Consider the following 72,089-nt stretch of genomic DNA (forward strand, 5'->3'; position numbering starts at 1 on the left):
TTAGCAATTTTTGAAATATTAATAAGTAATATTATTTTATTTCGAATAAGCTTTTATGCACTGAAACAATTGTTTTATGATTAAATAAAAGGTCATAATGATTTTAAATATATAATTGTTCAAATAGTCATAATAATTTTAACTTGTTCAGTAAACAGATTTATGTTTTTTTAATTTCTTGCTTATTAGTTTTTTAAATGTTAATAAATTAGTATTATTATATTTCAAATTGGCATGTATGAGCTGAAACAATTATTTTATGACTAAACAAAAAGTTAGAATGAGTTCAAATAGATAATTGTTCTAATAGTCTTAACTATTTGAACTAATTCGACAAACACATTTATTTTTAAAATCCTTATTAATTTTTTAAATAGTAATAAATTAGTATTATTTTATTTTGAATAATTTTGTATGAATACCAATTATTCTAAATCATTGGTATTATTTTACAACAAAATAAAATGTCATAACGATTTAAAATAAGTAATAGTTCAAATGGACATGACTATTTGAACTTGTTTGCTAAATAGATTTATTTTTTAAATCTCTAACTTATTAATTTTTAGAATGTTAATAAATTAATATTATTTTATTTCGAATAAACTTTTATGAATAGAAACAATTGTTTTATGACCAAAGAAAAGATCATAATGATTTGAAATAAATATTTGTTCAAATAGTCATAACTATTTAAACTCGCTTGATAAACAGATTTTTTTAATCTTTTACTTATTAATATTTGAGATTTTAATAAATTAATATTATTTTATTCTAAATAAGCTTGTATGAATAGAGACAATTGATTTATCACAAAACAAATAGTCATAACAATTTGAAATAGATAATTGTTTCAATAGTCATAACTATTTAAACGTGTTAAAAAAATAAATTTATTGTTTAAATTATTATTTATTAATTTTTTGAATATTAATAAATTTATATTATTTTATTCAAAATAAGCTTTCATGAATAGATCCAATTGTTTTCTAACAAAACAAAAAGTCATAATGTGTTGAAATAGATAATTGTTTAGATAGTCATAACTATTTGAACTTTTTCAGTAAACAAATTCAATTTTTTAATTCTCTTACTCATTCATTTTTGAAATATTAAAAATTAGTATTATTTTATTTTTAATAATTTATATTAACTGAAACAATTGTTTTATTACAAAACAAAAGGTCATAATTAGGGGTGTAAATGATACATTAGTACTCGCAAGCTACTCGGATTTGATTTGAAAAAAACTCGAATTTGGTTTGATTATTGTCGAGTCGAGCTCGAGCTCGAGTAGCTCGACTTATCGATTGAGCCAAATTCAAGTATTCTTATATCTAACTCGAGTAGCTCGCGAGCCTAATTGAGCTTTTATATTTAAATATATTTTTATTATTTTAATTAATAAAATATTTCAAGTTCGAGTTCGAATTCGAGCATGAATAATCGAACTCTTGTCGAGTATACGAATCGAGCTTATTTTTACATATTAATCGAGCGAGCTCGAGTAGCTCGAATTCGATCATGAATCGAGCTCGAGCTTGAAAAATAAAACTCGATCGAGCTCGAGTCGAGTATCGAGCCCCGAGTTGTGAGTCGAGTTCGAGCTCGAGCTTCTCACTATTCGGCTCGGCTTAGCTCGTTTACACCCCTAGTCATAATGATTTGAAATAGATAATTATTCAAATAGTCAGACTATTTGAACTTATTCAGTAAATATATTTATTTCTTAAATCTTTTACTTATTAATTATCAAAATATTAATAAATTAATATTATTTTAATCCATATAAGCTTGTTGAATAGAAATAATTGTTTTATGACAAAATAAAAAGTCATAACAATTATTTATTTCAAATTGAACTCAAAATAATACTAATTAATTTAGAAAGAAAAAAATCAACGGCCCAAAAAGGAAAGCAAATGGATATTTTCTTTTTTTTTTTAAAGCGAATTTGAAGGATGGCCATTTTTCATTTCAAGTATGGATATTTCTATTGAAAAAGAATTCTCAGGAGACAAAGTTATTTCCTTATTGATTTTAGATTTATTTGAATGTCTTATTTGCATGCTGTCACAATCAACTCTTTTTTTTATCTTTTTTTCTCTATCTTTTTTATATTCGTGTTTAGAATGTTCTATCTCAACTTTCTACTTAATTGAAGTCTAATGTTGAAATCTTTATTACACAATCCACTTTAGATGTTTATCAATCAGAATGGTGCAAAGGTTTAATTATTTAGTATGCAGCCGACCTATGTTTGGGTTCAATGGATAGTAGTCATAAAATGACTAACAATTTGAAGGTTTTTCAAATAGTTTTAATGTATGATATTTCTATGATAATAATTCAAGGAACGGATTTTTTTGCTAAAATGGTTAGTGTTGCATTGATTTTGTATTCTAATTGATCGACAAAGTCTATTATTGCAACATCAACTTGTCTAATGACTTTTAGAAAGATTACCAATCCATATAGAGCTATAGCCATTGCCATTAACCCCTGATTATCATCCAAATACCCCTAGATGAAGTCTCATAAAAAACCTCATAGGATAACATTACTTTCACTTTTTGTCTTGACATATGTATGAACTTGAAGCAAGCTAAGTCCAAGTATTTGGATAAGCTTTTTACGATAACCCACCTTATTTGACCAATTAATCTTGTTTGGGTTTGGCAAATCAAAACAAAGTAAGACCACGTACTCTTCAATTGCGAGCACTATATTTGTTTCATTAAAGATGAAACACTTATAAAAAGGATCCTAAAACTGAATGATGGCTCTGATTAGATTATTGTCCGCATCCACTTGGAGTAGTGAAGCTATATCTCCATATTTATTCTTAAATACCTTCTTCCTTGTCTTACTCATGCATCCCTAAATATTACTTAGGTCAGCTAGGTGATTTTGTTAGAGATCGAGATGAACCCTTTCAGGTAATGATGAGATAAAACCCTTAAGCAAATAATTACCCTATTTTCTTTAACCTTTCTTTGACTTGATTTTCAATTGATGAGCAGATTCATAACAAACTAATGTAGACTTTGATTGTATTTGGCTTTCCATGGATGTAGGTATGAATAATATTAAAATCAATATAATTATATAATCTTTAAAAATCTAATTATCATACCTATTATTAATTTTTGAAATAATAATAAAAAACCAATTAGATTTATAAATCATAATTATTATCTATATGGCTTTTTTATTTATAATAATTTGAAATAGATAATTGTTCAAATAGTAATAACTGTTTGAACTGGTCATAATTATTTAAACTGGTTTGGTAAATAGATTTATTTTTTAAATCTCTTACTAATTCTTGAAATATTAAAAAATTAGTATTATTTTATTTCAAATAAGCTTGTATGTTGAAAAGCAATTGTTTTATGATAGAAAGAAAGGTAATAACAATTTTATTTAATAAGCTTGTATGTTGGAAAACAATTGTTTTATGACAAAACAAAAAGTAATAATGATTTGAAATAGATAATTATTCAAGGCCATAATTATTTGATCTAATTTGGTAAGCTGATTTATTTTTTATATCTCTTATTAATTTTTGAAATATTAATAAAGTAGTATTATTTTATTTTGCATAAGCTTTTATACTGAAACAATTGTTTTATCATAAAACAAAAGCTCATAACAATTTTAAATAGATAATTGTTCAAATAATCATAACTATTTGAACTTGTTTAGTAAATAGATTTATTTTTTCAAATCTCTTATTTATTAATTTTCAGAATGTTAATAAATCAATATTTTTTTATTTTGAATAATTTTGCATGAACAAAAAGAATTGTTTTATGAAAAAAACAAAAAGGTCATAACGATTTGAAATAAACAATTGTTCAAATGGACATGACTATTTAAACTGATTCGATAAACAAATTAACTTTTTAAATCACTTAGTTATTAATTTTTTGAATATTAATAAATTAGTTTTATTTTATTTTGAATAAGCTTGTATGAACTAAAACAATTTTTTTATGACAAAACAAAAGGTCATAACGATTTTAAATAGACAATTATTCAAATAGTCATAGCTATTTAAATTTGTTAATATTAGTTTATAATATTAATTATTAGTTCATACAAGCTTATAAAAAAATTGATTAATATTTGCCTTGTCTCAAATATCGAATTTCTGAATAATTATCTATTTTAATTATCGATAATTTATCATAAAAGATCAAATATCTATTTTAAAATATTTATGATTATTTTAATAATTATTTAACAAAATTCATAAATTATATTATTATTTCATAGCTTTTTTATTAATAAATTCGATAATTAAATAATAAAAATTAAATATTTTAATTTAAATATTTAAAATTTAAAATTTTTAATTATTAACATTCAAAAAATTAATAAGCAAAAGATATGAAAAAATAAATCTATTTAACGATCAAGTTTAAATAGTTTTGACTATTTGAACAATTATTTATTTAAAATCGTTATGACTTTTTGTTTTGACAAAAAACAATTATCTCAGTTCATAAAAGTTTATCCAAAATAAAATAATACTAATTTCTTAATATTTCAAAAATTAATAAGCAAGAGTTTAAAAAAATTAATTTGTTTACTGAAGAAATTCAATTAGTTATGGCTATTTGAACAATTATCTATTTAAAATCATTATGATCTTTTGTTTTATTATAAAACAATTGTTTCAGTTCATACAAGCTTATTCAAAATAAAATAATAGTAATTTATTAATATTCTAAAAATTAATAAGTAACTGATTTAAAAAATGATTTTGTTTACCGAATTAGTTCAAATAATTATGGCTATTTCAACAATTATCTATTTGAAATCACTATTACATTTTGTTTGGTCATATAACAATTGTTTTTTATCATACAAGCTTCATAATAAAATAATACTAATTTATTAATCTTTCAAAAAGTTAATAAGTAAGAAATTTAAAAAATAAATTTATTTATCGAACCCATTTAAATAGTTATGACTATTTGAACAAATGTATAGTTTAAATCAATTATTTAAAAAATAAACCTTTTTTGTTCTATCATAAAACAATTATTCATGTTCATACAAAGCTTATTCAAAATAAAATAATATAAATTTAATAATACTCTAAAAATTAATAACTAAGAGATTTAAAAAATAAATTTATTTATTGAACTAGTTTAAATAGTTAAGACTATATGAACAATTATCTATTTTAAATCGTTATGATCTTTTGTTTTGTTATAAAATAATTTTTTCAATTCATACTTGTTTATTCATAATAAAATAAAATGATTTTATTAATATTTCAAAAATTAATAAGAGATTTAACAGATAATTCTGCTTACCTAATCAATTCAAATAATTATGATTATTTGAACAATTATTTATTTTAAATAATTATGACCTTTTGTTTTGTCATAAAACAAATGTTTTTGTCTATATAAGTTTGTTCGGAATAAATTAATACTACTCTATTAATATTTTAAAAATTAATAATAGATCTAAAAAATAAATCTTTTTAGATATCTATTAATTAATATTTAAAACATTTAAATTAAAATCAATATTCAGATAATTAATAATAAATTATAAGTATTTATAATAATAATTATAACTAACTAAGAAATAATTTAATTTATTAAAATTAACTGAATTAAGTTAATTAAATATTTATAAATAATAAATAAATAAACTATAGAAATGACTATAGTTTTTATTAATTATAAATTAATTGATAATTAAAATTATTTAATTAAATTAATTATAACTATATATATTATAACTAAGAATTTAATATTCTTATTTAATTGTTATTATATATATTTTATTAGATAATTCAATTTGAATTAAATTTATTTATGATAAATTAGCTAATAGTAGTTATAAGATCTCATGACAAATTTAAAGCTTTTATTCGTAATATAATTATTAATTGGTAAATAGATTTAAATATTAATTTTTATGATTTATATTAATTTATAATTATTTATTAATTATGAATAAATTTATTAGATTGCTTATAAATTTATATAATTATGTAGTATAATTATATTACATAACAAATAGTTTATTTTTTAATATAATTTATTTTTAATTAATAAATAATAATTGTGTTAATTGTAGCTATTTTGTTAAATATATATATTATTTGATTTATTAAGTAGCTAATTAAAAATTATTTATAGCAATAAATTTAGTTATGTCAATGCATTCAAATATTCATAACTATTTGAATATTATTCTAATTTAAGTTTAAATTTGTTTAATTTTAAATAATAAGATACTAATATTTAAAATTTCTAAAAATTTCATCATTGGATAATTATTATTTATTCTCAAAAAATAACTATATTATTATCTTAATTAATTAAAATAATTAACTATCCTAATAATTATCTAAATTTATTATCAAAACTATTTAATTTTAATCTTTATTAAATTATTATTTAATTAAATATAAAGTTAAGTATTATAATAATTGATTATTTCAATAAATTGTGTCATGAGAAAATAAAAAGTCATAACAATTTGAAATAAATAATTATTCAAATAGTCATAATTATTTAAACTTATTTGATAAATAGATTTAATTTTTAAATATTTTACTTATTAGTTGTGTGAATATTAATAAATTTGTATAATTTTATTTGAAATAAGCTTGTATGAATAAAAAATTTTGTTTTATGACAAAACAAAAGGTTACAGCGATTAGAAATAGATAATTATTAAAATAGTCATAATTATTTGTACTTGTTCAATAAATAGATTCATTTTTTAAATCTCTTATTAATTTTTAAAATATTAATAAAATAGAATTATATTATTTCAAATAATCTAGTATAGAGAAAAATAATTATTTTGTGATAAAACAAAAGGTCATAATGATTTGAAATAGACAATTATTCAATCAGTCATAACTATTTGCACTGGTCAGGCCAATTGATTCATTTTTTAAATCTATTACTTATTAATTTCAATTGATAAATTAGTATTACTTTATTCTGAATAAGACTGTATGAACAGAAATAATTATTTTATGACAATACAAATGGTCATAATGATTTGAAATAAATAATTGTTCAAATAGTTATAACTAATTGAATTGGTTTAGTAAACGATTTTACTTTTTAAATTTCTTACTTCTTAATTTTCAAAATATTAATAAATTAATATTGTTTTATTTCAAAAAAACTTATATGTATAAAAACATTTGTTTTATGACAAAATAAAAGAACATAACGATTTGAAATAGATAATTGTTCAAATAGTCATAATTATTTCAACTAGTTAGGCAAACTGAATTGTTTTTTAAATCTCTTGCTTATTAAGTTTTGAAATTTTAATAAATTTGTTTTACTTTATTCCAAATAAGTTACTAAGAAATGAAAAAAGTTATTTTACAACAAAACAAAAGGTCATAACAATTTGAAATAAAGAATTGTTCATATAGCCTTAAATATTTGAACTAGTTCAGTAAACAAATTTATTTTTTAAATCTCTTAGTTATTAACTTTTAGAATATTATTATATTAGTGTTATTTTATTTCGAATAAACTTGTGTGAATAGAAATAATTGTTTTATGAGATAACAAAAGGTTATAATAATTTGAAATATATAATTCTTTAAATAGTCATAACTATTTGAATTGGTTTAGTAAACATATTAACTTTTTAAATCTTTTATTAATTTTTGAAATATTAGTAAATTAGTATTATTTTATTCCAAATAGGCTTGTTGATGAAAAATAATTGTTTTATGACAAAACAAAAGTTCAAAACGATTTGAAATAGATAATTATTCAAATAGGCATAATTATTTGAATAATTTGATAAATTGATTTATTTTTTAAAACTCCAACTTCTTAATTTTTGAAATATTAATAAATCAATATTATTTTATTTTGGAAAAACTTTTATGTATTGAAACAGTTGTTTTATGATAAAATAAAAGGTCATAACGATTTTAAATAGATAATTCTTTAAATAGTCATAACTATTTGAACTTATTTGGTTAATAGATTTTTTTAAAATTTCTTATTAATTTTATAAATTTTAATAAATTAGTATTACTATATTTTGAATAAGCATGTATGAACTGAAACAATTATTTTTTAACTAAACAAAAGATCAGAATAATTTGGAATAGATAATTGTTCAAATAGTCTTAACTATTTGAACTGCTACGAAAAACACATTTATTTTTAAATTCTTATTAATTTTTGAAATAGTAATAAATTGGCATTATTTTATTCTGAATAATTTTGTATAAATAGAAACAATTATTTTATAATAAAACAAAATGTCATAATGATTTGAAATAAATAATAGTTCAAATGGATATGACTATTTAAACTTGTTCGGTAAACAGATTTATTTTTTAAATCTCTAACTTATTAATTTTTATAATAATAATAAATTAGTATTATTTTATTCCAAATAAACTTGTGTGAATAGAAACAATTGTTTTATGACAAAACAAAAGATCATAAAGATTTGAAATATATAATTGTTCAAATAGTAATAACTATTTAAACTTGCTTGGTAAACAAATTTATTATTTAAATCTTTTACTTATTAATTTTAGAAATATTAATAAATTAATATTATTTTATTTCGAATAAGCTTGTATGAATAGAAATAATTGATTTATGACAAAACAAATTGTCATAACGATTTGAAATAGATAATTGCTCAAATAATCATAACTATTAAATGTGTTCGAAAAACATATTTATTTTTTTAATTTTTATTTATTAATTTTTGGAGTTTTAATAAATTTATATTATTTTATTCGAAATAAGCTTCCATGAACAAAACTAATTATTTTATGACAAAACAAATGGTCATAATGTTTTGAAATAGATAATTATTTAGATAGTCATAACTATTTGAACTTATTCGATAAAAAAATTTATTTTTTTAATTCTCTTACTCATTAATTTTTGGTATATTAATAAATTAGAGCTATTTTTATTTCAAATAAGCTTATGGTAACTGAAACAATTATTTTATTACAAAATAGAAGGTCACAATTATTTGAAATAGATAATTATTCAAATAGTCTTGACTATTTGAACTTGTTTGGTAAACATATTTATTTTTTAAATCTTTCACTTGTTAATTGTCAAAATATTAATAAATTAATATTATTTTAATCCGAATAAGCTTGTATGAACAAAACAATTGTTTTATTATAAAACAAAAATTCATAACAATTCTGTTTATAAAACTATTTCAAATAATTATGACTATTTGAATAATTATCTATTTCAAATTGTTATTACCTTTTGTTTTGTCATAAAAAAAATGTTTTTGTTCAAATAATTTTGTTTGGAATAAAATAATATTAATTTATTAATATTTCAAAAATTAATACGTAAGAGATTTAAAAAAATAAATATGTTTGCCATACCAATTCAATTAGTTATAACTATTTGACCAAATATTTATTTCAAATCATTATGACCATTTGTTTTATCATTAAACAATTGTTTCTATTCATATAATCTTATTCAAAATAAAGTAATGCTAATTTATTAATATTTTGAAAATTAATAAGTAATGGATTTAGAAAATGTATCTTTTGCCTTGAGCAGTGCAAACAATTATGACTATTTGAATAATTATCTATTTCATATCGTTATGATCTTTTGTTTTCTCATGAAATAATTGTTTTTGTTCATACAAGCTTATTTAGAATAACATAATTCTAATTTATTAATATTTCAAAAATTAATAAGTAAGAGATTTAAAAAATAAATCTGTTTATCGAACAAGTTCAAATAATTATGGCTATTTGAACAATTATCTAGTTTAAATTGCTATAACCTTTTGTATTGTCATAAAATAATTTTTTCTATTCATACAAGCTTATTTCAAATCTTTTTACCGAATAATTTTGAATAGTTATGACTATTAGAACAATTATTTTATTTTAAATCGTTATGACCTTTTGTTTTGTCATAAAACAATTATTTTTGTTCATATTAGCTTATTCGGATTAAAATAATATTAATTTATTAATATTTCAACAATTAATAAGTAAAAGATTTAAAAAATAAATATGTTGACCGAACAAGTTCAAATAGTAATAACTATCTGAATAATTATCTATTTCAATTTGTTATGACCTTTTGTTTCGCCATAAAACAACTATATCAATTCATATAGGCTTATTCGAAATAAAATAATACTAACTTATTACTATTCCAAAAATTAATGAGTAAGAGATTTAAAAAATGAATCTATTTACCAAACAAGTTCAAATAGTTATGACTATTTGGACAATTATTTATTTCAAATTGTTATGACCTTTTTTTTGCATAAAATAATTGTTTCTATTCATACAAGCCTGTTTCAAATAAAATAATATAAATTTACTAATATTCCAAAGATTAATAAGTGAAAATATATAAAATAAATTTATTTTTTGAACACGTTCAAAATAATTATGACCATTTGAACAATTACCTATTTCAAATCATTATGACCTTTTGTTTTGTCATATACCAATTGTTTCTATTCATAAATATAAGTAAATAAATGTTCATAGTAATTATTAATAAATAAGTTTGTTAAATTTAACTAATACTATAATTATAATTTTATTATAATAAATTAAATATTATTTGTATAATATAAATTTTTATACTAATATAATGTATAAATAATTTAATTTATATAATATTACAATACTGATAATTTGAGTATAACATTAGTTTATACATATTATAATTATAATAAGTTATAATTTTATTAGTTACTAAATAATTATTAATTATTAAATTATTTTAATTCAAATATTTAATTATGCAAAAGGTCATAACGATTTAAAATAGATAATTAATCAAATAGTCATGATTATTTGATCTAGTTAGATAAACATATTTATTTTTAAAATATTTTACTTATTAATTGTCGATATATTAATAAATTAGTATTAGTTTAATCCAAATAAGGATTAATAACTATTTGAACTAGTTTGATAAATAGATTTAATTTTTAAATCTCTTATTAATTTTTGAAATATTAATAGATTATTATTACTTTATGTCGGAACAAACTTATATGAACAAAAATATTTGTTTTATGACAAAACAAAGGGTCATATTTATTTGAAATAGATAATTGTTCAAATAGTCATAACTATTTATTAATATGGTTATTAAAATAGTTAAACAAATTAGCATTATATAGTTACTATTATATATAAGTACAAGATATGTTAAAATTATAACTATTAAGTCTATAATGATTAATACTAATATTTATATTAATATAAAATTCAAATTTAATAAATTAATATAACTTATATAAAAGATAAGATAATATAAAAATAACAAATATATCTATTATTTCCATTAGTATAGAACTTATAATTACTTATAAGTATTATTTAATTATTTACATATAATTAAAATATTATTTTAAGATTATTTAATAATACATTTGAATACAATTATATTATGTATAATTATATAATAATATTTTATAATATTTAAATAAATTAAATTATTATTTAATAATTAATATATTAAATTATTATATATATTAATTATAAATTAATTATATATTTAGATTATAAAAGTATATTAATTAATATTATTTCAAAATATTAAATTGAAATAAATATGCTTATAAAACAATTGATTAAATAATAATATAAATTATTTAATAATTTGTATTTAGGATTTGTTATAAATTATTTATTTATAATTAAGTATAATATTAATTTATAATAATACAAATTGTGTAATGAATTATAAATAGTATTATAATTGTATATTTTAATAAATTTATTACAATTACATTAGTTAATAATTTTATAATAATCAAATAGTATAATAATTAAATGTATACGTGAATAGTATATTGAATCAATATTTTATTAATCAATAATTAAAATATTTATGATTATTTTAAATAATTATTTAACAAAATTCATAAATTATATTATTATTTCATAGCTTATTTATTAATAAATATCGATAATTAAATAACAAAAATTAAATATTTAATTTAAATATTTAAAATTTAAAATTTTTAATTATTAACATTCAAAAAATTAATAAGCAAAAGGTATGAAAAAATAAATCTGTTTACCGATCAAGTTCAAATAGTTATGACTATTTGAACAATTATTTATTTAAAATCGTTATGACCTTTTGTTTTGACAAAAAAAAATTGTTTCAGTTCATAAAAGCTTATCCAAAATAAAATAATACTAATTTCTTAATATTTCAAAAATTAATAAGCAATTATAATTTGTTATAATAATATTAGTAATTAATATAAAATAGTTAATTAACAATATTTATTAGTTCAATAATATTAACAATAATTTTTATGACTATTTATTGATATTAATAAATAGTAATAAAAAATTGTCATAATTTTATAAATTTGTTACAAATTTACACTAAAACATTCAATTATTATATTAATGATAATTTGGACTAATAATTTATAAACAATTATTATTGTATTAATTTAATAATATTATAGTATTACTTGAATATAACTAAAAGTCAAATTATTTAATATAATTTGTACACTATTGTTTAAAATTATTAAAATTAATTAATAATTTTATTGACTAGTTAATAATAAATTACTAATAAATTAATATTTATACTATAATTTCTATATAAGTTATCAGTAATAATAATATAATAATAATATTATTATTTTATTAAATAATAATTAATTAATTGATTATTAAAATATTCATTAAAAAATTAATTAAAAATTATATAATATAATTATATTATAATTAATTTATAAACTATCAATTATATAGTAATATTAAGTTATATAAATTAACATTATATTAATTATTTTATTAAATTAAATATAGTTATTATTTAGATTTGTGGAATATTTATTAATTATATTCATATTTAAAATTATTAATTTTAAATAAATTATATATTAATTATAAATAGATATAATAAATTTAAATCTTATTAATATTTAAATTTTAATATTTTGAATATATTAATATATAATTAATAATAAATAATTATTATTTAAAATTATTTTGATTATATAATTAACTAGATTATATTAATTTTAAAGTAAAATTATTATATAGGATTATAATATTTAATAATTTTATTAACACGAGTAAATAGTATTATATTAGTTATATATTATTATAATAATCAGTTCCATTACTTAATCATAAGACTATTAATAATTATACAAGTTTATTAATATTCGCCAATTAAATCTATTATAGATGATAATTATATATATTTATTATATATTTAATATAAGTTAAGCAAAAATTTTATTATTAAAATAAATTCTAGGGCAATTTATAACAATATTTATTAATATAATAAAATAATTTTGACAATATTATACTATTAGTTATTAAAATTATTTAACGAATTCTCCAATTTTCAAATATTATTGGATATCTTAATATCTATTTAAGAAAAAGGATTTCAATTAATTTAAAATCAATTATCAAAAAAAGATAATAAAATTACTATTGCAAAAACTAAAAAGTAATAAAATTAATGATTATATAATTATAATCTTATTCGATTATTAATTTAAGGTCTTCTTATAATAGTTTATAAGAGATTAATTAATATATAAAATTGGTTTAATAATATTAAGTATTAAATAATAAAATTAATAGAACATTATTATAAGTTTAATTAAAACAATTATTTATAATAATAAATAGTAAATAAACGACTTGTTATATACTATTATAAATATTATTAATTTAATAATTATATAATATTAATTATAACCATAATTATACTAAATATTATAACAAATCTATTATATTAAATTAATAATATTTAGAATATTATATAATAGGTCACTTATTTACTATTTATTATTATAAACAATTGTTTTATGGCATTGATAATTGTTTTAATTAAACTTATAATAATGTTCTATTAATTTTATTATTTAATACTTAGATATTATTAAACCAATTTTATATATTAATTAATCTCTTATAAACTATTATAAGAAGACCTTAAATTAATAATCGAATAAGATTATAATTATATAATCATTAATATTATTACTTATTAGTTTCCATAAATAGTAATTTTATTATCTGTTTTTGGTAATTGATTTTAAATTAATTGAAATCCTCTTTCTTAAACAGATATTAAGATATCCAATAATATTTGAAAATTGGAGAATTCGTTAAACAATTTCAATAACTAATAGTATAATATTGTCAAAATTATTATATTATATTAATAAATATTGTTATAAATTACCCTGGAATTTATTTTAATAATAAATTTTTTGCTTAACTTATATGCTCGATAATGGGTTAGAATTTTTATGAGGGCTCGTAAAACTCTTATTATATCACTGGCAATTGGATCAAAGTTTTAATATTCAAATAATATTACTAAAAAATTATATTCTTTAAATTAATATAAATAGACATTATTTAGTATATTATTTAATAATTTAATATAATAATACTAATATTATTATAATTAATATATTCTTATTATAAAATAAGAATAATATAACTTATTTTCAAAAATTATAACATTGTTTATAATATAATTAATTAATATAATATTTATTAATATATCTACTTGTATTATAATTTGACCCATACCAGATTATTTATATAAACTTTAAATAATATTTATAAAAATTAAAAATGATAAATATAGTTAATACTAATAATATTAAATTGTAATTATAATTAATTATAATTAAATAGATATATCTTATTTATAATTTAATAAAATTAAATAATTATTTAATTATGATACTACAAATGTTTTTTTAGGTGGATGAGCATTGCTACAAAGCAAATTCAAGCAAGAACAATCCATGGTCTTGGTAACAACTCTAAAGGCCAAATTGAAAGGATTGGCTCCATTGGTAACAATTCTTCTACTACTATTGAAAATGTTTTACTTGTAAAAAGACTCAAGCATAACTTACTTAGTATTAGTCAACTTAATATTAAATTATTACTTTTATTCAAAATATATTATTAGTTTATTTTTTAAATTAATTTACTATTATATTAAAACAAAATATTTGATTTATAAAACAAGTATTTTATTATATAAATTAAACTAATTTATCCTTAATAATTTAGTAATTATTATTTAAGTTACTATATAATTACTAAATAAAGATTAATAGTATAATTATTTAAAATTTATTTAAAATTTTGAAATAGTTAAATTTATTAATAATTATAAAAAAATGAGATTTAAAAACTAAATTTATTTCATATTATATGCTATTATTTAGTTAATAATTTATCTGAAAATAATTAGCTAATTTATTAAAATAATAATAAATTATGAAAATTTATCTGTATATATATATATTTATATAATTATGTATAAATCAAAGTTCTAATTAATTATTCCTAATTATTTATGATTTAAATAAAATAAAATAAATTAATATAATCTAATTAAATATTTATTAAAATCTTTATTAAATATATAATTCAATAATTTAATTTATTAAATTATTAATTGTATAGATTATATTATTGAATATTTAAACAAAAGGTAATAAATTAGTATTATTATTAATAATAAATTATTTCATAATTGCAACAATTATCACTATTTAAAATTTTTATTATTTAATTAAGAATGTAATAAATAATGTTACAATAATAGATATAATAATAAGCTATAATAAAATAATAAGCTATTATTTAAATTATTTGAAATAGATAATAGACAATTATTTATTTGAATAATTATACCTAATATTGATATTATTATTTGTAATATGTATATTAATTAGTTATAATATTATTTTATTATAATATAGATAATATATTTTCAAAAATTATTTACTACAAATAATAAATTTTATTATTAATTTAGTAGTAATAATTGTATAATAATAAATTTAATTATTTAGTTAAAATTAAATAGTTTTAAAGATAATAAAAAATAATATATTCTATATTAATATATCATAATATAGAGCATTTGTTTATAATATAAATTTAAATTCTTTAATCATATAAATATTTGTTTAATTAATAAATTGTTGTTACTAAAATAGATAATTATTCTAATCATTTTAACTATTTGAACTGGTTTCGCAAGCAAATTTATTTTTTAAATCACTTACTTATTAATTTTTAAAATATTATTAAATTAGTAATATTTTTAACCGAATAAGCTTCTATGATCGAAAACAATTGTTTTATGACAAAAAAAGTTCTCAACAATTTGAGATTGATAAATTTAATACTATATAATCAGAGACTTAATGAGTAATTGTTCTCCTCAAAAATTATAAATAATAATTGTATTCATTTATTTATTATATAATTAAGACTATTAATAAATAAAATAACTATATAATTATTATAAATTAAATATATTATAATTAATAAATTAGTTAATACTAATCTAATTTAAATTTTGATTATTTAATATTTTTATACTAATATTTTTTGATATAATATTTGATACATAAATTAGTTTCTATTAAAATACTTAATAGTATATTAATATTATTATAATATTAATTTATGGCAAGTTTGTATGGTTAAAAAAATTATAAGTTATTATATAAGTTATTCATTTTAAATTAGACTTTAAAATTATAGTGAATTTTATATTATTAGTTTAATATTATAACATTAATATAATATAAATTATTATATTAATTATATAATTAATATTATTTGATAAATTATAATTTAATATAATTATAAATTCTTAATAAAATTTCATAATTAATTAAATAAATACTTAATAATTTTAATAATAATTTGTAATTATTTATTTAATTTTAATTTATAAATTAATATATAATAATTTTAATTATTTTACTAGAACCGAGAAGAGCCTATATATATTATTTAGTTATAATATCATATAATACAAAATTATTATTATATATTATTATATATAACATAAGGTAAATAATATTAATTGAAAATATTTAATAATTATAATTTATGACAAATTAAATTTATTTAATACTATATTAATAATTCTTATTTAATAATTTTATATAATTTTTATAATTATATAAAATTAGTTATGACTATTAATATAATTGATATTTATAATATTATACAATATAATGTATAACGATTATCAATATATTAATTATATTATATTTTTTTATTTAATTGTTATATATTATATTAAATTATAATTTGTTAATTAATTTTATAAAATTAATATAAAAATAATATCAATATTAATGAGTAATTAAAATAATATATATTATTAACAATTGTATATTAATTTATGGTATTGAATTAATTATTTCCTATGAGATTTATCTAATTAAATTATTTGTATATAAGTAATAATCGATTCTTAGTTATAATTATTAACTGTATAGATTATAACTAAGAATTTAAATGATTCTTAGTTATAAATCTAATTGTATTTATTTTAAATATTATTTTATTTAATTTTAATAATCAATTAAAATAAATATTATATTTAGTATATATTAAATAATACAAAAGAATTTAATTCAATTATATATAAAAAAAATTGTTAAATATTAATTATTAATTATAATTTAATTAATTATTCAAAATATTTATTTTTATATCAAATAGATTCGTATTTTAAATTATTATTTAATAATAATTATTAGAATAATAATTAATTAATTATAATAATAATATTATTATTATAAAATAATATTAAATCCAAGGGGTTATAGATAATTAATAAAATTATTAATAGGTTTGAATAAATAATTAGATTTATTTGCATTAATTATCCAAAATAAAAATTATTTATTTGCATAATTTAAATTATTATAATGTATTAGTTTTGATACAATTATAAATTATGATAATAATAAATATTTATTATAATTATTATATATAATAAAATAGATTTAAAATAATAATTATTTTATATTTTACATATTAATAATGTTATAATAGTTTAATAGATATAATAATGATAAACTATATTATTATCTTAATTATTATAAATTATAACACTATTATTATTATCTTAATAATAACAATTAAAGTTGTTAATTATTTTAATAATTTATAACACTAATAATATTAGAAATCAAGCTTATTTGAATTAAAATAGTGCTAATTTATTAAAATAATTATTACATATAAATATAAGTAAAATATTTAATATTTTAAACAATTAATTATTATAATTAAGTATATTGATAATAAACAATTAAAATGAATCTGTTTTATAATTTATTTATTAATTAATATTTATAATATCGTATATTAAATTGAATTATTTAATTTAATTATAATATAATACTTATTTAATATTATGTTAATTTATAATATAATATTAATAATATAAAATTATTATTAACTTATAATAATTAATTAATAAATTTTATATATTATATTAATATATTAAATTATAATAGCCAAATGATAATTATACTATATAATTACTAAATAAAGATTAAAAATAATATTATAATTTATAAGCCAAGTTATTTTAATTGTTTTCATTATCATTTTCAGATTTTTATATTATATCCATCCCCGTACCTGTACAAAAAGGATGTTTTAAATTTATCTTATCTTTGCAGGTATATAATTTAAATAATATATAAATAAATAAATAATTATTATAATTATTAATATAATAGTACTCTTTAAGAGTGTTGATATTATTTAATAATAATTAGATTATTATGAATTAAATTATTAAATTTAAATATATATTATTAAAAATTATATTAATATAATATAATTTATTAAAGTATGTATTAATTTTATAATTAATAAAATTATAAATTATGATAATAATAATAAGTTAAATTAATATATAAAATAATTAATTATTTAATAAATTATTATATTTTATATAATTTAATAAACTAAAATTATTTTAATAACTATTACATATGGCTAAATAAAAGGTTATTATATAATATTAATTATATTTAGTTTAATATTATAAATATATTAAATATAATTTAATATTCATAACTAATTATTATATTTATTTTTAAATATAATCATACTTATATAATAATATATAAAATTAAATTTATATAAATTCAATAATATTAATTTACATATACTAATCCGTTTAGGATTTATATAATACAAAATAAGAATGATATAATTTATATAACTTAATTTTGAAAAAGGCTTTTTTCAAAATTAAATTATTATAATTTAATTTTTATTAGTCATAATTATTTTAATTATACTAATTTTATTTAGTATTGTTAATTATAATTAACAATATGATTATATTGGAAATAACATAAATAGTTATTATTAATAATGGATATTATTATTTTCTATTAATTTATTAATATTTCTAGAATTAATAAGAGATTTAAAAAATAAATTTATTAATTGAACTAGTTCAAATAGTTATGACTATTTCTTATAAAATAATAATAACTAAATTATTAATTTATATTTTATTATATAATTAAATATAGTATATTTCAAATTAATTAATTAATAATTAATTATTGATATTATTCAACAATAATTATAATTAATTATAATATTTTATCATATATTTGATTAATTAAATATTATAACTAATATATTAATTATTATTAGTATATTTAATCATATAAATAGATATAATCACAATTTTATTTTAAAATAGTTAATAATTTTATAATAATCAAATAGTATAATAATTAAATGTATATGTGAATAGTCTATTGAATCAATAATTTATTAATTAATAATTAAAATATTTTATGATTATTTTTAATAATTATTTAATAGAATTCATAAATTATATTATTATTTCATAGCTTATTTATTAATAAATATCGATAATTAAATAATAAAATTTAAATATATTAATTTAAATATTTAAAATTTTTAATTATTAACATTCAAAAAATTAATAAGCAAAGGATATGAAAAAAATAAATGTATTTACCGATCAAGTTCAAATAGTTGTGACTATTTGAACAATTATTTATTTAAAATCGTTATGACCTTTTATTTTGACAAAATAATTGTTTCAGTTCATAAAAGCTTATCCAAAATAAAATAATATTAATTTCTTAATATTGCAAAAATTAATAAGAAATTATAATTTATTATTATAATAATATTAGTAAATAATATAAAATAGTTAATTAACGATATTTATTAGTTAAATAATATTAACAATAATTTTTATGACTATTTATTGATATTAATAAATAGTAATAAAAACTTGTCATAATTTTTTAAATTTGTTACAAATTTATACTAAAACATTCAATTATTATAGTAACGATAATTTGGACTAATAATTTATAAACAATTATTATTATACAAATAAATAATAAAATACTAATTTAATATTATAATATTTTATTACAAATTTAATAAATAAAATTATATAAAAATTATAATTAATTAAGTATAATATATTTTAATATATAATTATAAAATAGATAATTAATATATATAAATTATCAAATAATTAATTATTATATTATATTAATTATAATTATTATTAATTTATAATTAGTATATTATAAATTATTAAAATTTAATAAATTAATATAACCTATACCTTTTATAAATTTAATTTAATATTTAATTAAATTAATTATTTAATATTATCCTATAATTACTTATTTATAATTATATAAATTTAAATTTATAATATATAATAATTAATATAATATTATAATAATAATAATATAATTTGTTAATATTCTAAAAATTAATGAGTAAGAGATTTAAAAAAATGAATCTGTTTACTGAACAAATTTAAATAGTGATGACTATTTAAACATTTATCTATTTCAAATTGTTATGACATTTTGTTTTGTTATAAAACAATTGTTTCTGTTCATACAAACTTATTTCGAATAAAATAATTAAATTAATAAATTTTCCAAAATTTAATAAGTAAAAATTTTAAAAATAATTTTTTTTGAACATGTTCGAATAGTTCTAACTATTTGAACAGTTGTTTATTTCAAATAGTTATGATCTTTTATTTTATGATAAACTAATTGTTTCTGTCCATACAAGCTTATTTCGAATAAAATAATTAAATTTATTGATATTCCAAAATTTAATAAGTAAAAATTGAAAAAATAATTTTTTTTAACATGTTCAAATAGATCTGACTATTTGAACAATTATCTATTTCAAATAATTATGACCTTTTGTTTTGTAATGAACCAATTGTTTCTGTCTATATAAGCTTATTCAAAATAAAATAATACTAATTTAATAATATTCCAACAATTAATAAGTAAAAGATTTAAAAAATAAATTTATTTACCGAGTAAGCTCTAATAGTTGTAACTGTTTGAACAATTTTTTATTTCTAATAGTTATGATCTTTTGTTTTATCATAAAGCAATTGTTTCTATTCATACAAGTTTATTCAAAATAAAATAATATTACTTTATTAATAATTTGCAAATTAATAGGTAGGAGATTTAAAAAATAAATCTGTTTACCGAACAAGTTCAAATAGTCATGTCCATTAGAACAATTATCTATTTCAAATTGTTTGACATTTTGTTTTGTCATAAAATAATTGTTTCTGTTCACACAGAATTATTCAAAATAAAATAATTTTGATTTATTAATATTTTAAAAATTAATAAGAGATTTAAAAACTAAATCTATTTACTAAACCAGTTCAAATAGTTATGACTATTTGAACAATTATCTATCTCAAATCATAATGATTTTTATTTTGTCATACAACAATTGTTTCCTTTCATACAAGCATATTTGGATTAAAATGATACTAATTTAATAATATTTCAAAAATTAATAAGAGATTTAAAAAATAAATATATTAGCCGAACTAGTTCAAATAGTTAAGACTATCAGAATAATTATCTATTTCAAATCATTCTATCCTTTTGTTTAGTCATAAAATAATTATTTTAGTTCATACAAGCTTATTTGGAATAAAATTATTATTATTAAACTAATTTAACCATTTATGAAATATTAGATTAATTATATTAAGTTAATTATCATAATATTAAATATAATTATTTATTAATTTAAATAATTATAGAGACTTGAAATTATTATAAATATTAAACAATTGTTTAATTAATATAATATTAATATTTATTATATTAAAATATTTATATATAATTATTAATAACTAATATGTATTATAATTTATAATATATTATAAAAAATTGTTTAATACTAATTTTAATAATTCATAACTATAGTAACAATATAATAATTAAATTTAATAATTAATTAATAATAAATAAAAATATTTATTTTTTTAAATTTTTATTTATTAATTTTGGAGTTTTAATAAATTTATAAATATTTATTTAGTAATTATATATAACATTATTTGTTCATTAAACTAATAATATTTATAATTAATTAATACATATTATTAATTAATTATTAACCATTTGAAATAATTAATAATTAAACAATTGATAAATTAAATGGCCAAAATTAATATTTTAATAATTAATAATTTTATTTAATTATAAAATTAAATTAGATATAATATTGATATAATTAGAATAGTAATATTCTAATTTAAGTTTAATTTTAAAGCTCTTTCAAATTAAAATAATAAAAAATTTAAATAGTTATGACTATTTGAACAATTATCTATTTCAAATCATTATGACCATTTGTTTTATCATAATTGTATTATTATTATATATTAACTTATAATGATAACTATTATAATCACATTTATACTAGAGTGTTATATTAATAATATATGACAAAACTCATAGCTTACTTACAAGTTATTAATGAATTATAATTAATAATGTATCTATTAAAAATATATTATTATAATTTATATTATTTAATTTATTTTCGAATAGATAATAATTGTTAAATTATATTGATTACATATGTAACTTGTAAATTTATAACTATATAATTTTGATTAATACAATTAAATTTCATATAACTAAATAATTATTAATTTAATATATTATTAAGATGATGTTATAATATATTATATAATGATTAATTAATAAATTTAATCATTATATTATACTAAATATAGATATAATTGTTCAAATAGTCATAACACTTATTTATAATTATTTAATTTAATTATAATATAATACCTATTTAATATTATGTTAATTTATAATATAATATTAATAATATAATATAAATTATTATTAACTTATAATAATTAATTAATAAATTTTATATATTATATTAATATATTAAATTATAATAGCCAAATTGATAATTATACTATATAATTACTAAATAAAGATTAAAAATAATATTATAATTTATAAGCCAAGTTATTTTAATTGTTTTCATTATCATTTTCGAATTTTTATATTATATCCATCCTCGTACCTATACCAAAAGGATATTTTAAATTTATTTTATCTTTGCAGGTATATAATTTGAATAATATATAAATAAATAAATAATTATTATAATTATTAATATAATATTGCTCTTTAAGAGTGTTGATATTTTTAATAATAATTAGATTATTATGAATTAAATTATTAAATTTAAATATATATTATTAAAAATTATACTAATATAATATAATTTATTAAAGTATGTATTAATTTTATGATTAATACAATTATAAATTATGATAATAATAATAAGTTAAATTAATATATAAAATAATTAATTATTTAATAAATTATTATATTTTATATAATTTAATAAACTAAAATTATTTTAATAATTATTACATATGACTAAATAAAAGGTTATTATATAATATTGATTATATTTAGTTTAATATTATAAATATATTAAATATAATTTAATATTCATAATTAATTATTATATTTATTTTTAAATATATAATCATACTTATATAATAATATATAAAATTAAATTTATATAAATTCAATAATATTAATTTACATATACTAATCCGTTTAGGATTTATATAATACAAAATAAGAATGATATAATTTATATAACTTAATTTTGAAAAAGGCTTTTTTCAAAATTAAATTATTATAATTTAATTATTATTAGTCATAATTATTTTAATTATGCTAATTTTATTTAGTTTTGTTAATTATAATTAGCAATATGATTATATTGGAAATAACATAAATAGTTATTATTAATAATAGATATTATTATTTTCTATTAATTTATTAATATTTCTAGAATTAATAAGAGATTTAAAAAATAAATTTATTAATTGAACTAGTTCAAATAGTTATGACTATTTCTTATAAAATAATAATAACTAAATTATTAATTTATATTTTATTATATAATTAAATATAGTATATTTCAAATTAATTAATTAATAATTAATTAATGATATTATTCAACAATAATTATAATTAATTATAATATTTTATCATATATTTGATTAATTAAATATTATAACTAATATATTAATTATTATTAGTATATTTAATCATATAAATAGATATAATCACAATTTTATTTTAAAATAGTTAATAATTTTATAATAATCAAATAGTATAATAATTAAATGTATATGTGAATAGTCTATTGAATCAATAATTTATTAATTAATAATTAAAATATTTTATGATTATTTTTAATAATTATTTAATAGAATTCATAAATTATATTATTATTTCATAGCTTATTTATTAATAAATATCGATAATTAAATAATAAAATTTAAATATATTAATTTAAATATTTAAAATTTTTTATTATTAACATTCAAAAAATTAATAAGCAAAGGATATGAAAAAAATAAATGTATTTACCGATCAAGTTCAAATAGTTGTGACTATTTGAACAATTATTTATTTAAAATCGTTATGACCTTTTATTTTGACAAAAAATAATTGTTTCAGTTCATAAAAGCTTATCCAAAATAAGATAATACTAATTTCTTAATATTTCAAAAATTAATAAGCAATTATAATTTATTATTATAATAATATTAGTAATTAATATAAAATAGTTAATTAATGATATTTATTAGTTAAATAATATTAACAATAATTTTTATGACTATTTATTGATATTAATAAATAGTAATAAAAACTTGTCATAATTTTTATAAATTTGTTACAAATTTATACTAAAACATTCAATTACTATAGTAACGATAATTTGGACTAATAATTTATAAACAATTATTATTATACAAATAAATAATAAAATACTAATTTAATATTATAATATTTTATTAACAATTTAATAAATATAATTATATAACAATTATAATTAATTATAATTAATTAAGTATAATATATTTTAATATATAATCATAAAATAGATAATTACTATATATAAATTATCAAATAATTAATTATTATATTATATTTATTATAATTATTATTAATTTATAATTAGTATATTATAAATTATTAAAATTTAATAAATTAATATAACCTATACCTTTTTATAAATTTAATTTAATATTTTATTAAATTAACTATTTAATATTATCCTATAATTACTTATTTATAATTATATAAATTTAAATTTATAATATATAATAATTAATATAATATAATAATAATAATATAATTTGTTAATATTCTAAAAATTAATGAGTAAGAGATTTAAAAAAATGAATCTGTTTACTGAACAAATTTAAATAGTGATGACTATTTAAACATTTATCTATTTCAAATTGTTATGACATTTTGTTTTGTCATAAAACAATTGTTTCTGTTCATATAAGCTTATTTTGAATAAAATAATTAAATTAATTAATATTCCAAAATTTAATAAGTAAAAATTTTAAAAATAATTTTTTTTTGAACATGCTCGAATAGTTCTAACTATTTGAACAATTGTTTATTTCAAATAGTTATGACCTTTTGTTTTATGATAAACCAATTGTTTCTGTCCATACAAGCTTATTCCGAATAAAATAATTAAATTTATTGATATTCCAAAATTTAATAAGTAAAAATTTAAAAAATAATTTTTTTAACATGTTCAAATAGATCTGACTATTTGAACAATTATCTATTTCAAATAATTATGACCCTTTGTTTTGTGATGAACCAATTGTTTCTGTCTATATAAGCTTGTTCAAAATAAAATAATACTAATTTAATAATATCCCAACAATTAATAAGTAAAAGATTTAAAAAATAAATTTGTTTACCGAGTAAGCTCAAATAGTTATAACTGTTTGAACAATTTTTTATTTCTAATAGTTATGATCTTTTGTTTTATCATAAAGCAATTATTTCTATTCATACAAGTTTATTCAAAATAAAATAATATTGCTTTATTAATAATTTGTAAATTAATAGGTAGGAGATTTAAAAAATAAATCTATTTACCGAACAAGTTCAAATAGTCATGTCCATTAGAACAATTATCTATTTCAAATTGTTATGACCTTTTGTTTTGTCATAAAATAATTGTTTCTGTTCACACAGAATTATTCAAAATAAAATAATTTTGATTTATTAATATTTTAAAAATTAATAAGAGATTTAAAAACTAAATCTATTTACTAAACCAGTTCAAATAGTTATGACTATTTGAACAATTATCTATCTCAAATCATAATGATTTTTATTTTGTCATACAACAATTGTTTCCTTTCATACAAGCATATTTGGATTAAAATGATACTAATTTAATAATATTTCAAAAATTAATAAGAGATTTAAAAAATAAATATATTAGCCGAACTAGTTCAAATAGTTAAGACTATCAGAATAATTATCTATTTCAAATCATTCTATCCTTTTGTTTAGTCATAAAATAATTATTTTAGTTCATACAAGCTTATTTGGAATAAAATTATTATTATTAAACTAATTTAACCATTTATGAAATATTAGATTAATTATATTAAGTTAATTATCATAATATTAAATATAATTATTTATTAATTTAAATAATTATAGAGACTTGAAATTATTATAAATATTAAACAATTGTTTAATTAATATAATATTAATATTTATTATATTAAAATATTTATATATGATTATTAATAACTAATATGTATTATAATTTATAATATATTATAAATAATTGTTTAATACTAATTTTAATAATTCATAACTATAGTAACAATACAATAATTAAATTAATAATTAATTAATAATAAATAAAAATATTTATTTATTAATTTTGGAGTTTTAATAAATTTATAAATATTTATTTAGTAATTATATATAACATTATTTGTTCATTAAACTAATAATATTTATAATTAATTAATACATATTATTAATTAATTATTAACCATTTGAAATAATTAATAATTAAACAATTGATAAATTAAATGGCCAAAATTAATATTTTAATAATTAATAATTTTATTTAATTATAAAATTAAATTAGATATAATATTGATATAATTAGAATCGTAATATTCTAATTTAAGTTTAATTTTAAAGCTCTTTCAAATTAAAATAATAAAAAATTTAAATAGTTATGACTATTTGAACAATTATCTATTTCAAATCATTATGACTATTTGTTTTATCATAATTGTATTATTATTATATATTAACTTATAATGATAACTATTATAATCACATTTATACTAGAGTGTTATATTAATAATATATGACAAAACTCATAGCTTACTTACAAGTTATTAATGAATTATAATTAATAATATATCTATTAATAATATATTATTATAATTTATATTATTTAATTTATTTTCAAATAGATAGTAATTGTTAAATTATATTGATTACATATATAACTTGTAAATTTATAACTATATAATTTTGATTAATACAATTAAATTTCATATAACTCAATAATTATTAATTTAATATATTATTAAGATGATGTTATAATATATTATATAATGATTAATTAATAAATTTAATCATTATATTATACTAAATATGGATATACTTGTTCAAATAGTCATATACTATTAATAAATTTAATTATTATTTTTTAATAATTTAATATAAATTAAATTATAATATAATTAATATATTTAACATAATATATTTAATATAATATATTAAATAATTTGATATATATAATAATTTAATATTATTAAATTATATAAATTAGTTTTAATTGTTATAATATTACAATTAATATTATTTTAATATAATATAATTTTAATTGTAATATAATTAATATTACAATAAATAACAATATATTATCCATAATTCTAATAATAATTAAGTATAATTATCTATTGAAATATTATTAATATATATTTTATTTAGTATAAATTATACTAAATAATTTTTTTAATTGAATAATTATAATATTCATACTATAATTATTAAATTATTATTGAAAATATTATTATATCAATTATAAGCAAATATAATGAGATAGTTTAATAATGATAAATTATAATTATAAACATATATTCTTTGTTATATTATAATATAACATTTTATAATAAATCATAAAATTATTATTTAAAATATTTAATATAATATAATATTAACAAACTTATTTTAGTTCATATAAGGTTATTGGAAATAAAATAATACCATGATATTAATATTCTAAAAATTAATAATTAAGAGATTTAAAAAATGAATCTATTCACCTAACAAGTTTAAATAATTATGGCCATTTGAACAATTATTGATTTAGAATTGCTATAACCTTTTGGTTTGTCATATAATGATTTTGTCTGTTCATATAAGCTTACTTCGAATAAAATAATACAAATTTATTAATATTAAGATAATTAATAAGCAAAAGATTAAAAAAATAAATCTATTTATTGAACAAATTCAAATTGTTATGACTATCTGAATAATTATTTATTTCAAATTCTTATGACTTTTTGTTTTGTCATAAAACAATTGTTTCTGTCCGTACGAGCTTATTCGAATTAAAATAATATTGATTTATTAATATTTCAATAATAAATAAGTGTACTAAACAAGTTCAAATAGTCATGACTATTTGAATAATTATCTACTTCAAATCATTGTAACATTTTGTTTTGTAATAAAACAATTGTTTCAATTCATGTTAGCTTATTTGAAATAAAATAATACTAATTAATTAATATTTCAAAAATTAAAAAGTAAGAGAATTAAAAAAATAAATCTGTTTATTGAACAAGTTCAAATAGTTATGACTATCTTAATAATTATCTATTTCAAAACATTACAACCTTTTGTTTTGTCATAAAACAATTGGTTCTATTCATTCAAGCTTATTTCAAAAAAATTAATATAAATTTATTAATGTTCCAAAAATTAATAAGTAAAAATTTTAAAAATAAATTTATTTAAAAATTAATGTTCCAAAACCAATTATTTCTATTCATACAAAATTATTCAAAACAAAATAATACTATTTTATTACTATTTTAAAAATTAATAAGAGATTTAAAAACTGAATCTCTTTACCGAACCAGTTTAAATAGTTATGACTATTTGAATAATTATCTTTCTCCAAATGTTATGATTTTTGTTTTGTCCTAAAACATTTAATTTCTGTTCAACAAGCTTATTTAGAGTAACATATTGCTAAATTAATAATATTCTAAACATTAATAAGTAAGGATTTAAAAAATAAATGTGTTTGTTGAATCAGTTCAAATAGTTAAGACTATTAGAACAATTATCTATTTCAAATCATTTTGACCTTTTGTTTAGTCATAAAATAATTGCTTCAACTCATACATGCTTATTTGAAATAAAATAATACTAATTTATTAACATCAAAAAATTATTAAGTAAGAAATTAGAAAAAAAATCTATTTACCGAACAAGTTCAAATATTTTTGACTATTTGAACAATTATTTATTTAAAATCATTAGGACCTTATATTTTAACATAAATCAATTTTTTTCAATTCATAAAAGCTTATCTAAAATACAATAATATTACTTTATTAATATTATAAAAATTGATAAGTTAGAGATTTAAAATATAAATCAGTTTATCGAATCAATTCAAATAATTATGGCCATTTAAACAATTATCTATTTCAAATCATTATGAACCTTTCTTTTGTCATAAAACAATTGTTTTTCATCATACAAGCCTAGTCAGAATAAAATAATACTAATTTATTAATATTTAAAAAATTAATAAGTAGGAGATTTAAAAAATAAATCTGTTTATTGAATCAGTTCAAATAGTTATGCTATTTGAACAATTATATATTTCCAATCGTTATAATCTTTTGTTTTGTTATAAAACAATTAGTTATCTTCATACAAGCTTATTCGAAAGAAAATAATACTAATCTAGTAATATTATAAAATTTAATAACTGATAGATTTAAAAAATGAATTTGTTTACCATACCAATTCAAATAGTTAAGGCTATATGAATAATTATCTATTTCAAATCGTTATGACTTTTTGTTTTGTAGTAAAAAAAATGTTTTTATTCATATAAGTTTGTTCGAAATAAAATAATATTACTTTATTAATATTTCAAAAATTAATAAGAGATTTAATAAATAAATCTATTTACCATACTAGTTCAATTAGTTATTTCAAATCATACTAAATTAATAATTTGTTAATAAATTTGAATCGTACCTTTTGCAATTTAAACTTATTAAAAGTTTTTTAATTGAGTTGTCATATAATGATTTGAAATATATAATTGTTCAAATAGTATAATTTATTAATTATAATAATTATTTGTTTATTATAATATTATAATTATATTAAATATATTAAAATATTTTAATAAATATATAATTAATTAATTATTTATTTTATAAATATGTAATTTTATAGCAATTATTGGATAATAATTAATTTTAAATATTTAATAAATTATTAAATTATTATTAATTAATAATTAAATTAATTGATTATTATATACTTAACAATTGTCTTTAAATATTATAATGACTAATAAAATATTAGTTATTTAATATTCAATATATTTAATGAATATATAATTATTTAGTAATTATTATACTTGTTTTTATTATATTAAGCTAATATGATTATAAATTTATATTAAATTTAATAAACAATTATAATATTTTAAATATTTAATATAAAAATATTAATTACCATTATAATTATAATTTTATAAATTATAAATAATTTATTATTGACAAAATATAATAATTATTATATTATATTTTATTATAAATATATAACATTAGTTAAATAAAATATTTTATTTTGATATGGAAAGAATCATATCAATAATTTTATTACATTCAAATAATTCTATTATTTGAAATTTTAATATTTGTTCAGTAACATTTTGTTAAATATTATAGTATAAATTATATAATAGCTAATAATATATTGTTAGCTATAAACAAATTAAAAAATTAATAATTTTTTAAATTATTAAATATAATTTATTAATATTACAAAACTATTATTAAACTAACAATAATTAAAATGTTTATTATGGATTATTATGGATAATTTATATATTTAAATTATTATATCTATTGTATATATAATAATTAGTTACTAATAACTAAGATTAAATAATAATTTATTTAATAAAATATAATAATTTAATATAAATCAGTTATTTGTATAATATTATAATTTATAAAATTATATTTAATAGATAATTAATTATCTAACAATTATTAATATACTATAATTCAAATATGAATTATTGGATTTGAACTAATGGCCTTTATTACAAATTAAAAGCTAATTAATTAAGTAATTAATATATTAAATATAGTATTATAGAATTAAAACAATTATAGTAATAATATATATTATTTTAATTATAATTAAAATATATTATATTTAAATATAATATAATAAACATGTCAAATATGTATTATATTTTTAATTGTTATATTATACAATTATTTTTATTTAAACTATTCAAATAATAGTACTAATCGATAGTATATATTCATAAGTATAAATATTTATTAATACATTATAATAAATATATTATAACATTATAATAAAATAGTTATTTTATTTTGGATAAACTTTATTAATAATTATAATAGAAATTATTAATAAAGTTATTAATATAATAAAAATTTTAATTATTTTTAGTTTAATAATTTAAACTTATATTATATTAATTGAATTAAATATTAATAATAATTATTAAAATTTATGATAAATTTAAATTTATAACAGCTTATTATTTACTTTAAGAATTTATATAATTTTAATATTAATAAAATTAATATTTAATTAATTTTAATATAATTATTATTATATTTCATATTGTAATATTATAATTATATAATATTATAACTATTATTAATAGTTATAATTTAATAATTTATAACTTATATTGATATAATTAATATTAATTATTATGAATAATTTATTAATAATATTAATAGTTATTTAGTTATTTAATTATAATTAAGTATATTATTATATACTATAATTGTTTACTTTATATATTAATTATTAATATACTTATAATATTAGTTTTAATATTAATAATTATTAATATAAATAGTAAATTAAAATAATATATATTATAAACTATCATAATTAAATAAATAGATAATAATTTATTATTTATAATAATATTATTAATTATTATATTATATACTATAATTGTTATATTTTATTAGCAATAAAATAGATATATCAAATATTATAAAAAATAACTAATAGATATTATAATTCATTATAATTCAAAATAATTTTAAAATATTATTATGAACAATAATTTTATTTATTATTTAATATTATATAAATATTATAAATATATTATATTTTAAATATTAGATATAATAATTCATTTTATTTTAAAATATTAAATAATATTAAAATTAAAATTTTTGATATAATTATGTAATATAATAAATATTTTAATTATATTATTAATTTAAATATATAGTATATAGTATATTTTTACTTTAGTAAAATCAAAATAGTATATTTGTTAATTAAATTTATGATACTTGTAATTAAAATAAGGTTTTTTAATAATACTATTTTTAATAAATAATATGACAATTAATATTATTGTTTATTAATTAAATATTAATTAATTAATATTAAATTGAATTAACAAAAATATAAATACAAAAATAAACTTTAAAACATAACTTGTTTTATAATAAATTCATAATATATAATTAATATAGTTTATTAATTTATAAATTAATTTGTAACGTGATAAAATATCATTTTATAATTGTTAAATGACTTATGATAATATTAACATATAATATTAATAATTATTTAATTATTAATAAATTTAATTAATTAAAAAATAAATCATTACGGCTATATTATTGATTTTATAAGTTATTAAATATAATATATTTATTTTTATTATTTATAAATAACTAATATTAAATAATTTATTATAAATAATACTAAATATTAATATTACCCAAATTAATAAGTAATAAATTTAAAAAATAAATCAGTTTACTAAATTAGTTAAAATAATTAAGTAATAATAATTATTATTATTCAAAATAATAATAAAATAATACTATATCCAGTTACAAAATGTGAAGAGTTTATTATGATATTAATATAAAATAATTTCAAAATTTTCCAATGTTAACTATTAATAATTATTAATAATTTTTATATTATTATTACAAATATTTTTGTTATTAATAATATTAATTTTACTTATTAATAAATTACTAATAAATTAGTATTTATACTATAATATCTATATAATAATTTTAATATTATTATATTTAATTAATCAACTATATAAGTAAAAACTTATTATTAATTTATAGTTGGTTTATTTTATGTTATATACAATATCATTTATAAATAATAAATTGTTATTTAAACTTATAATGATAAGTTTAATGATACGAGGATAAGAATGGATATGATTTTAAATTTTTATTAGATACGAAAATGGAGACAGATAATAATGTACCCACCTTGTATCCTACTCATACCCTATGTATATAGTTATATATATTTAGTATATAGATTTTTTATTAAATAATATAAATTATTATTTTAAATTAATTAGAATTAATATATTGTTATTAAAAATATATATTTATAAAAAATGATCTAACTATACAAGATAAAAATTAAAAAAAATGAAAAAATAAATTTTATTTATTATTTCTTTTCAAAATTATGGGTATGAAAATTACTCACATCAATTAAATACCTGCAAAGATAAGATAAATTTAAAATATCCTTTTGGTATAGGTACGGGGATTGATATAATATAAAAATCTAAAAATGATAATGAAAACAATTAAAATAACTTGGCTTATAAATTACAATATTATTTTTAATCTTTAATTAGTATTTATATACTATAATTATCAATTTGGCTATTAATACTATATTAATATAATTTCAATTTTAAACTAAGAGTCATATATTAGTTAATATTTATAATATTATTACTATTTATTATAATAATTAATTTTTATGGTATCATGTAATAATTTAATAAATTATTAGAATTAAATATTATTAATAATATTTTATGAATTATATTAATTATTATAATATGTAATTATAATTGTATATTATATATTACATAATAATTATTTATTATATAATTTAATTTGACATATATATTAATAATTAAATAACATAACAATATTTGTTTGACAATAATAGTTAATAAAATATTAACAATAACTATTAACTATTAATATTATAATTAATTATAAGTTATAATTAAAATTATTTGATATAATTATATTTTAATTTTAATTTTAATTTTAATTTAATTATTAATAGTAATTAAGTTATTTTATTATAAGTTATAATATTAAATATTTGAATTGATTAGGTAAATAGAATTATTTTTTTAAATCTCTTACTTATTAATTTTTGAAATATTAATAAATTTGTTTTATTTTATTTTGAATAAGCTAGTATGAATTGAAAATTTTGTTTTATGATAAAACAAAAAATCATAACGTTTTGAAATAGATAATTGTTATATAGTCTTAAATATTTAAACTGGTTCGATAAATAAATTTATTTTTAATTCTCTTAGTTATTAATTTTTAAAATATTATTAGATTAGTATTATTTTATTTCGAATATGTTTCTATGAACATAAATAATTGTTTTATGATAGAACAAAAGGTTATAACAATTTAAGTGTATAATTATTCAAATAGTTATAACTATTTGAACTAATTCAGTAAAGAGATTTATTTTTTAAATCTCTTATTAATTTTTAATAACTAAATAGATTATTAAGTTAATTAATAAATATAATTTAATATATAAATAATTACAAACATAATTAAATAATTAAATATTATAATTAAATAATATGAATTATAAATAAATTATAACAATTATATAAACATAAATTATATTAATAACTTAATATTATATTATATTTTAAACTTAAAAATACATAATAAGTTAAATAATATTGGTAATATCAATATTGAGTTGAAAATAATTACTATATTAATTCTACAAAAGAAGGAATTAATATTAAATATTAAATATTGTATATAACATAAAATTATTAATTAAATAATTAAGTATATCTATTATAATTTACTTAAAATAAATTATAGAATAAATCTCCAACTTCTTAATTTTTGAAATATTAATAAATATAGTTATTCTCTTACTAATTATATTTTATAATATTAACTAAGGAAGAGATTTTAAAAAAATTCATTAATTTTAAAACAAAAGAATAATTATTTTTTAATTTATACTAATTATTAAACTATTATTAATATAATTATAAATTATAATAGTTAATTAATAATTACTATTGTCATAACGTCTAGATCCGGGGATCTATCGGCTAAACATGGACTTAAGGAGTTGCCACCAATCTTTTTTGTCTGGGTGCGATTGGTCACCTAAGGAATCTATCCTTTTAAGGAACACCTAAGCTTAAGGGTCTCTAAAAGAATAGGTTCAGGTCTACTAACTAGAACAAGGTTCGAGAGTACGGTTATATGTGAGAAAGGTTATAACACCCTCATAACGCCTATCGAAAGATGGTACCAGCTTAATTTTGTGTTATCCAATAAGCCTTAAAAATTTACCAAGTAATTAATTATTGAAAATTATTCTCAATTGACTTTAATACTTTTAGCAAAAAATTAAAAAAATTCCCTCACCTCAAGAGTATGCAAAGAAACTACTGTTTCACTTACAAAGACTCTATCGTCGAATTATTTAACATTAAAGAAATTTTAAAAAGGAAAAGAAATAAAATAGAAAAAAAAAGAATAATGATTCAACTTTAGATATAAATCCTTTTCCCTTCAAAAACTCATTACTTTTGTACAAAGAAAATTAATACTTTCAACTTTTCCTTAAACTATTTTTTTTAAAGGAAAATCGGTACTTCCAACTTTTCCTTAAAGTGTTTTTCTGAAACTTTAATTTCAAGAAAAATTGATACTTTCAACTTTTCCTCAAAAACATTTTTAAAAAATTTATTTTTAAAGAAAATTGATACTTTCAACTTTTCTTTAAAAATATATTTTTTTAAATTTTATTTTTAAGAAAAATTGATATTTTCAACTTTTTCTCAAAAATATTTTTTAGAAAACTTTTTTTGAAGTTTTTTTTTTTGGAAAGTTTTTGGAAAATTTCCAGAATCTGGAGAAATTTTCCAGCGAGATTCAAGTTTTTTGACCAACTTTGAAGTTTTCGACATCTTTTTTTAGATTTTGGTAGAACATTCAATCAAAATCTGGAATTGTTTAGAGAGAAGAAGGAGAAAAGAAGGGAAGAAAGAGGAAAAGAGAAAGGAAATCTGAAGAAAAATCAAGTTTCAACCTTATATACCATCCCCAAAACGATATCATTTTTATGTTAGTAAACCCACAGAATCCGAGTGTTTTACCAAGATTCGACCTAACCTGTAATGCACCCAATCCAGCGACCTGCTTCTCTGCCTGGGTTCAAGCCAAGCCGAGCCAGCTGTTTTCCTGTCGAGCCGCATTAAGCCAAGCTGAGCCATTCCAAAGGTTTTTTTTTCTTATTTATTATTATCATTATTTCTTTTATTATTATTATTATTATTATTATTATTATTATTATTATTATTATTACTACTACTTATTGATTAGATTAGAATAATTTGGTATTCCTTATTTTATTTTTATTTTTATTTTATTTTTTAAAAATGATTTTCTTAAAATAAAATTCTAAAAAAATATTTTTGAGGAAAAGTTGAAAGTATCAATTTTCTAAAAATAATTTTTAGAAAACTTATTTTCAAGGAAAATTGATACTTTCAACTTTTCCTCAAAAATATTTTTTTAGAATTTTATTTTAAGAAAATCATTTTAAAAAAATAAAATAAAAATAAAAATAAAATAAGGAATACCAAATTATTCTAATCTAATCAATAAGTAATAATAACAATAATGATAATAATAATAATAATAATAATAATAATAATAATAATAATAATAATAATAATAATAATAAAAGAAATAATGATAATAATAAATAAAAAAACCTTTGGAACGGCTTGGCTCGGCTTAATGCGACTCAACTCCAAGAAGAACGACGGCTCGAATGTGCGGCTCTACAGGAAAACGGCTTGGCTTGAACCCAGACGGAGAAGCAAGTTGTTGGATTGGGTGCACTATGGGTCAGGTTGGATCTTGACAAAAAGCGCAGATTTTATGGGTTTACTAACGCAAAAACGACGTCATTTTGGAAGGGTATATAAGGCTGAAACTTGATTTTTCTTCAGATTTCCCTTTTCCTCTTCTCTCTCTTCCCTTCTTTTCTCCTCATTCTCTTTAAACAATCCCAGATTCTGGTTGAATGTTAGACCAAAATCTGGAAAAAGATGCTGAAACTTCAAAGTTGGTTGAAAAACTCGTTGAAAAACTTGAATCTCGTCGAAAAATTTCGTAGGATTCTAGAAAATTTCCAAAAATTTTCCAAAAAAAAAACTTTAAAAATTTTAAAAAATTTCCCACAAATTCCTAAAGTTGTTTCTAATGCACTAGAACCTTTTTAGCTTCTATTTCCTCTCTGTGTGTGTCTTCCTTGTTCGTTTTCTGTGGACCTATTTATAGGGATTGATCAAAAGAGTTTTTGATCAATCCCAACTCCTTCTGAGATTTAGATTCAATCTTTGAATCCAATCCTGACTCTGTCAGCTCCCAAATCACGACCAAATCCATTCCAATTTTTGATCCTAATCTTAATCTTAGTTGAAAAAAAATAAAAATAAAAAAAAGATAAATATATTAATAGATAACTAAAAGAAAATAATTAGATAAATAAAAAATAGTAATAGATAAATAATAATAATAATAATAATAATAATAATAATAATAATAATAATAATAATAATAATAATAATAATAATAATAATAATAATAATAACGAAAAATAATAAAATTACAAAATTAAATTAAATTAAATTAAAAAAGAAAAATGAACCCATAGTACTCATTTGGACCAGGCCTAATTGATCTGAGCCTAGACCAAATTGGGTGTCTACAACCAAATTGGGTGTCTACAACTATAGTTATGAATATTTGAACCTGTTCGGTAAACATATTTGGTTTAAAATCGTTTACTTATTAATTTTTAAAATATTAATAAATTAATATTATTTTAATTCGAATAGGCTTTTATGAAGAAAAACAATTGTGTCATGAGAAAACAAAAAGTCATAACAATTTGAAATAAATAATTATTCAAATAATCATAATTATTTAAACTTATTCGATAAATAGATTTATTTTTTAATCTTTTTCTTATTAGTTGTCTGAATATTAATAAATTTGTATAATTTTATTTGAAATAAGCTTGTATGAATAGAAAATTTTGTTTTCGGACAAAACAAAAGGTTATAGTAATTAGAAATAGATAATTATTCAAATAGTAATAATTATTTATACTTGTTCGATATACAGATTCAGTTTTTAAATCTCTTATTAATTTTTAGAATATTAATAAAATAGAATTATATTATTTCAAATAAGCTAGTATAGACATAAACAATTGTTTTGTGATAAAAAAAAAAGGTCATAATGATTTGAAATAGATAATTATTCAAACAATTGTAACTATTTGCATTGGTCAAGCCAATTGATTCATTTTTTAAATCTATTACTTATTAACTTCAAAATATTGATAAATTAGTATTACTTTATATCGAATAAGATTGTATAAACAGAAATAATTTTTTTATGACAATACAAATGGACATAATGTTTTGAAATAAATAATTGTTCAAATAGTTATAACTAATTGAACTGGTTTAGTAAATAGTTTTACTTTTTAAATTTCTTACTTCTTAATTTTCAAAATATTAATAAATAATTATATAACTTATAAATAATTTATATGAATTGTCTATATACTTATAATTTATTAACATATATAATAATTATAACACATAATTATTATAAATAATAATTATAAATACATAACAATTTACTAAACCTAATATAATTTACATTAATAATAAAATATTATAGTATTATAGTTAATATATAATAAATTTATATTTAATAATTACTATTAATATTATTAAAGAATATATATAGTTATTTTATAGTTATAAAATATAATACAATAAATTTTAATATATTTAACTTATTATATTATACTAATATTTTAAATTATATTATGATCTTTTAATCAATTATAATTTATAATAAGTTATTAATATTTAAATAAAATCAAATATATTAATCAAATATAATTATATAATATTGGAATAACAATAAACTTAATAATAAATTTATCTGATAACAATTAAATTTAATAAATTACTTATAAACTTTAATAAATTAGTAAATTATTTATTTAAATTTATCCAAGCAATTAATAATAATATCAAATTATTATCAAATTATCATTAATATTGAATTATTTTGACTAATTATTATAACTAATTTTTAATAATATTATAAATGATTATAATATTCATATTATTTATTTAAATAATAATAATATTTAAATGTTATAATAACAAAATAATTAAATAATAAGACAATTTTCATATTAATGTAGAATTTAAATATACTTATTTGATTTATAATAATAATTAATAACAAAAAATATTAGTTATGATAGTTAAATTATCGTTATATTTAACTAATATATATTAATTATTAGTAATATATATAATAATTATTAATAATAATAAAGATATTATTATACCATCTGCTTCAACAACAATTATTTATTATAATACTCTATTTAATTATAATATGGATTACCCTTAACAAAGCTCTATCAATTCAATATTTACAATTATTAATAGGTATGAATAAATAATTAGATTTATTTGTATTAATTATCCAAAATAAAAATAATTAATTATCATAATTTAAATTATTATAATGTATTAGTTTTGATAATATTATTAATACGATAATAAATATTTATTATAATTATTATATATATTAAAATAGATTTAAAATAATAATTATTTTTATATTTTACATATTAATAATGTTATAATAGTTTAATAGATATAATAATGATAAACTATATTATTATCAATTATAACATTATTATTATTATTATTATCTTAATAATAACAATTAAAGTTATTATTTTAATAATTTATAATACTAATAATATTATAATTATCCTAATAATTACTAATAATGATTATCTTTAATTAATTCAAATAGTCATAACTATTTGTATTGGTTTAGTAAATAGATTTAGTTTTTAAATCTTTTATTAATTTTCAAAATATTAATAAATCAAAATTATTTTATTTTGAATAATTCTGTATGAATAGAAACAATTGTTTTATGACAAAACAAAATGTCATAACAATTTGAAATAGATAATTGTTCTAATGGACATGACTATTTGAACTTATTCGGTAAACAAATTTATTTTTTAAATCTCCTACCTATTAATTTACAAAATATTAATAAAGTAGTATTATTTTATTTTGAATAAACTTGTATGAATAAAAACAATTGTTTTATGATAAAACAAAAGGTCATAATGATTTGAAATAGATAATTATTCAAATAGTCATCACTATTTAAACTTGTTCAGTAAATAGATTTATTTTTTTAAATCTCTTACTCATTAATTTTTAGAATGTTAATAAATTAGCAATATTTTATTTCGAATAAGCCTATCTGAATTGATATAATTGTTTTATGACAAAACAATAGGTCATAATGATTTGAAATAGATAATTATTGAAATAGTTATGAATATTTGAATTATAAGATTTCAAATTCAATGTTTTTAAATCTTTATTAACAAAATAAATCTATTTTTAGAATAAGTTATATCTAATTATAAGAATAAGTAATAAGTTTTACAATTATTGATTTGAATAAATATATTTAATTAATATTAAATTTATGAATATTGATTTTAATTTAAAGATTTTAATTATTGAATTCTTATTTTAATTAATTAATTAATTAATTAATAAGTTTAATTATGGACTAAAAGTCAATAATTATTAATAACAATAATTATTTAACAATTGTTTCTGAAATTGTATATTAATTAGTTATAATATTTAGTTATAATTAATTAAATTAATTAATATCCATCCCCGTACAATTTAATATGTACCTTATAATTATAATTGAAATTATTAGTATAAATTATTATATTATTTTAATGAATATGAATATTTAGTAAATATAATTATAATAACTATACACATTATAATTTTAGTTTTTAGATAATATATATGATTCTCAAGGTAGGCTTTTCCTGATTCACTTGTCGTTACTAGGGGAATTTTGGTGAGTTTATTTTCCTCCACTTATTATTTAATAATTTTATTCTTAAATAATATTTAAATAATAAAATATTTAATCTAATTTATAATATAAATTAATTAATATTAATTTTCATATTAATAATTACAACTAAATATAATAATAATTATTATAATATCTAAAATATAATCTATAATTATTAAACTTATAGAAAGCAATTTAATTATGTTAGAATAGTTTCCATTCTAAGAATGTTTTGTCATACTAACTTATTAACATTCAAAAAATTAATAAGCAAGAGATTTGAAAAAATAAATTTGTTTACCAATTAAGTTCAAACAGATATGAATATTTGAACGATTATCTATTTAAAATCTAATAAAATTTAAATCTCTTATTCATTAATTTTTGGATTATTAATAAATTAGTATTATTTTATTTTGAATAATTGTTAATATAAACTATAACTTGATTGCTAATAAAATTTATTAATTATAACTAATTATAATAATTATAATATATGCTCTGGACAATGTTTAATTTAATAATTATATAAAATTGTTAATATTAATATAACATTTAACTATTTAAATATTTATAATTATTAAATTAATTAATTAATCTGAATAATATTTAATATTTCAAATAATTATTTAATATTGTTTGTCATTTAAATGTTCATTATACAAGTTTTATAATTAAAGTATAATATTAATTTTATTTGCTTATTAATTATTTAATTATTTAATTATTATTGATTTTAATAATAACATTTAATTATTTACTGATTGATTTTTATTAGCATGATTATTTATTATTAACAGTTTAATAATCAATTGTAATTATATTATTATTAAACTACTAATTAATATTGTTATTATTTAATTTATTATATTAATATTTATAATATTACTAATAATTAATATTATTATAATATAATAATTGTAATATTTTTATACTATTATATTAATATTGTTATCCAAAATTAGTTATAGATTACTATTATTAATATAGTTATTAATTAAAATAAATTAACAAATATTAAAAAATGAATATTTTTATTGATAAAGTTTAAATAATTATGACTATTTAAACATTTGTCCATTTGAAATTGCTGTAATCTTTTGCTTTGTCGTTAAATAATTTATTTTATTCATAGAAGCTTTTTTTTGAATAAAATAATATAAATTTATTATAAAATTGATAAAATCTACCCTCATGTGGCAGTTTATAATTTCAATTAGTTAAATAATTGTATATTAATAAAGTAATAAATTATTTTATTATTTATAAATTTAAATTTAATAAAATTTATTAATAATTATTGTATATTTATTAATTATAATAATAATTAAAAATTATTAACTATAATAAATATGTATTATATTTTTACTTAATATAAATTAAATTTATTATTTAAACTTGATTAAGGTTAATTTATAATAAACAAAAATTATAATATTATAATATTATACATATAATATTTATATTAAAATTATATGTTATACAATATTAATAATTATTTGTATTAATTATATTAACATAATTAATAACTTAATTATTAATATTTATTATAATTATATATAATTATATTATTTAATAATTATTGTAAATTTATATGAACTATATCCTAATAAAATAGTTATATTAATACTAATTTAAATTAATATTTGAACTTTAATATATTAAATATTTAAAGTTTAATATTTGAATTGTTCCTACAATTTAAGTTATAAGTTAACATATAACTTAATTATCAACAATTAAATTATAATAAGTTCTAGTTATATGTTAATAATAAATATGTATTATAAATTATTCATAACTATTTATAATTAAAAAATTATTTGTCAATAAATTTGTTGCTTTATTAACAAATTATTTTATTACGATACTTTATTATAATAATAATTATAATTATTTTAATTTGAAATATAATATTATATTTATAATCTTAATATAATTAAATCATTTCAAACATACCTATTACTTTTTGTTTCTAATTATGATATATAAGGATTTAGTCAAAATTAATTTAATTAATTAAAGCTTTATACCAAATTTATGATTATTCATTATTATAAATATATATAATAGGAACATTAATTTAAAAAAACAAATTATAATAAAATTATTAATTATTAATAAATAATTTATTATTAATAAATAATAAATAATATTTATAATTTAATTGTAAGTATGGATAATCTTTTATGATTATTATAACAAGTACTATTTAATAATTATTGCTTATAATTTTATATTATTGAAATAATAATTATATAATAATTATTATATTATTTATTATTAATAATAATTAATTTATATATACTTATAAATATACATATAAGTAATATATTATATTAATTATAGTTATAAATATAATAAACAAAAGTAGAATATATAATAAGATATCCACTGATAATTATAACTAGGTAGTTTATAATAAATCTTATGAATCTAAATTTACTTATACTTATTAAAAATTATTCAGTTATTTTATTACATTAAGATTATTAAATAATTGTTACAAACAATTATTAACTAATATTAATTTATAATAGTATTAATTATACTATTAATAAATTTATATGTTAATAAATTTAATAATTATTAACATTTTATAAATTAGTTACTATATCTAAAAATTAATTTTAATAATTATTTATAATAATATAAAAATTTTATTAATTAACTATTCTAAGTTAATAATAATTTATATTAAATTATTAACTTTATATTATAATTTATAACTATATTATGAATTAACATAATATTAAATAAGTATTATATTATAATTAAATTAAATAATTCAATTTAAATTTAATATAAGTTTATTACTTAAATTATAATATTAATTATTTATACAATTATAAATAAATAAATTATTTATTATATATTAATTATAATTTTAGTTATATTAATTATTAAATTTAATTTATTATTATAATTTATTAATAAGTAATATTATAATAAAATATATATTTTTGGATAATTATATTATTTTTTAATAATTATAACAAATATATTATAATTAGTTATATTTAATATTATATTTTTATTAAATAGAAAATTAAATTTATAATTTATAATCTATATAATATTATAATTAAATATATTTCAAAATTAATTATATATAAATTAAATTATAATTTAATATTAATATGATAATTATAACTAATTTATAAGGATTATAGTTAACTATTTAATTTAACAATTATACAAATTTATTATATTCTATAATATAAGTTTTTATATTATAAAAAATTATAATTATTATAATTCTATACTTAATTAAATATATTATTGATATATAATAATTATATATTATAAACAAATATAATTAAATTATTAAGTTACAAAAGGTCATAACTATTTGAAATAGATAATTGTTCAAATAGTTAGATCTATTTGGACATGTTTAAAAAATAAATTTATTTTTAAAATTTTGAAATTTTAATAAATTTAATTATTACTAATTATCTAACAGTTAAATCAATTAGATTTAATAGTATAATCAAATTAATAATTTTATGATTAAATAAAAGGTCAAAATGATTTGAAATAGATAATTATTCTAATAATCTTAACTATTTGAATTGATCGGCAAACACATTTATTTTTTAAATCTCTTACTTATTAATTTTTAAAATATTATTAAATTAGTATTATTTTTATCTGAATAAGCTTATGTGATAAAAAACAATTGTTTTATGGCAAAACAAAGATCAGAACGATTTGAGATTAACATTTGTTCAAATAGTCATAACTATTAGAACTGCTTTGAAAAACAACTTTAGTTTTTAAATCTCTTAATAATTTTTTAAATATTAATAAAGTAGTATTATTTTATTTCAAATAAGTTTTTATTAACTGAAACAACTATTTTATGACAAAACAAAATGTCAAAATAATTTTAAACAAATAATTATTTAAATAGTCATATCTATTTGAAATTGTTCAGTAAACAAATTTATTTTTTTTTAAATCTCTTGCTTTAATTTTTCAAATGTTAATAAATTAGTATTGTTAATTAATTATAATATATTAATTAATTTATACTAATTTAATAACTATTATATAATATATAATTAAATTATATAATTAATTTAAATAATTATTAAAATAACTATTAATTATATAATAGTAATATTTATATTAATTAAATAATTTAATATACAATAATTATGCTGTGATAGTGTTTGAGGCAACAGCCTACACCAAGGGCCAAAATGTGCCGATAGAGTTTGAGGCAAGTGTCCACACCAAAGGTGTGCCTGCACCAAGGGTGAGCCCATTTTTGTAAAAATACCAATGGCATTCAGTTTTTGTTTGCTTGGACACTCAAGGGTGGAATGTCATCACCAGGCCAAATTGGTTGCAAGGGATAACACCATTCATCCCTAACCCTAGAAAGGTGCAGTGTAAAAAAAATAAAGTGAGAGGACTTTAGTGGGAGTGGTGGGGGGAGGGATGAATCGAAGCTACAAAGGGTTGAATCCTAGTGGATCATGGCAGCAAGGCCATTCTGCCACTTACAATACCCATCACGTATTTAAGTCATCTACAAAGGATTCTACCCATCACTTGGTGGGAATTGAGCTCTAAGGAGGCCCGTGTTGCTTGTCTATTGCAGGGGCTACAACTATGACATATGCCCTTAGGGGGCATCGGCCTCTATTGCAGGTCAACAATTAGGCGACAGGTGCATGCACCACTTCTAGCCTAGATTCTAACTTAGAGGTGTTTAGTCATAATCTAGCGTATGGTAGCTTCACGCCACCAACTTTTCAACCAAGTACGATTACCAATTATGAGAATCAATGGTTCCTCTTACACTAGGTTGAATTATTATTGCGATGCTACCATCAGTAGGGTAAAACTAGCCTATCTCACGATAGTCTAAACTAAGCTCACATTCCCTATTGGTGGGTGAAAAATCAAACACATGGTGAATTTTACTTCATAATGATAGGAAAAGTTGACATCAAAGGATGAAAAAGCAATGTCACTATGAACGATTGGCTGCCACAAGCCAGTTATCCTTGAGGTAACTTTTTTGACACCTTTAGCTTGAAACTTTGAAGGTCTAACGGATCGATAGGCCATGTTTTCATGATTCATATTCATACTGTAAATTATAATCAAATGAGCTTTTATCCTTTTATTTCACATGAGATTTCTATTATCATTAAGCTCATCTTAAGACACTTACATTATCTTTTAACAGATATGCTACCCTAGCTAAACTCCCCACCTAACAATGTTTTTGCCAGGATCAACCAATTGAGGTTGGCCTTAGGTCCAAAAGTCGTACCCCACCTCCGATATATGGAATAAGTAAAATAACATTAAAAGTTGTGGTATTTCAATTTCACCTGAGGGCTGTCACTTATAATACACTTATTAAGTCATTTCACAAAGTTGAACTAAAGTTATGCTCAACATGGTCTTCTTTCCGCACAGAATCTACCAAGCCCATTCCCTTAGCTATGGTTTCACTAGATAGTAGACAGAGATAGTGGGTGTCTTGTTAATCCATTCATGCCTATTGCTAATTAGATGACAAGGCATATGGCTACCTTAAGAGAGTCATAGTTACTCTTACCATTTACCCATGCTTGGTTGAATTTTTTCACGTTGACAATCAGAGCACTGGGTAAAAATCATATTATGTGAGCATTTACAAGGACCATCATAATGCTATGTTTTAATTAAATAATCGAATTCCCTTTGCCTATACCAGTTTTGAGTTGACCGTTCATCACTCAAGAAAGGCCCACAAGGGAGGCATTCCTAGTCCATCCCTCAACTAGTAAGCTATGGCCCACTCACACCGTGGGAGTAGCTAGAGTGGCACATTGACAGTCAATGGGCTCAAGACTGGGACCCCTATGCCTAGCCTTCAAAGCTAGTCTTTTTCTTGAGCTTATAGATCCATTTTGGTAACTTCCCCTACCTATATTATTCCATCTACTAGAGGTTATTCACCTAAGAGACTTGATGCGATTATGAGTATAACCAAGCACAGATGGCACTCGATCCTCTAAAATTTTAAGAGCCATCAAGGGTACACTAGACATTGCATAATGTACAGTGCTCTTCTAGCTGCTAGACCCTACCTTTGGCTAAATCATTTCTAGGGTGGGCAGGCCATTAAACAGAAAAGAGTACTCTTCCTTAGGCCATCACCAATGTTTCTAGACTCCTTAATGTTGTTGTTAGCTACCACATTCTGGTTTAGGAATTTTAACCCAATTCCCTTTTAAAGCTAACACTGGATGTGCTATCGGATGAATTTCCCCCATCTCTTAGGATTAACTAACCCATGTGCAAGTGTAGTTCACATGGAACCTTTCTCCTCTTTAGCCTTCAAAATTTTCATTTGAATATTTGCTACCACCACCAAGATCTGGGTTTTGCAATGATCACCTTGCCTATTTACTCATCAAGGCCTGATCTTTTCCCCGATAGCCAGGTATAGGTCACACATTTTTTTGAGTCTAGTTGATTGGTAGGTGAGTTGTTACATACTCTTTAGTAGATTTTGACTTCCATGACCACCATCTTGCTGTCTTAATTGACTAACCCCTTTGTGGGTTTTAAGTTAACATGTAGTTGGGCACTGTAACTCGACTTTCGGTTCAACCCACCTTGCTAGTTTTGCTTACCAAAAATGGCCCCTTTAGAGCTATTGATTCCATGGCATGGCTCAATGATGTAGCAACGTCATCCTACCAATTTAAAGTTTGAGAATAGGTCAAGGGCATTGCACCCCTAATGCCTCTAATCATTACCTTTTACCCTATAGAACTCACTAAAGGTACAACTATCCTAAAAAAAACTTCAAAGGGAACTAGCTACTAGATGGTTTGATTAGTTTTTTGCCTCTATACCCAAGTTAGATGAACAATTTCAACATCAATATCACTGTAGGCCTCCACTAGAGTTTTCTTTGCTTCACCTTGCTCAGGTATGGTTCATCATCTTTTAGGTCTTGTCATGCATGCTCACACTTAAACCCTTCTTAAAAGATCAAGGTTGGTAGGTAGTGCACCCATGAGGTATCCCACCAATCAACTTTCTTATGCCTTACGGGTTTCCTAGCCCATTGACTCACACACATGTCAGACTCCTTAGTTCATGTTTTAAGGCGGGCTAGATTGGGAGCTTACAGGTTGATGTCAAGAGCACGTGGGTACCAAGTTACACCAAGGTGGTGTGTGTTGCATTCCACAATCATGGTGACAATGTCTCTAAGGGCATATCAAAAGCTTGGGCTTGGGCTGCTGCTGTGACGTAAATTGGTCCACTTCTTGAGCCGATTGATAGACTATCTTTTGCCATTCTACATTCGACTGGGGTGCATCATTGGCCCCATTTGCTTTTTTCCCAACAATTTCAAGCACTATTTAATTCTCTTTTTAAAGTCCTTTTGATCTTTCACTTATGGTACTTGTTCGCTATTGATCTTTCGAGTGTATTTAGCCTCACATAGAATTTATAACCCAATTGGGGCTGTATTTTTAAACAACCTAACTCATAAACAATGCCTCATGATGTGATAAGGTTTTGGCATAATGGGGCTCTCAACCTCTTGGTGCCCCTTTCTAAAGGAGTTCGACTTAGTCTACTACTAAAGATGCTTTTCCAAACTACAATTAAGATGTTGTGGGTGCTCGATTCTCAAGCTAGGCTCTACTCAGTTCGCTTATCGTTACAAAGGGACTCCTGGTAAGTTTTTTTTCTCTGCTTATCAATGTGCTTAAACTCAATAGGTAATCCCACCTGACTAGAGTCATGATGCAAGCATCAACCAAGCGATGCAGAGGGTCGATGGGGTCTAGATGGATGACGAGTGTGCATCACTAGAGATGAGGCACGTCAAAAGCTTTACCACCAATGATCATGGCATTATCATTGTCGGGGACTCACTTTTGGGCCAACCACAATCGATAAGATCATGGGAGGCCATCTTTTGCCTTTTCACCCAAAGCCTGATGGGTGGAGGGTTGGAGGGGGCGATGATGCATGACACCTCGGCAGGCATGCCCTCGATTTAATGGCTTGGGGTGCAACTTCTATTCAAAGATGCAATGGTTCATGACATTCTAAAATTCACTCAAAGTATCACATTTTGCTATGTTCTTCATTGATCCAAGAGCCAAGATATCATTTGTCGAGAGTTATTTTGGTTTTTTACAACAAAAAGAGTCATCGTAACGCTTATGAATGCACTGTAAATAGGATGGTCATGGCACATACGTTTTTTTTCATTCTGGTTCCTTTGCACGATCCATGCCGACGGTTCGTTATTTAGTCATGAAAAATGATATCGATCATTTCATCTACCCAAGAGGTAAAACAAATTGACCGTCATGCACGTCTAGGGCTAAAAGAGACTCCGAGCATAGAGACACCTTCACCCCCTTGATGTTTCATTAATGCATTCACAAGTTGTTCATTAAACAGGTTTCGATAATGATCCTTCTTTAGGGTCATTTGTAGAAACCTTGTTATAACTTCTCCTTCCTCTAAATGATAAGGTTTAGTGGACTTTTTATGATGTCGCAAGCAGCAAACTATCCACATCATTATGATCCAAACACTTCATTAGACCATTCAATCAGTAGAAGTGACAAGCAATGTGTACAAAGGGCAGGGACTTAGTCAACATAAGCTAATGACTTGCACTTGTTGGGAATTCCTTGTTGAAGACCAACAATTGGAATGATCTATCCCCATCACAATGAAATTTCAAAGATTAACTAGGCATGTCAGCCAAGGATATAGACTAGTTAATACATTAGTGTAGCATGCTTGTGGCCTAGAACATCTAAGGGCATAATAGACCTGTTATTACCTCAAACTTCCTTGGCCTAAGTGGCCATAGTCCCTCTAAGAAGTTATCCATGAAGGATCACCTTCTTATAGCTAGTTAGCAGGCTACGATCTTGTTCATTAACAGAATTAACTAGACAAATCACTCCACCAATTAAGAATGGCCATGCACCACCACCCATAAAATCAAGAAAGAACTCTCAATCAGTCAATATTTATTATATTTGGACCTAGTAGGTTTCTTCATTTTGAGTCAAATCAAGCTACTTGCTTCACTCTTGGTGGTGCCCTTTAGTCAATTTCTTTAAGTTTTAACCTTAGGATCATACTCCCCTCGAAACCTAAAGACTTTGATTTCTCATAAGGTGCTAGCGAAATCCTAAAAATAACATCCTCCGATCCTTGGTCAGCATCATTTATGGTAGAGACTAGAATGGCATCTGATCGTCTTCAAGCCCCTAACATTCATTCTTGATTAATGAAAACATCCTTGGTAAATGCTTTCATAGTTGTTCATCTTTCATAAATCCAAGAATTCCACCTCTTACTATGAAAAATGAATGCCCCCAATTGTCCATGTTAATCATTACTTTGATCCCGAAGGCCAACATAATAGGACCAAAATGCTATAATGTTATCCCATGCTAATGTATACAAGTGTAAGCTTGCTTTAAGCACTCTAATTTTTTTAAAGGAATAACACTAGAGGAATGATCTGGCCAGTTAAGGCCATGAGGGCATCATCTGTAGTAGGGACAAGTAGATTGGTGCTCAATGTGAGATGGATCGATGACCTACTTTAGTTTCAACTATGAGCTTTTTTACTACAACAACTAAAATATACGCTATTAGAGCTAGAATTACTATAGCTATTGGCATAAGACTTGCCCTCATATGGATCCTTATTAAGGGATATAGATTATACTCATTTCAATTACCAGATTCATAGAACCTAGTATTGTTATTTATTGTCACTACCTCCCCATGTTAGGATTGGGTAATTTGTGCACCTACTACTTTCCTCGAATGTGGTAGCTATTTCTTAAGCTCTCTTTATAGAATTGAACCCTAATTTTCCATCACCCATCACCACCATATAGGCAAAAATTGATAGGGCAAAATTTTGAATGATGCATCGCTGGCGCAAAGGCCATGCAATTTGTTGAGTTATCATGAATCATCAGAGCAATGGGTAAAGCCCTCATCGATCTTTTATCTAATAAATGCATCCCTCTAGAAGTTAGGGTTTGTTACACATATTAGCTCTAGAATTACTATGGTTATTCGAGTAGTAGATCTATCAAACAAACTATGATTGATTTAATGAGCTATTCACAATTACACAGCCTAAGTTATTTCATACTTAGACATGCATGGCTTAATCTTTGAGACAAGCATATGACTACTAGCATGATCAACCAAGTCATATTCCTTTGGGACATTGGCACCGCATGGGCCTCAACACACTAATTGAGTGATAGAGAGAGCCAAAATGAAGCAATAGACTGTGTGGCACTTGGATGGACACTTTCACATAAGTTAGCTTAGTTTGATATCTTAGCTAGTGTAGCAGCCTAACAATACACGGATTGCTCACTCCCTCTAAAGAGCTTAAGAGAATTTATAGCTATGCTACCTAAAGCCATTACAATGTTTGAAATGGGGACACTATTTCCTAGCATATGAGATCTATCATCCCTCTTAGCACCTTTACTCAATCATGGCCCTATACATGGATGGCTAATGACATCCTATGCCCAGTCGTAGCCCTATACAAGGTTGGCTCATGACATCTTTCCCCACCTATTCTATCAATGCCTTTATTGACTTGTTCACTTAAAATTCTTCAATCTTTAGCTATAATGCTTAGAGGTCATGGTATCTCTTTTAACTAGTTTTTTTTGGTCCTAAGTCCTCCCACTTCACTAAATATTTATGAACTATTCTTTGAGATACTCGGGGTACCCTGTTAGCTAAAATCTCTTCAACTCGATGTTTTGATGGTGGTTTCATGGTAATGACAGCCTTGGTTGATTCACCATGACTTGCATCTATGGGGTTTATATGTTAGGGCTTTAAGTTGCTCACATGGAACACTGGATACACTTTCACCCATTTTTGTGGGTTGATTTTGTTAGAGGCATTCCCCACTTTGGAAAGAATCTTAAATAAACCATCATATTTATACACCAATCTACGATCCTATTTCCTTAGAAACTTGGTTTCTTAGAGAACTAGTCTAACAAGAACAAGATCACCAACTTTGAATTATTGTGCCCTTCTACCCTTATCTACCCACTTCTTCATGCACTTCAATGTTTTCTCTAAGTATGCTTGTGTAATTTTTGTGTTTTGTCTCCATTATTTGCTAAGGTTGAAGGCTCCTGGATTTTTCCATCAATATGGCTCAAGAGATATATGCGACAGTCCTGGTAGTTGTCTAGTGACCACTTCAAATGGACTCTTATTTGTAAAAGAACACTTATTGAAATTAAAATAAAGTTGAGCTACATCCAACAATGAAGGGTAATTTTTCTTATTAGCTTGAACAAAGTGTCTTAAGTCTCTTCTGACAACACATTAAATTGTTTGGTTTGACCATTAGTTTGAGGGTGATAACTTTAAAAGATGTTGAGCTAAGATCTCAAGATCTTGTAAAGCTTTCTCTAGAATGGCCTAGTGAATGTTAGATCCCTATCACTAACAATGGTTTAATAGAGGCCTTAAATCTTGATTACATGTTTAAATATTAACCGAGCAATATCTTTCGTGATGTAATACTTTTGGGTGGGAATGAACATAGCATATTTTGAGAAACAGTCAATCACCACTAGGATAGACCCAAGATCAACAACTTCAGAAAGGCAAGTCAATGGAGATATTTTCCCATGGTTTTGTAGGCATAGTAATGGTTCAAGCATGCCTACTAGTTTCTTTTTTTCAACTTTATTTTATTGGCAAATGAAGCAAGTTTTCATATAGTCTAACATATCTTATCACATGTGAGGCCTATAATAGCCTTATTTTAGTAAAGCCAAAGTATGTTGCAAACCAAGGTAACCTACCCATGATGTGTCACCTGTTATGGTTTTTATGAGTTCTTAGTTATGGCATGTCAATAGCTAAGGCATTGCATGCTTTGACAAGTATGGTTTCATAGGAACCACATTGGGATCATGATCAGAGCAAGGGATAACTGTAAAGGTGTACTGAGAACCATCATATAGCAATAACCATAATATGCCAAAGACCATCAGAATAAGAGTGGGACATCAATCCAGCATGCACATACAGTGAAGGACTAAAATCCCTTAGTAATGAAGGCATTGCTAGAATGAGTAAGAGAGAATGGCATGGTTTGTATGCAAGTCCTAAGCTAAGAAGGTTAAGAGATGTAGCTTGTTTAAGTTGGTATGGGTGAAAAATTGAGAAGGATCAAGACCAAGGTCTTTAAGGCACATATGAGGCCTGAGTGTGTGGACCAGGGCCTAAGCTAAGGTACAAGAGCATGGCAAGGTGAGTAGCCTAGTGCCAAGAATAGGGATTTCTCATTGGAATGATCTAAAATGGCCCAGAAGGTGGCACTGGTAACCAGGCACAACAGGCTCTAGATTAGCTTAGAGACAAGCCATGTTCATGAGACAAAAGAGCTTGGAGAAGCCTAGAAGCCAGCCAACTGCACGGGCACCAAGGGTTCCAAAATAACCTAGCATGGGAATAGTTACGAGTATTGTAGCCCAGACGTGGAAGGCTCTAGAAGGTCCTAGCTATGGGTAGAGTAGTGACCAGAGGGGGAAAGTTCTGGAACCCACTAAGCAGGACACTCAGTGAGAGTGTTTGGACTCTTCCAAACCCAAGGCTTAGCAGGGAGCTTGGAGTAAGCTTGATTCTACAAAGGCCTTAGCTAACCTAAGAAGTGTTTAGAGGTCATGAAAGGCTCTAGAAAGCCTATAAAGGTAACACACTTAGATCAATAAAGGCTATATATGCTGGGGAGGCCTAAGTATAAATAAAGGCTTCCCCTTTATTTATAGTTAACAAAATAACCAACAAGAGAAAAGTAAGAGGAACTAAGGCATAGACTTGGCCATATTAAAGACTTGAAGATAGACATAAGAGTCACTGTAAGGTCATTGAGCAATTATACATAGCATCAAGTAAATAAAAATTATAATTGCTTTAACTCTTCTTCCTAGCTTTCTCTTAAGCTTTTTGAGAGCCAGTGGAATGCACGGCATAAGTGTTTAGCACAGAGTTAGAAAAAAGGCTAACTTAGGCACATGGATGGTAGTTTTTAGCCTAAGATCACATGGATACTAGGTGTAAGCCCCTAGCTTATGATAATTGGTATCAAATCAAGTTTCAATTAAGGGGGATTAGAACCTTCATTATGAACAGTGTTGATGTTAGTTTGAGTTGTGCGGGTAGCTTGAATGCAAGTATGCCACTTGTGATGATAGCTTGCATGTGGCATTGTATGGTATGGGCATTGTTGGTGCTGAGAGTAAGGCACTAGGATGCTTGAGTGCTCATAAGGATGTGTGGGAGAGCCATAGTTTGAGCTTCACATTTATGGTTGGGTGCACGGGTGATGTGCATGATGGCTACCCACCCATGTGTAAGGGGAGGAAAGCTAGTTCAAATGAGTGGTTGTAATCCATGAAAGTTAGTTTGAGGACACTAAGGATCATATATGAGTGCTAAACTCTATGTTAGAAGAGTGTATAAAAGGGTAAAGGCCATGGAAAGAGTCGAGTGAAGCGATAGTGTACGAGACTTAAAGTAGGAGTATTGCCATTGCTAAGTCAGTGGTTGAGGCTGAGTGCACTAAGTCTCCATAGCCCAAGGGTAACACCTAAGCCTAGGGGTAGCTAAACTCTATGTTAGAAGAGTGTATAAAAGGGTAAAGGCCATGGAAAGAGTCGAGTGAAGCGATAGTGTACGAGACTTAAAGTAGGAGTATTGCCATTGCTAAGTCAGTGGTTGAGGCTGAGTGCACTAAGTCTCCATAGCCCAAGGGTAACACCTAAGCCTAGGGGTATGGGCTTGAGTGAGAGAGATAAGAGTAGCAATTTTTCAGAGGAAGAAGAAGCCAATAGAGAGATACAGTATTGGAAGGCATAGAACAAGGGTTCGATCTAGGATAAGCACGATGACTATGTCTTTTAACTACTTCTTACACTTAAGACTACATGAGGCTAGAGAACACCCATAGTAGAAGAAACCTGGAGCCATTGAAAAGATTTAGAGAAAGTTTAATGGCAAGAGTAACGATGGTGGTTAAGCCAAAAAGAGGGGATCTCTTAGGCTATTAATGAAGGCAAGATGAGTTAGCTGCAAAAAGCCATTGGCCCTATAGATGAAGGGTTTGTCAAAAAAAAGGTAATGACTAGAAGTGAGTGCTACATGCCTTGCTCCTGTGTGTAATGTACACCTCAAAAGGCCCATTAAACGTGGGAAAAGGTTAAAGAATGCATGGTGTAGAGGACAGGGTAATGGCATATCAGATATAGAGGTGTTGAACACTTTGACAAGCCAAGATTCATTGAAGCCTATGTGATGTGAGTGCTGCATGCCTCAAAGATCCCATTATGTGTAGAGAGAAGGTAATGGCACATCATCAACTAAGGCACTACATGCTTTAAAAAGCATGGTTTTGTGGGAATCGCATTGTGATCGTGACCGAAGTAAGGGATGACTATGAAGGTGTACTGAGTACTATCATGTACTAAAAACCATCATATGCTAAGGACCATTGGGATAAGATAGGACATCAATCTAGTGTGCACGTGTAGTGAAGGAATTACATCCCCTAGCAATAGGGGTGTTGCTAAAACAAGTGAGGGATAATGTCATGATCCATGCACAAGTCCTAAGTTTAAAGGATTATGAGACATAGCTTGTTTAAGTTGGTGCAGTCGAAGGACCAAGAAGGATCAAGACCAAGGTCTTAAAGGCACATATGAGGCCTGAGTGTGCAGACTAAGGCTTAGGCTAAGGTTCGAGAGCATGGCAAGGTGAGCAACCTAGTGTTAAGAATGGGACAACTCATTAGAAAGATGGCTCTAGATTAGCCAGGAGATAGGCTAGGTGCATTGGCATAAAAGTGTTTGGAGAAGCTTGGAGGCTAGCCTAGTGTGCAAGCACTAAAGGTTCTAGAATAGCTTAGAGTAGGAACAATAGTAGGTATTGTAGTGCCCATATAAGGAAGGCTAAAAAAGGCCCTAGTTATGGGTAAAGTAGTGACTGGACAGGGAAGGTTCTAGAACTCATTAGGTATGGGCATTTAGCAAGAGTGCCCAGACTCTTTTAGATTTGAGGCTCAACGGGAAACCTAGAACAAGCTAGATTCTACAAAGGCCTTAGCTAAACTAAGACGTGTCTAGAGGCCATAGAAAGGTCTAAAAGGTTTACAAGAGCCACACACTTAGATCAATAAAAGCCATATTTGTTAGGAAGGCTCAGGTATAAATAGAAGCCTTCTCTCTCATTTGTAATTCATAGGAGAAGCAATAAGAGAAAAGTAAGAGGAACCAAGTCATAGACTTTGTCATATTAAAGACTTGGGGATAGACATAAGAGTCAATGTAAAAGCAATTGTACATAGCATCAAGTAAATAGAAATACAATTCCTTTAACTCTTTTTCCTAGCTTTCTTTCAGGCTCTTAAGAAGCTAATGGAGTCTATAGCACAAGCGTTTAGCATAGAGTCAGAAAAGAGGCTATCTTAGGCACATGCATAGTAGTTTCTAGCCTAAGGCCACATAGGTGCTAGGCTTAAACCCTCAACCTATGACACCTACTATTGATGCTACCCCAAACCCCTGACCTCTGACCAAGTCCCTGAATCGAGCAATGGCTCCCTAGGGTGGTGTAAGCAGAAGCTACGATCATAGGCTTGGTTTAACCAAGTCTTTTAGGTATTTAGTAGTCTCATGGCCCTTTCTCCATAAAAATGCCTTTGTCTAGCCAAGCTTATGCATGTGTCATGGGTCGAGGCTTAAGCCTAAGAGTGGAAAGGTCCAATTTGAATGACACTTACAAATGAGGGAAGCCCATTCGATATTGCATCCAGCTCAAGCTTCGAAAGGGAATCGGGTTAAAATTCCTAAACTAGGACATGACAGTTGATGGCAATGGTGTTTGAGGCATGTACATGTGTCACAATCCATAAGTTGGTCCAGGCCTAATGGTTCTTTTCAAGTCGACCAATGGTTTCAACTCTAGTGGGACAGGGTTTGATAGCCAAAGGCACTAGGCCTTGAGGCATTTTAGAGGCCTAAGTTGTAGAAAACTAGCCCAGAATAATGGTATGGGCAGTGATCAAGACTCTAGAGGCTCAAGCATGATGTTTAAGTTTGGAAGAATTAAACTAGGCCCAAGTCCACATGTTGGTGAATGCTTATATGAATTTACAAGCCATAAAATTGGCTTTAGCGTGATAGAAAAATGATGATGTGCCTGAACCCACTTTTCGCCCAATTGTGGTGTACGACCCAATATGTGCCAATGGTGTCGAGGGAACTACACACACAAATGGCTAGCATGTGCCATTGGTGGTAGAGGAAACTATCCGTACAAATGGCTAGCATGTACTAATGGTGGTTGAAGCATGTGTCGAGACCAAGGGCCAACATGTCCCAATGATGGTTGAGGCATGTGTATGTGTCATGGTCTGTAAGCTAGTCCAGGCTCAGGGTTCTCTTCGAGTCAAGAAGTAATTCCAGTTCTAGTGGGATAGGGTCTGACTACTAGGGGGACCAGGTCTTGGCCTACTAGAAGTCTAGTTCATGGGGAACTAGCTCAGAATAGTGGTATGGGCAGTGATCAAGACTTTAGAGGCTTAGGCATAGTGTTCAAGTTTGGTAGAATTGAGCCAGGCCTTGGTATAGGCACTAATGAATGCTTATGTCAATTTACTAGCCATAAAAATGGTATTGGCATGGCAGAAATATAAAGATGTCCTGAGCCCATCTACTACCCGATCGTGGTGCACATGGTGGGTGACCCAGAATGTGCTAATGGTGTTTGAGGGAATTGTCTGAACAATGGCTAGCATGTGCCAATGGTGGTAAACTGAGACCAAGGGCCAACATGTCTCGATAGTGGCCAAGACATGTGCATGTGTCATGGTCCATGAGTTGGTTGTCATGGTACATAAGTTGGTTGCCATGGTCAGGCCCTAGTGTTCCTCAGTCTTACCATGACTGACCCTTATCTGAGAACGATTAAGGCTATGTTGGAGGAACAGTGGTCCTAGCATAGCGGGCATGTAGAATAAGTGTGGGGCTATGGTGCTGATAGAGTGTACAGAGAGTATGTGCCTTAGTACCCGGATGGGTTGACAAGTGTGGGCCAAAGTACGACTAGTGTGCAAGCACCTTGAAGCCCGATGTTATTAGTCAAAGATGTGTGCGTGCACCCTCAATTAAGTTGGTAAAGTAACGAGCAAAATTTGAGAATCATAATGACCAAGAAAAAGGTCACTAAGCCTTAAGTTGGCTGAAGAAAGGCCTTAAGTTGGCTAAAAAAAGGCCCTGAGTTGGTTAGGGAGAAAAGTGCCGCCATTTTAAACGTGCTTACAATTCCTGGTATGATAGATGGGAAAGCTTTTATGCTCTTTTTAGAGGGATGATTGGTGTTAGCTCTTCACCATCCCTTTGGCTAGTGGGTAGGTAAGGGCTTGGCTAGTTTACAGTGAGCTACTCTTAAGCACATATGGTGTCTAAGTAGGCAGACATCGACAAGTTATGAGTGTGGCACAGTGTCTCCTTGAGTCACTGTTAACCCGAGGATGATTGGAGTCAGTAGGCCTTGTATCCACAGGCCTCATATTGTGCTATTGCAGTAAACCATGGGTTAGATAATAGCATTTGCTATGCCCCTTAGTTTCCCTCTCTAAGCTAAATGATGAGTAACCAAGGATCATGAGATGGTGTTTGAGTAGAAGGGGCACCATCAGGCTTAAGGGATGAACAAGCTAGCAGGCAAGCATGCTGCTAAACCCTTGTGACCAATCAGTAGAGGTGTGCTATAGCTCGAATAAGACACTTGAGTTCCTCGAGGTAGGATGGGTATGATGTTGAGTGTTCATCATGCGTGTGAGTACCCTAGAATGGGGCTAAGGACTAAGGCCCTAAGATATAAGATTCATGGGATGAGATGAGCCTAGTATGGCTTTGGGCCACCTATTGACTAGCATTCATGTTGTGCCTTCAAGTTTTAGGCATAAGAGCATGCATAGGATGTGAGTGGGCGTGGTGTTAGGTTCTCACCATGCCAAAATGAGCTAATGTCATAAAAATCAAGGCTTTGCACCCTTATGAGGCAAGTAGGTTAGTGCTCAGTACATTGATGCCTCCAAGCAGAGATGGGTGCTTGAGGCCACCTTGAGAATCATGGGTTGATTATGATAAGGGGAGTTAGGTTCCTCCCTATCGAGTTTCAGAATGTTACGTGCAACCCTACAGGTTCAGAGCCAACAAATGCTCATAAGTATATGGCTCGAAGGATTGAAAATAATCTATCCATGGTGAAATGGACTTAAAAAAAGCTGACTTTAACTAAAAATAGTCTTGGTACCACATAAACATGTGATTTTAGTTTAAGGAACACACGGCCCATGACATTTTAGTATTAGTGCCATGTTTGGCACAGCTGTAGGACTAAATCAGCTGTAGGTGTGGGCATATTAAAGAGAAATTAAGGTGGTGCTACGTTCAAAGAGAGCTAGAGAGACTAGAAAGACTAGAAAGCAATAAAGTGGCTTTGTGGGCTCAAGAATGAGCTATCAAGGTGATACGTGGTAAAAAAAATTGGCCTAGGTGGAATGCCTTTGAGTCAACACTTGGATGCCAAGTGAAAAGGCATAAAAGTCTAGCCTCACTTAGCAGAAGGCATTGGATTGTGCAAGCATGCGATGCCCTTACGATGGGAAAAACCATGCAGAGATCATGATACGAAAGGAGCATACATGATGAAATGGTATTGGGTGAGGCCATGTAGGCTAAAAGGATCTTGTCTCAAGGGAATTAAATTGAGTTTATTAAGATCAGTTACTAATGTGTGCACTTGTTATATGGTGTAGGTCCCCAGTGAAGGTACAAGTTGAGTATTTAGGGTCTAAGTGTGGAGCAATTCTACAAAGGTAGACATGTTTGAGTTGGCTTATGATTGAAGCCAAGAGTTGATATTGGTCGACGAACCATGAGTTCTTGTGGTTAGAAGATCATAGAGTGTGCTGATCAATGGACTATGCTTGTGTTGGCTAAGAGAGAAAGCCTTATGAGAAGTTGTGGTCAGTAGACCACGATAGTGTGTAGTTCAGTGAAACAAGTAAGTAGGAATTGGTCAGTTGACAAGGCCTTGAGTTATGTGGATCAGAGGACCAATTGAGTTGAGTAAGTCGATGGTATAGGCATTTGAGTGGCATCTGGTCAATAGACTGGACAAGTTTAAGCATGCTAAAATTGAGTAGATTGGGATTTAAGCAAGATGCCAACCAATGGGATGACCCTGAGTTCAACTAGGTTAGTGGACCTTGAGTATTGAGTAGGTAGTTGAACCTTGAAATTGAGCAATCAGTGAATAGTGTGATTGAGTGGATTGGTGGATGCTTGAGGTTTGGGTGGGCTTTGAGTTGCCTTTTGAGATATGCCAAAGTCAAGGTAGATGAGTTATGGAACCATCATGGAGACATAGTTGCGTGTAGAGCCAAGTTGAGATTAACTCCCATGCCCTTTCACTTGGGATCCAAGAGTCCACTCAAAAGCCTTCCACCTCAGCCAATTTTTTCCATAGCATGCATCAATGGCTCATTCTCAAGCCCACATAGCCACTTTATCACAGTCACACCTCGATAGCTCTTCTTAAGCATAGCCTAGCCTCGATTTCTAAATTTCATGCCACACCTAAGGCCATTTTAGTTCCTCTGCTAAGCCAACCATGGCTCTGATACCAACTATCATGAGTCGTGCATTCCCTAGACCTAAACCACACATCTGTGTGGCATCAAGATTGCTCATAGTTAAGGTTAGCCTTTCTCGAGTCCATTTTCCCATAGACAACTTGATATTGATCTTTCAAGCCACATACTCATGAGCTTTTTCTGGCTCGAACATTGTAGGGTCGTATTTAACATTGCCAAACTCGGTAGGGAGGAACCCAACTCCCATAAACTCATCAACCAATGATTCTAGGGTGGCCTTAAGCGCCCTTCTTTGCCTACAAACATCATGGTCCCAAGCATTAACTTATCTTCTCATAAGGGCACACCACCCTGATTCTCATAATATTATTTCTTTTTGGCATAGTAAGAACCTGACACCATGCCTACTCGTGCATCAATAATCTTTCATGCCTTGAACTCTAAGGGCTGGTCAACCGCCAGCCCAAAGCCACATAGGCATGTTTTCTTTCCATGAAACTCATAACTCAAGCCTTTAACCCTTAGCCTTATTAAAGGCAAGCCATATGCATGATAGACACCTTACAACATGCCCATCCTACCTCAAGGGACTCAAGTGTGCTACCCCAGCCATCGTATACCTCTATCAATTTGACACAAGGGTTTAGTAATGTGCCTGCTTGCTAGCCCACTCATCCCTCAGGCTTAATGGTGCCCTTCCTATGCAAACACCATCTCATGATCCTTGGTTACTCATTGAATTATTTTAATAAAAAGAAATTGAAGGCATAGCAAACACTAGCATCTAACCCCATGGTTTTAATGCACTGGTGTGATATGAGGCCTACTAGCCCCTACCATCCTTAGGTTTACCATGACCTAAAGAGATATCATGCCATAGTTGTGACTCAATGATGCCTACCCATCTAGACACCATATGTGAATAAGAGAAGCTCACTTCAGACTAGCGAGGCCTAGCCTACCTGTTAGCCAAGGGGGTGTTAGAGAGTTGACACCAGTCATCCCCTTATGATGAGTGTAAGAGCACTCCTAGTCATCCTATTAGGAACTGTAAGAATGTTTAAAATGGAGACACTTTTCTCTTCAGCCACCTCAGGGCCTTTCTTCAACCAACTCATAGCCTACTAACATGTCTCTTGGCCACCATAATTCTAGCATTACATTCATTGCTCGAGCAACCCACTCAAAGGTACCTGTGCATAGCTTTGATTAATAGCACCTAACTAGCTACTCAGCTCTAGGGCACCCACCCATTGGCTCACACTTACTCACACATCTTGGGGCCTAGGGCTCACACCACCTGTACACACTATTAACAACATGTTCCTAGGCTTATACTGCATGCTAGCTACTCTAGGACCATTGTCTTAGGAACAAGGCCTCGATCGTTGCTCAGTTTAGGGTAAAAAATGGTAGGATCGAGGCACACTAGGGCCTAACCATGACACTAGGTCTAGGCCTAAGGGTTCTCTCTAAGTCAAGTATTCTAGTTGTAGCGGGATTAGGTTTGACTGCTAGGGGGATCAAGCCTTGAGGCCTACTAAAGGCTCAAGTCATAGGGAACTAGTATAAAATAGTGGTATGGGCACTAATCAAGAATCTAGAGGCTTAGGCCCAGTGTTTAGGTTTGACAGAATTAAGCTAGGCCTAGGTACAAGCATTGCTGAGCATTGTATGAATTTACAAGCCATAAAAATGGCATTGGCATGGTAGAAATATCAAGGTGTGCCTGAGCCCACCCACTACCTGGTCGTGGTGCGCATGGTGCATGGCCCAAGCCCAAGATATGTATGCTTGGTGCGCGACCCAGCATATGTTGATGGTGTTTAGGGGAATTTGCAACACAAAGGGCCAATGTGTGTTGATAGTGATCGAAGCATGTACCGAGACCAAGCTAACATGTCTCAATGGCAGTTGAGGCATATGCATGTGTCATGGTCCATAATTTGGTCTAGGTTCAAGGGTTCTCTTCGAGTCAAGGAACAGTTCTAACTCTAGCGCGATAGAGTCTAACAACTAGGGGGACTAAGCCTTGAGGCATATTAGAGGTCCAGGTCATGGGAAACTAGCCTAAGATTATGGTATAGGCAATGATCAAGACTCTAGTGACTTAGGCACGGTGTTCAGGTTTGGCAAAATTGAGCCAGGCCTAGGTGCAAGAACTAGTGAGCGTTATATGAATTCACAAGCCATAAAAATGGCATTAGCATGGTAGAAATATGAGGATGTGCCTAAACGCACTTACTACCAAGTTGTGGTGCACATGGTGTATAGCTAGGCCTAAGATACCCACGCTTGGTGTGCGACCAAGCATATGGTAATGGTGTTTGAGGGAACTACTTGCACAAAGGCCAATGTGTGTTGATGGTGATTGAAGCATGTACCAAGACCAAGGGCCAACATGTCCCGATGGCAGATGAGGCATGTCTATGTGTCACGATCCATAAATTGGTCTAGGTCTAAGGGTTCTCTCTGAGTGAAAGAGTAGTTTTAGCTCTAGCATGACAAAGTCTGATAGCTAGGGGGATCAAGCCTTAAGGCATACTAGAGGTGTAGGTCATGGGAAACTAGCCTAGAATAATGGTATAGGCAGTGATCAAGACTTTAGCAACTTAGGTGTAGTGTTCAATCTAGTACAATTATGCTAGGCCTAGGTGTGGGCATTGGTGAGCACTTATATGAATCTACAAGCCTTAAAAATGGCATTGGTACTATATAAATATAAAGATGTGCTTGAACCTACATACTGCCCTGATCATGGTGTGCATTATGTGCAACCTAAGCCTAGGGTACCTGTTCATGGTGCATGGCCTAGCATGTATCGACGGTGTTTGAGGGAACTGACCACACAAAGGGCCAGCATGTGCTGATGGTGGTTGAAGCATGTGCTAAGACCAAGGGAAAACATGTCCTAATAATGCCCAAGGCATGTGTTGCGACCAAGGGCAAATGGTCAACAAGCTGGCCTAGGCCTAGTGGTTCTCTCTGAGTCGAGAAGTAGTTCTAGTTCTAGTAGGATAAGGTCTGACTACAAAGGGCCAGCATGTGCTTATGGTGGTTGAAGCATGTGCTGAGACCAAGGGAAAACATGTCCCAATAGTGGTCAAGGCATGTGCTGAGACTAAGGGCAAATGGTCAACAAGCTAGCCTAGGCCTAGTGGTTCTCTCTGAGTCGAGAAGTAGTTCTAGTTCTAGTAGGATAAGGTCTGACTACTAGAGGGACCAGGTGTTGAGGCCTACTAGAGGTGTAGGTCATGGGGAACTAGACCAGAACAGTGGTATGGGTAATGATCAAGACCCAAAGGCTCAGGCACGATGTTTAGGTTTGGCAAAATTGAGTCAGGCCTAGGTGCAGGCGCTAGTGAATGGTTATATGAATTTACTCGCCATAAAAATGGCATTGGTATGGTAAAAATATGAAGATGTGCTTGAAACCACCTAGTGCCTTATTGTGGAGTGCATGGCATGTGGCCCACGTGGTGTGTGGCCTAGCATGTGCCGATGGTGTTCGAAACATGTGCCAAGATCAATGGCCAACATGTCTTGATGGTGGTAAGGCATGTGCATGTGTCATGGTTTGTAAGCTAGTTTAACCCTAGGGGTTCTCTTTGAGTCAAGGCACAATTATAGTTCTAGCAGGATAAGGTCTGACAGCCAAGGGAACTAGGCCTTAAGACTTACTGGAGGCCCAAGTTGTGGGGAAGTAGACCAAATAGTAGTATGAGCAATGATCAAGACTCCAGAGACTCAAACATGATGTTTAGGTGGCAGAATTAAGCTAGAACCAGGTACGGGCACTGGTGAGCAATGCATAAGCACACGGTCAAACCTAAGTGTGGGCACTGATGATTGAGGTATGGGTGCATAGTTAGACCTAGGTGCGAGCACACTTGAACATAGTCATGGGATGATCAAATTTATGGGCTTCTAAAAGGCCTAATACTATAGTACAATCTTTGACAAGCTGGAATTATATTGAGCACTTGAGTTTCATAGGCTGACTCAGGCAAATGAAGTCAATTCCCTATCCAAGGCCACATCGAGTTTGGCTTAAGATTAGAGCCCATGACACATGCATCTAGCATCATTTGGTGTTGATGGCAATCAAGGGGCAGACAAGTGCCTTGGGTGGAAAGGTCACAATACACATGCCACACCAAGTGCCAGTGTCAAACCCACATGAGCATTATTGAGGCTAAGGCTCGAGCACCATCACATGGAGGCCAAACCCTTGCTTAAGCACCAAGTTATGAGAATGAGTCCCTACAAGAGTTACCTAATGCAGAGCTTAAGGACCATTTGGGGAAACCTTTTAGAAAGCTCAAGAAAGGTGGTGTAGGCACTATAAGTGTGAAGGCTCTAGATAAGCCAAGACACAAGCCCAGTACACAAGTATAGAGCCTTTTAGAAGAACCAAATATGAAAATGGGCATAGGTATTATAGCACCCAGGTAAGGAAGATTCTAGAAGGCCCAAGGCATGGACACTCTACGAGAGAGCTTGGAACCTTTTGGACTCAATGCACCATAGAACATTAGGAACTAGCTCTCCTAACTAACCTTGTATGTGTTTAGGGGCCTTGAAACCCTCTAGAATGTATATAAGAGCCACACGTTTGGCTCTTTAGTGACCACATAGGCCATGGGGCTCAAGTAAAAATAAGGGTGCTCCCTCCTTCATAGGGCCAACTTATGAACCTATGAACCTATGAACATGTGAACTAACAAATTACTCAAGCACATTTATACATAGCCACATTGTTCCAGCAGTAGAAATGATCTTGTATTCTTTCACCAGTGACTTCTTAGTTTGTGTTATAGTGTTTATTATTTTTATGGTCTAACTAGTCCTTGGTGAGTGGCACACTCACTCAACCCTATTAAAGGCTAATTTAGGCATATGTGTGAGGTAGTTTCCCACCTAAGGCTACACGGTTGCAAGGCTTAAACTGAAGCTTGTGACAATTGGTATCAAAGCACGTTTTAGTGTATGAACCCGATCTAAGATAATGACTACTTTCAAAATGAGCCACCAGCACACTAAGGGGCAAGAGGCTCATAAGGCATGCACTACTAGAAAGGGCAAGAAAGGCATCGATAGGGACATGATATTGACCTTTGATACTTGGTTGGCCAAGGTGGAATTGGTTATGGATGAAATGCAAGACAAGTAAGAAGACCAAATGGAGGAATTAGTCTTGGCAGGAAAAGAAATCATGAAAAAGTTAGGGCAAACTCTTTCTGAAAAGATGGAAAGCCTTACCCATAAGAACTCTACCTTAGAGGCCTTTGTGGAGCCCATAAAGGAGGAGAAGGAGCAGCTCAAGAGGAGGCTCTCTGTATGTGAGGTAGTCATAGAGGGAGGCATACTTGCAATCACTTCTAGAAATAGGGTGGAGGTTCCCAAGCTAAATGAGTTCAAGGGGACATGGTTTACAAAAGAAATAGATAACTTTTTATGGGGCATAGAGCAGTATTTCCATGTAATGGGCATTAAAGAGGACGCTACTAAGGTAAAGCACCACCTTTATGTATCTTGTAGACATCACACTTCTATGGTGGCATCACAAGTCAAAAGAGGTTAGGCAAGGGGATGCTACCATTGGAACATGGGAGGAGTTCCAAAAAGAGTTTAAGTCATAGTTTTACCCACATTATGCCATAAAGGAGACACGGGCCAAGCTATGGTAACTTACCCAATGTGGAGAGGTGTGAGACTATGTTTATGAGTTTTTAGAACTCATACTCCAAGTTCCTAACCTTGATAAAGATTCTACGCACTGATGTGCTTGTGCTTGTGACATTCTACGCACTGATGAACAAGGTACTACAACCTTCATTGACTGATTTATTGTAGTATACCTTAATGATATTGTTTTTTTATAGCTGAATGCTTAAAGAACATGTGGATCATTTATGGCAAGTGTTCCAAGTACTAAAGGAAAGTGAACTATATGTAAAGAAGGAAAAATGTTCATTTGCCTAGCACGAGGTCTCATTCTTAGGCCATATTATGGGAAATGATTAGATCTGGATGAATGGAGACAAAGTCCATGCAATCTAAAAGTGGTAACCACCAACCAAGGTCATAGAGTTGAGATTGTTCCTTAGTTTGATACTTAGCTATTACAGCACCATCAATCGACATGCTCAAAAAGGGACAAGTTTGGGAATGGAGAAGGCCTTCAATCACCTAAAGCAAGTTATCATAAAAGAGCTAGTCTTAGCTCTCACTAACTACCCCAAGCCATATAACATACATATTGATGCATCCAACTTTACTATAAGTGGTGTGTTAATGCCAGACTGGCATCTAATTGCTTTTAAGAGCAAAAAGATGGCTGAAGAGAAAGGGATGACTATTGCAATGCATTGCCTATACACATGGAGGGATTACTTGTTGGGAAGTAAGTTTATGGTGATGATCAACAATGTGGTGACAGCTACTTCTAAAGTTAGAAGAAATTTACTCCTAAAAAAAAGCCTATTGGCAAGACTTCCTAGTTGTGTTTGATTTTTCCATAGAGTACAAGCTAGGAAGGGCCAACATCATGGTAGATGCACTCAGCTACAAGGCCAAACTAGCAACAATTAGTAGGCCAAAAGGTTCTTTAGTTGCACGTATCAAAAAGGGGTTGATCAAGACCCTACAGCCAAAACCTTGATCGAGAAGGAAGACTAGATGGTTCTTACTCAAAGGTGATCTACTCTACACCAAAGGAAACTAACTCTTTGTCCCATAGTTTGACAAGCTATGAAAGGAAGTCATGAAAGAGTGTCATGACTCATAATAGGTAAGCCATCCAACTGTGAATCGCACTTTAGCCCTTATTAAAGACTGATATTATTGGCCTAGGATGAGGGAAATATAGAGACCTTTGTCAGCACTTGTCTTATGTGCCAACAAGACAAGGTAGAGCAAAAGTCCTCAGTTGACCTCTTAGAACCATAGTTAGTTCTTGAGCGGCCATGAGAGAGTGTCTCCATGGACTTCATTGTTAGACTACCCAAGGTGAATAGGTATGGTAGTATCTTTATAGTGGTGAATTGATTCTCCAATTATGGAACTTTCTTTTTGACAACTAAGGAATGCCCAATGAAAGAAGTAGCCCGATTGTTCCTCAATAATGTGGTGAAGTACTAGGGTGTTCCTTAATCCATCATTAGTGATTGAGATGGCAAGTTTACAGGCAAGTTTTGGAGTGAACAGTTCAAGTTCTTAGGGTTGTACTTAAGGCTCTCCACCACCATGCACCCTTAGACAGATAGGTAGATCGAGAGGGTGAATGCCTTCTTTAAGGTGTACCTCTAACACTATGTTAATGCCTCCACACAAGATTGGCCTAAGCTATTGGACATAGCTCAGTTTTCATACAACCTTCAGTGAAGTGAAGCTATGAATCAAAGTCCCTCTGAGATTGTGATTAAGTAGTAGCCATGTACACCAAGTGCTATTACATCAAGGTACACATGACCTAACCCAACTGCTTACAAATTTGCCAAGGCATGAAAAAATAAGTCAATCTAGCTCGAGTGTGTCTACATAAGGTAATGAAGTGATCGAATAAGTGGGCTAATAAAAAATGGTGGGACGTGTAGTATCAAGTAGGGGACTTGGTACTAATCAAGGTACACTTGGTGCTACAATATTCAAAGAGGCATAAATAGCCCATTCATAGGTATGAAGGTCCTTTTAGAGTTTTTACATAAGTAAGTAAGGTTCTATACAAGCTTAAGCTACCCTAAAGGCTCAAGGTACATCTGATCTTCCATGTAAGTATGCTTAAACCCTACCACAAAGACTTGGATGATCTTCCTCGAAGCCAATCAAAGATAACACCAGTGCACATTAAGGCCTTTTATGATCAAGAGGTTGAGTGCATCTTAGTGGACCGCCTAGTGCAATAGAGGCAACACATGCTTAGGCACAAGTACTTGGTACGATGGAAAGGTCAATTAGATAATGAGATAAGCTGGGAACCAATGAGGCATTGTGGCAATTGCATGATCAAATCAATAGGTTCCATGAAGAAGATGTGACAAAGGCGTCAAGGGAATAGGTGGGGGAGAATGTCACCTTATTTGAGCACCATCGAGGCCAAGACCTAAGCACCAGTGCACGGAGGCCAGATGCTTGCTCAAGCACTAGCTTATGAGAACAAGTCACTACAAAAGTTACCTAATACTAAACCTAGGGCACTGTAGGTGTGAAAGCTTTAGATAAACATGGACACAAGCTAATCACATGGGCATAAAACCTTCTAGAAGAGGCAAATATGAAAATGGACATGGGTACTATAGCACCTAGGGAAGAAAGCTTCTAGAAGGCTTAAGGTGCAGGCACTTTGTAAGGGAGCCTAGTGTTTGGAACTAGCTCCTTTCTAGATATTCCCTAACTTACCTTATATGTGTCTAGGAGCCTTGTAAGCCTCTAAAATATATATAAGAGCCATACACTTGGCTCTTTAGTGAGCACATAAGCCACGAGGGCTCAAGCATAAATAAGGATGCCCCCTCCCCTATAGGACCAACTTATGAACATGTGAACATATGAACCAACAAGCTACTAAAGAGAATTTGTACATAGCCATATTGATCCAGCAATAGAAAGGATCTTGTATTCTTTCACCTGTATCTTCTTAGTGTGCTATTGTGTTTTATTATTTATAGGGTTTGACTAATCCTTGGTTAATGGTACACTTACTCAACTCGGTTAAAGGCTGACTTAAGCATACATGAGAGGTAGTTTCCCACCTAAGGCTGCATGGTTGCAAGGCTTAAGGCTGAACCCATCACACCAGCATCTACTAAAGAGATGTTCGAGACAATAACCCATACCAAGTGCCAGTACCTACCAAAACGGTGTCTGAGGTGACAAACCATACCAAGGGCCCACTTCTATCAATAGTGTTCAAGGTAAGTGGTCACACCAAGTGCCAATATTTGGTGATGGTGTCTAAGGTAACATCCTGCACCAAGGGGCTAGCATCTACTGATAGTGTCTAAGGTAACAATAGGCTAGCATTTAATGATGGTGTTGGATGTGATTGGCCACACTAACCAAATGCCAAATGCTATTGATGGTATTCAAGGCAACAGTCCACACCGGGGGCCAGTGTGTCTTAATGGGATTTAAGGCTAGTGCTTGCATCATGGGCGAGCCCGTCCCTATAACAAATACCAAGGGCATTTGGTTGTTGTTTAGTTAGATGCTAAAGGGAGGGATGTCATCACCTAGCCAAACTAGTTGCAATAAAAAACACTATTCATCCCTAACCCCAAGGATTGTGGTGGCAAAAAATGAAGCGAAAGAACTTTGATGGGTATAGGGAAATGGACGAATCAAAGTGACAATTGCTAAATCTTAGTGGATAGTGGTAGTAAGGTCACTTTGCCACTTGCAATACCTCGTCACATATTTAAGTCATTTGCAAAGGATTCCACCCATCCCTCGATGGGATTTGAGCTGTAATAAGGCCTATATGGCTTGTCCACCATGGAAGTGCACCTATGACACATGCCCTTAAGGGCCATAGGCTCTTACTACAAGTCAGCAATCAAGCGATGCACATAAACACCACTTCTAGCTTGGATTTTAATATAGAGGCATGTGTCATGCCACTGGCTTTTCAACCAAGCACAATGACCAATTGTGTGAATCAACAGTTCCTTTCATAATAGGTTGAATTACTATTACAACGTTGCCATTAGTAGTGTAAAGCTAACTTGCCTCATGATGGTCTAAACCCAACTTATGTTCCCTATTGGTGGGTGAACACCAGCACTTGGTGAATCGTGCTTCATAATGTTAGAAAGAGCTAACATTGAAGGATCAAAAAGCAACATCGCTATGAATGCTTGGTTACCACAAGCTAGTTATCCCTGTGTTAACTTTTCTTACACCTCTAGCTTCAAATTTTAAAGGTCCAAAGAATCAATAGGCCATGCTTTCATGATTCGTATTCATACTAGAAATCAGATTCAAATGAGCTTTTATCTTTTCATTCCACATGAGATTTTTATTCTCATAGAGCTCATCTTTGGACACTTGTGTTATCTTTTAACAGATGTGCTACCCTAGCCAAACTCTCCACCTGAGGTTGTCTTTCACCTGGATTAATTGACCAAGGCCAGCCTTGGGTAAAAAAAAAAGGTTGTTGCTTACCTTTGATTCATGAAATAAGTAAAATAATGTTAAAAGCAGTGGTAGTTCAATTATGCTAGAGGGCTTCAACTTATCCTATACCTTTCAAGTCATTTCACAATGTCGAACTAGAGTCAAGCTTAATAGGGTCTTCTTTCCCCGCTAATTCTACTAAGCCCATTCCCTTGGCTGTGGTTTGTTGGATAGTAGATTGGGATAGTGGGAATCTCATTAATCCATTCATGTGTGTCACTAACTAGATGACAAGCCATTTGGCTACCATAATAGAGTCATAGTTACTCTCGCCATTTACTTGTGCTTGGTTGAATTTCTTCACTTTGACATTTAGAGCACTAGGCAGAAATCACATTGTGTGAGCATCTATAGGGACCATCGCAATGTTTTGTTTTAATTAAATAGTCAGATTCCCTTTGATCGTACTAGTTCTAAGTTAACTATTTATCACCTGGGGAAGGCCCCTCAGGGAGCCATTCTTAGTATGTCTCTTGGTTGGCATGTGACAACCTACTATCATCACAGGAGCAGCTCGAGTAGTGGATCGATAGTCGATAGGTTTGAGGTTAGGACCCTCGTGCCCAGCCCTCAGAGCCAATCCTTTCCTTGAGGTTATAGATCTATTTTACCAATTTTCTTTACCTACATTATTTCGTTGACCAAAGGCTATTCAACTTAGAGAACTAATACGAATACAAGTACGATTGGGTGTGGATAGCACTTAATCCTCTGGGTTTTTAAAG

At 24.4% G+C, this 72,089-nt stretch overlaps 1 non-coding gene and 3 pseudogenes across 1 annotated transcript in view; all 4 read right to left on the bottom strand.

The window, feature by feature from the left end:
• Positions 1-45,893: 45,893 nt before the first annotated feature.
• On the bottom strand, positions 45,894-49,222 carry LOC149516439 (25S ribosomal RNA; annotated as a pseudogene).
• Positions 49,223-49,452: 230 nt separating this feature from the next.
• Positions 49,453-49,608, bottom strand: LOC149516440 (5.8S ribosomal RNA; annotated as a pseudogene).
• A 291-nt stretch (positions 49,609-49,899) lies between these two features.
• On the bottom strand, positions 49,900-51,686 carry LOC149516441 (18S ribosomal RNA; annotated as a pseudogene).
• Positions 51,687-70,524: 18,838 nt separating this feature from the next.
• LOC149516442 (25S ribosomal RNA) overlaps positions 70,525-72,089 on the bottom strand; it is a 3,357-nt gene continuing 1,792 nt past the window's right edge. The window contains exon 1 of the ribosomal RNA XR_016346033.1: positions 70,525-72,089. This exon is cut by the window's right edge and continues 1,792 nt beyond it. This is a non-coding gene — a ribosomal RNA (25S ribosomal RNA).

This window comes from Durio zibethinus, chromosome 10 (genome assembly GCF_047325235.1).
Source record: "Durio zibethinus cultivar Kanyao isolate XHJ-2024 chromosome 10, ASM4732523v1, whole genome shotgun sequence".
Classification (NCBI taxonomy): Eukaryota; Viridiplantae; Streptophyta; class Magnoliopsida; order Malvales; family Malvaceae; genus Durio; species Durio zibethinus.